At 26.2% G+C, this 54105-nt stretch overlaps 3 protein-coding genes and 1 non-coding gene across 7 annotated transcripts; 3 read left to right on the top strand and 1 right to left on the bottom strand.

Annotated features, from left to right (window-relative positions):
• Window positions 1–4080: 4080 nt before the first annotated feature.
• Window positions 4081–4153, bottom strand: Trnar-ucg (transfer RNA arginine (anticodon UCG)). Its single transcript has one exon. It is a non-coding gene; the product is annotated as a tRNA-Arg (tRNA).
• LOC135931811 (nicotinamidase-like) lies at window positions 4088–25117 on the top strand. 4 transcript variants are annotated; one of them, XM_065469110.1, is made up of 6 exons: window positions 4103–4513; window positions 4551–4688; window positions 18376–18562; window positions 20375–20517; window positions 22855–22901; window positions 24299–25117. In XM_065469110.1, the coding sequence occupies exons 1-6, from the start codon at window positions 4223–4225 to the stop codon at window positions 24339–24341; spliced, it is 849 nt and encodes a 282-aa protein (XP_065325182.1). In that variant the 5' UTR covers window positions 4103–4222; the 3' UTR covers window positions 24342–25117. The 4 variants fall into 4 exon arrangements, with proteins under 4 accessions (XP_065325183.1, XP_065325182.1, XP_065325180.1 ...); XM_065469111.1 differs by lacking the exon at window positions 22855–22901 and having other exon boundaries at window positions 4088–4513; window positions 18376–18538; XM_065469108.1 differs by lacking the exon at window positions 22855–22901 and having other exon boundaries at window positions 4112–4513.
• Window positions 25118–31900: 6783 nt separating this feature from the next.
• On the top strand, window positions 31901–32681 carry LOC135922205 (PEST proteolytic signal-containing nuclear protein-like). Its single transcript, XM_065456625.1, has 5 exons — window positions 31901–32001; window positions 32110–32270; window positions 32310–32366; window positions 32407–32465; window positions 32506–32681. Exons 1-5 carry the CDS (start codon window positions 31956–31958, stop codon window positions 32624–32626), a joined length of 444 nt encoding a protein of 147 aa, XP_065312697.1. The 5' UTR covers window positions 31901–31955; the 3' UTR covers window positions 32627–32681.
• Window positions 32682–47911: 15230 nt separating this feature from the next.
• LOC135931313 (uncharacterized) lies at window positions 47912–53086 on the top strand. Its single transcript, XM_065468344.1, has 3 exons — window positions 47912–48772; window positions 48896–49824; window positions 52132–53086. The coding sequence occupies exons 1-3, from the start codon at window positions 48098–48100 to the stop codon at window positions 52835–52837; spliced, it is 2310 nt and encodes a 769-aa protein (XP_065324416.1). The 5' UTR covers window positions 47912–48097; the 3' UTR covers window positions 52838–53086.
• Window positions 53087–54105: the final 1019 nt, after the last annotated feature.

A 54105-nucleotide genomic window follows, 5' to 3' on the forward strand; every position in this document is an offset into this window, starting at 1 on the left:
CAACATCTATTGAGGTTGTAAATGCGGATCTCAAAGAAATTACAATGACTGAAGCGGCAGGGGAAGATCATTACAATAAAGTGAAGTACCTTTTACTTTCAGCTCGTATTATCTTATTAAAAACGGAATGAAAGAAGAATTAACATTTCTTAATAAATTTACAAAAGCAATAATATTATCACAGCGTTCAAGCTCAACGAGCTTTATATTAATCTACCATAGAATAAATTGTTAAAAATAAATTTAAAAAATATTTATTATACCTTTTTCTTTAGGCGCTCCCATAGAAATCCATACTATTTTTAATATAAGAATTTCATAATATCTCAAAATAAATGTTTACATGCTCAATATAATATTTTTCACTAATATTTAGACCTGTGCCCGATTACACGCCGGGAAACCGCCAAGTCAATATTTTTTTATGGTGGTGGCGTGGTATACATAACTTTTAGAATGCTAAATTATATATTAAATTATTATTATTTAATTTGAATATTAACATTAATATAATTAAAAAATGAATTGTTTCTATTGGCATAATAATAAAATAGTTTATATCAATCATATTCATACATCATATTTCAAAATTATACATATATTAGTACAAATTAATTTATTTTATGGACTTACACGTTTTAAACTACCATATGTTTATTGCCAGCTCTAATTGATGTTTTTTGAGTATCTTTTTAATATATAAACTATTATATATTTATATAGAACTTTATTTTGAAATTTTAAATTTGTTTCATTCAGCTCTAATTATTTTAATGTGTATAAAATAAATATAAAATCTAATAGGGTGATTTTTGATATGCTAGATGGATTTAATGTTTGATTCTCTAAACATTGATTTTCTAAAGGTTTGAAATTTAAATAAAATGATTACTATAAAAAATAAATATTATATATGATTCCTTATAATGGCCTGATAGGACAAAAAATAATATTAATGTATTATGTGTTTATTTATAAATAAAGGCGCATTTTTAGATTGATTCTAGACCAAGATTCTGTTCTATCACTTTTGATTTATGGACAGATCATTACAAGCGTCGAAATTAGATCACGTTTATTTTTCGTCATTTAAATAATTTTGATTTAAAATAGATCGGTGAAACCATATTATCTGAGATCGATAGTATGGAAGAGGAATTCCATTTCCAATTAAACTATACAGATGGTAACTGATGCTGGGGCTGATGTCAAAGGAAATGTCAGATTGGGTGATTATGTTATAAGCATCATTTATCCTTAGGGCATGGACTTCATAGTAACAGTTGATGGCATAAAAAAGTTACCACAATTAATATTTGATTAAAAAAAATAGAGAAATCATATTAGCCCTTAGATATCGAGTAGCTGATTTGGAATGTGAAATTGAAGATGAGCATCATATATGTCTGCTATTAATTTATTAGACATATCATATTTTGGATATTGAATATTCTGATCCATACCTTGATGAACATTTTGATACTGGTGAAGCTGATAATATAAATTGCATTTCGCTAACAGATCTAAATAATTCGAAGTTTTAAAATTAAATTGCCTTACCCACTGGTACAGCTTATTAATTATGATAGAAAGTATACGTAGTGTTCAAGATTCCTATAAATAATTTAGGAAATTCGAAAAGCCTTTTAATAACGAATGGATATAATTAACGAACTTTACACATTATTAAATCCATTCAGAGGGTCGGTGGACTTTTTCCTCTCCCATAAGGGATCTACAATAAATTTAGGATTATTATTAATGAATAAATTTGATTGCTCAGATATCATTTGTCTAAAAGAATATAAGCAAAAAAAGCTTAACCATAGGTTTCCAATAACCGAATTACAAGTAATTTATTTTATATTATATTTTATTAAATTATAAATTAAATAATCCAAGATTTCAAAATCTTATAAAATTGTTTTAGAATTGTTAATATTTTCGACCATTACGGTAAAATTTACTTAAGGTAAGTTTGATTTTTTTTTTATTTTATAATATTATAGATAAGTTAATAGTTCATTTGTTAACACTTCGAACGACTAACTTAAAATTATAAACAAAATGATTGCTTAATTATATTATATTAGCACATTAAATAAATATAATATATATAAAGGATTGTAAAAAAAAGCTTGAGAGCAAAAATATTACGCTCTATATTGTTATTATACTTGAATCAAATGATCTATCTTATAAAACATATTATATAACAGTATATTCATAATTTAATGGTGAAGATGAGTGTCGAACTAGCGACCTTCGCATTATTATGAAACGACATCATTGCAATCTGAAATTAGACATCAAAACTTATAGAGCATGATAGAAATGCACAGAGTAAAAATCTAGTTGAAGATAATGCCCAGTTCATATATAGCTAAAATAGATCATAAACATTCTCTTCCAAGCAACGATTATAACAACATCAATAGCGATCAAGAATGCCATATTTTACTCAGCAACATAGTATACCAGAAGAGGATTCACGAACCTTTTTGATAAAAAGAGACTGGAACTTCCTATGCTTGCTAATTTAGCTAGGGTTCGTTGTATAGCTGCAACCAGTATACCCAGCGCAAGAATTTCCCATTGCTGGATTAATACCTGTAGTAAAGGATTAATTTATTGTAATATTTTATTTACATATTATGATATTTGTCATTTAGATATGATTATATATATATATTTACGATTAATATAATAGGTGTTGTTTAACTTCCTAATGTGTGATGTACACGCTTATCCTTAATGTTTCTACTGGTATCGCATTATGATTGAATTATAAAACTGAATAAAATGTCAATGATAACTGATATACATTGTTATTGAATTATAAAACTAAATAAAATGTAAATGATGGTTCCACCTTCGCTTAAATACCCAATGCAAAAGGATTTCTTTATGTCCCACGAATCTTGATAAAATACTATTTATTCATAACATGATTTCTGATTTATTATATTTCATACAATATATTTTTCTTGCATTCAAAATCTATATTTTAATTTGTTATAATAAACATTAGAATATTACTAATATGGGTGGTTTATGTAACTCTGATCTGAGTAAAAATGCAATTCCTTAGTCTATTTCTGAGAATGAGAAAGTACATAAACTTAAATTGGGGAGATATAGATAATAATTTAAGATATTAATTAAACTATACTTAACAATATGTTAGAAATAAGAGCCTAAATAAATTTTAAAAAAAATGCAATACATTCAAAGGTTTTAAACCTTTTTATATTAGTTTAATGTTTAATAATATCAGCTAACTCCGAATAGAGAGATTTATTTAATCAAACTTCCTAATTATTTATAAAGTTTGACAGCTGAGAGATTTATTAAATGAATAAAACTAAAGGTCCATTGATTTATAAAAGAAGAAATAAGAATAATGAATATAAAGTTGAAATGATTTTCTTAAAAGATGAAAACTATGTATCTGAATGAGTAAATGATTTCAACTGTAGCCAATGAGGACATAATATGTCATTGACTGTAGGACAAAAAATTCAAAATTATGAAAAAATATTTTACTATGAAAATTGTCAGAAAGGCATAAAGCATATAAAAAGCTCGTAAGACGATTAAAAGCATGAAAATTGCATAGAGAATAATGCACAACTTCTTAATATGCAAAGAGCAGACAAATTACGCCCAAAGGCCAAAACATAGAAAAATAAAATATTACATGAAAGCACGCAAAAAGATGCAAGAGCACGTATAATATGAAAAAGAGACGCATAAAAGACAAAATGATAATAAAAGTCATAGAATGACGCAATAACAAGAAAAGTATACAAAAAAATTCAAAGAGGCAAAATGACATAGAGCAAGAGCATCTAATAAGAGTTAAATATGTCAAAAATATTCGAACATGCTGGTTTTTTGAGGGCTGTTCGGGTACATTATAAATCAAAAAATTATTCATTATATGGATGAGATACTTTTATAGATAAATAGCAAAACAAGTCATATATTAAATGAGTGTAAATTTTAAAAATATCGATGGCTCTAAAAAGAGCTTATAGTAAAAATATACCTAAAAAATGTGAAAATAACAAACAAAATCGACCACGGAGGGACTCGAACCCCCAATCTTCCGATTCGAAGTCGGACGCCTTATCCATTAGGCCACGCAGTCAGTTAAAGAAATGGTGATAAGTTATAATTTATAACAAACATAAATTATCAAAATAATTATAAATGTATTATGGTTTTTTTTAATATTATGAATGTGTCAAATATTAAAAACGCTTTACTTTTGGTGGATGTTCAAAATGACTTTATTAGTGGCTCATTAGCACTGAAAAATTGTCCTGCTAAAGAAGATGGAGCAGATATAATTCCAATAATAAATGATGAAATTCTCCAGGATCAACTATGTTCACAATTTTTTTCTATTATAGTATATACTCAAGATTGGCATCCAAAAAGTCATTGCTCCTTTATTGATAATATTGAACATTCTCATTTTGATTATCAAAGCAATATAGTACATTTAGTAAATATAATAGAAAAACAATTTTATTGTATTATAGGCTAAGCCAACAGATGTCAAAGTATTTGATCAAGTTTATTTAAAATATCCTCTCCTTAACATAACATACCCTCAAATAATGTGGCCTAAACATTGCATTGATAATACTTGGGGCGCTGAATTATGTAAGGATCTAAAAGTATCATAACTGAAAAATTTGAAACTTCCATTTATAAATTTTATATATGTCACCTTACTATTTAGTTCCTGAAAATTTTTTGAAATATAATTAATAATATAAAAATTATTAATTAGATATGAATATTTTTGCAACAAAAATATTTCATGAGAATAGCCAGTAATCTACTTGTGTTTTATAATTGAATTTGGGGTCCAAACTCAATAGTAGGCAAAGGGAAAAAAGGTGAGATTATTCAAATTTTTATATTTGGATGGTAGAGTTTTTTACTTAGAAAATGAAATTTTGTGAAACAATTGGCTTCACTTAATAATCCTAAGTGAGGGGAACATCATATTTCCATGAGATGAGGGTTATTAGAAGGCTGCAATGGGCAGGTTTTTTCCATTTTCCCATTGTTTTATAATTTTTTAACCCATTTACATGCCAGCCTGGTTTTTCTAAATTCACTTGCTCAACCCATTTACCTGAAAATTTTGTTTAACCTGCCCAACCAATGCTTAGAATTATTTGATTGGCTGGTTTGGTTTATTATTTATTTTATGTATATATTTTTACTTTAACCTAATTACTATCAAATAAAACATTAATTGGCTTTTTTATTTTGAATTTACAACTTCTTATAGATTGAAAATTTCCTGGATGGCTCAAGGAAATTTTCTATCAGGTTTTTTTTAGTTTGGATGATAATTGTTTTTACCCAAATTCTGGACAAAAGTACACTAGAAAAAAAAGACATGGAACAAAAATACTTTTGACCCTTTAATACTCTGTGTAGGGTATATAGGGTCCCAGGCATGCTAGAATTGAAATGACATAATAACGGTTAATTATATATATCTCGAATTATCAGTATCCTATCCTCATTAAATATATCTTAGAATCTATATTCTAAATTTCATTTATGTAGGTTTAGTAGTTTCAAAGATATAAGCATTCTATGACTGATTGGGGTCTGTTTATTGTATTTAATACATGCATAGAAAGTAGGAAAAAATTATAAATTAATTTTACACTTGATCTCATGGTGAAAATAATCAAATATTTGAAGCAGGGTTGTGCTTGACTGGTCAAATATGATTCCGTCAATTGACCGATATTTAATTAACTGGTCAAATTTGATATACCTATGTGTGGAAGAAATGATTATTTTAAAAAAAAAAAATTTCTTTCTTTTCTAAGCATTTAAAAGAATTATTAAAATTTGGGTATTTTTGTCCTGGTGTCTTTTTGTTCAGTGGTATTTTTGTCCAGGGTACTTTGTGCCAAAAATGATTCTAACTGATTATTATTTGTCTGGCCTCTAAAATATATTTTGTACAAGTTTCCCATAAAAAAGACCTAATCCAAAAATATTTTTTCCAGACCATGGGCTGATTTTTTAAACTGATTGGAACTGCTAGATACTATAAATACAACTATTCCATTTACTATACAATTTCAAAACGTATCTTCCATAATCACTCATGGTATGTAGGAAATATATATTCTTCAAAATCTATGCCTACAAATGATATTGTAACCTATGTTTTCGGAAATGGCAGTATTTCTCCCTGGTGAACATAGATATACATTATTTTAAAATAACTAAATCACACAATAACCTGAATGAGTTATTTTATCCCATTTGATGACCTTTGCCGATTTTGAGTATCATTTTCTATCGAATATAAGAATTAGAGGTCTGCTATGGGCCCACCCATTATAAAGCTCAGAAAAATAAATATTAAAAATGACTTAAAGAGATTGAAAAGGTTAGAAATGTATGTAAAAGATTACAATGAAAAAATCCTAAAGAGAATATTGTATGCATGATAAAGAAAAAACGAAAGAATTGTTAAAAAAATGGACCTAAATGTATAAATTATTTTTAAAAAGACAAAAGAATTATCAAAAATGAGAAGCAAAATAAATTAAGAGAAGATATAGTAAGAATAATAAAGTAAAGAAAATCGCAAAAAGTTAGAAATAAATTGAGAAAAGATACAGTAAGAAAGATAACGTAAAGAAATCGCAAAAATTTAGAAATAAATTTAAGAAAAATTGACAAAAAATTTAAAAAAAATTACGATTTTCCTTTTTTGAATGGGAATTTTCCTTTTTTGATTGACACTTTTCCTTTCCTTTTGGGAGTTTTCCTTTTTCGATTGACACTTTTCCTTTTTTGATTGGACCTTTTCCTTTTTTGTTTGACACTTTTCCTTTTTTGATTGAACCTTTTCCTTTTCTTTTAAATTTTCCTTTTTTGATTGACACTTTTCCTTTTTTGTTTGGGCCTTTTCCTTTTTTGATTGAACTTTTTCCTTTTATGATTCACCCTTTTCCTTTTTTGATCGGACCTTTTCCTTTTATGATTGAAACTTTTTCTTTTTTGATTGGGACTTTTCCTTGGGAAACCCTGTATCTACCCTGATATTTGGTGGAGCATGTTAAAGCTGATAGGTCATGGAATATTATGAACAAAATCTTGATAATATTTAATATGGTTGCACCAAAAATTCAATAGGTGAATCCTGCAGGCCAAGACAAAAGACCGTACCGGTACATATATTTTTTATTAAATAAACTTGAATCTGGCCAAAAAATATATTTACAAACTTGCGCCGGTTATTGCCAATAAAAATTTTATATTTTCTTTGTAAAACTTTAGACTTAAAAAATTTTTTAAACTACTATTATAGCGCACACAGTACACAATTTTTATAATTAATTTTTATATGGTCTGGTGACGTTGTTTAAATCAGGGCTTCAAACCGGAACGAACCTTTATAATTTTAACTGTTATAAATATTTTTAGCCAGGTTCATAACGGTTTTTAAAAATAATTAATTTTTAATTATTAACCGAAATTTTAATTTTTCTATAGGGGCAAGAGTTGGGCAGTACCGCGAATACTTGTATTTAAGATACAAGATCCTTTTATATCTTGTACCCAGTATCTTTTTCACATTTCTAATAAGATACTAGTATCTGTATCTAAGATCCTTTGTTCTGAAAAGAATCTTGTTTCTTTCTTTTTAATATTAATGTTTAAAATTTTACATATCACAGTTTATATTTTATTAATTTCCTTTTTTTTTCAACCATATTTTAATATATTGACAGCCAAAATTAGCTGGAAAATTTACAACTCATATTAAGGTAGATAGATAAAAAATAACAACACCAAAATAGATTATAATATTTTATATACAAATGAACTTGATTGAATATCATTATCAATTTTATGTAATATTTTTAATTTGTAGGATGATTAACACTCATGGTAGTGAAGAAGAAGGTGTGAAATTTAAATTATAAAAATAAATTTTATATGCAAAATTTTTAAGAATAAAAATTAAAAAACTATGTACAGACAAGATGCAAAACCTGTATAAACAAAAAAATGATCTTAAACACAAATTTTGTTAAACATATTAAAGTATATTATTTATGTGTAGTTAAAAGGGACATAGGTTATCTTAAAAATTTAAGTTTAAAATATTGTCTACCTTTATTAAAAGCTGCCCAAGAATGGGCAAAAGATTATAAGAAAATATTTTACTATGATTTGAATATAATGAGGCTTTTTCGACATCAATATCACATCCATATTTTTAGAACTTATGGATTGAGTCGGTTAATAAAAATAATAATTTCAAAATATATTAATAAAAGGCCCTAAATGTAGTACCAGAGTATATAATCAAGCTCAAACTATAACACCAAAGGATTAACATCTAATAAAGAAAATGATGATTATTTTTCTTTTGATAAAACAAATGTTGCTGAATTCTATAATACAAATAACATTGAGTAGGAGGTTTAAAATTGTATTAAAGAAAGTCGAAATACATTATAGATACTTAATTATCATCCTTCCATTAAGAAATTTTTTTATACATATAATACTCCAATACCTTCAACAGTTACAATTGAAAGGTTATTTAGTTTTGGTACAATGTTAAGTACGCCGAAACGGCAAAGGTCTAATGATAAATTATTTTAAAAATTTGATTATCTTATAAAATAATGAATGTAATATACTCTTTTGCAAATTAACATTTCAACTCTAATTAAAAATACTAGTCTCCCTTAAGAATAGGCTAATACTAATATTAAAATGCTTGATTATTATAATTAACTCATCATTAATTTTTTTTATTAATTATTGTTTGTATGTTATATTCTTCACAAATAAATATTAAAAACTGTAATTTATAAACTATTCCAATTTAATTGGTAATGATAATTTAAAAGTATCTGGTATATATACTCTAATTAAGCAAAAGATACAAGTACCTTTTATCTTGTATATTTTTGATATTTCTTTTTCACAAAGAATCTGTATCTGTGTCTAGATTCTTTTTCCGGAGGACCTGCCCAACTCTGGGGGCAATTTAATTCGTGATTTCTTTTCGATTTAAAATTTATTTACAATTAAATCGACATTATCTTCATATCAATCAATATTAATTTTATTGTTTCACTTAATTTACTCGATTTAATAGATATTAGGCAAATTACTAGTTAATTATTAGATAAGAAATAATCTTCATCGTTAAATTAAATAAGGAATTATAAAAATATAAATTAAAAAATTCTTAATTTTTTTAAAAAAAATCAAATTTATAAAAACCGGAACGAACCGAAAAGAACCGTTGTAAATTCTAAACCGAACCAACCCGGTTCAAAGCTCTAGTTTAAATCTTAGGTAAAATGTGTAATTTAACTGCTTTATTTATCAAATTAGTAAAAACTTGCTATTTTGTTTAAATTATTGGTGCACCAATACCACTTTTTGGAGGTCGATCCGATATCATATTTTATTTTGTATTCTGTAAACATACTAATCGTTTTAATATTAAATGCATACATCTAGTGCAGGCGCGTACGCAGGAATTTTGTCTGGGGGGGGGGGAATAAAATTTTTTAAGAAATATTATTGATAATTAAAAATACTAAGCATAAATTTATTAGGACTAATAACTTTTCTAATACGCAATTTTAAATTAATGTGAATTACAAAAAAATTATATATATGAACCGGCATTGAAAAACTATAAAATAAATGTGAATTATAAAATATAAAGTGAATATATAACCCCGATATGAATCACTTAAAGGACCCAAAATTGAAATTTGAATTTTTTGAGCCTTTAAAATATATAAAGTATAAAAAATTTAAATGTTGGAAATATAAATTAATACACAAAAAGTTTCATAGTAATAATTGTATTTTGTTTGTTTGAGCTAATTTTTCAATTATCTATCCTTGCTTGGCGTTAAATGCCATCTACTTTCAGAAGTTGTATTTCATAGGTATGTTTTTCAGAGACTTGCCGGCCCGGCCACCGAGCCGGACCGTATTTTAATTTTTTTAAACATACCCGGGCCGGGCTTGAAATTTTTAAAAAAAAACACCCGGGCGGGGCCTGAAAATTTTTTCAAAAAAAATATCCGGGCCAAGCTGTATATTTTATAACCAAATATTTGAAATCGCCATTATTAGATAAAAAATAAATATAATTTATTTTAAAAAAAATCGGGCCGGGCCTGAAAATTTTTTTAAAAAAACCCCGGGCCCAAAAAAATTTTTAAAAAAAATCTGGGCTTTGCCCTGCAAATGGTACCTCTGCAGGGCTCTGTTATTCTTCTTAAAAAAGAGAATGTTCTCTCATTAGTTTACTAATGGGAAGAGTTGCAAATATATATATAACCATTTTGATACATTGGGAATATAATCTAAAATGTGTTTGAAATAATGCAAAGCATCCATAGCATTTTTTGGGACTGTATCAACCATAGTTAATATTTTAATCATAGTTATTCAGCTAATAAGGCATCATAAGATATTTTGACATCTTCATGATAAAAATCTAACAAATATTTATTTTTTTTCTATCACCATCTGAAAAAGGTTGAACAGGCTTATGTGGAAGTAATATCTGCGGATTTGCAAGTGCTGCATGATGAATTAAAAACCATTCATTTATTTGGGTTATAAATGTACTAAGAGAGGGGACATTTGTTTTATAATACTTCTACTGATCCTATATAAATGTTCTTGCTGCAAGTCGAGGGGGACAAATATTAAACACGTATAACTCTGCTTTTGACTCAACATTAACTTATAAAATATGAAATTCTTCATGAACATTAGCTCTAATTTCCTTGAGTTCTAATAAAGTTATTCTCATCTTCTTAATCAAGTCAATGTCATGTTTTTGAAAAGTATTATATAAAATAGTTGTATAATTAAATAATGCATTCTAATAAGAAAAAAAATTTGGAATAAGTATTGAATCCAGTAATTTTCTTGCTTCTGAGGAAATATTTCTTTCAAGCCATTGTGATATTTCAGTAATAGCATTAATAATCGGTTCTTCTAACTCCATAAAAGCTGTTACTGATTGATGGTGGAGACTCGATCTCGTTGGACAGGCTTGCAGTTTCTTTCTCCCTGTTGGACAAGGAGTTTCAGAGATAATTATTATTTGACTAGAAATTTAGATAAATAATACGCCACTAAAATTTGAAAATAATAGGTAAATTACGCCAAGGAAAACTTGAAATCGAAATTAATTGATAAAATAACTTAGTAGATGAATGTGATAAATAAATGTAATTAATGAGATAGGAATAAATATTAACAAATATAAATTAATATTAACAATAATATTTTTGAAAAATATAATCCGGCATTTGCATTTTTTGCTTGGGGGGGGGGGTGTCCTCTTGCCCCCCCCCTCCGTTGCTTACACGCCTGATCTAGTGTTGCAAAATCGTTATATTTGAGTCAATTTTTAAAACGGCTAACTCAGTAAATTATCCTGAAAAATATTACACAAGCCTAAAGATTTTGCTCATAGCTGATAAAGTTTTGCACTATTAGCGAATTCTCGAGACTTAGGCAATATTTTTCTGGCTAAAATATTTAGTTAGCCGTTTTTTAAAATAGGCTCAAATGGAGCTATTTTGCATCATTATATACATCTACTCATCTCATTTACTTTTTGAAAGTATAACATCTATAATTTAACAATACCATAGCATAAGTCATTTCATTATATTATAATGATCAAAATATTTTTATTGATAAATAACTTATTTATATAATTACATTAATCCATTTACATAATAAGTAATAATATATTATGAAATTTGAGAATTTTTTAAAAAGTAAGACGCCATTTTATCAGATCGAAAATTTTATAATATCCGCCTATAGCCGATATTTTAAAAAAGTGAAATATTGGCCCGATCTGATCCGATATAAAATATCGGTGTATCCTTAGTTTAAATGTTATTAATATAATTAATTCAAGCGATTGATTTAGATAATCTATTAGATTTAGTTTAATTCGCTCAAGTACAACCGCAATAATGCCTTTAGCGGAAATAGTTATCGGTATTAACGTGATGCGATGAAATATATTATTTATTTTCTTATACTTACTTGCCTGGTAGGTATTGTAAATAAAATGTGAAAATCCAAATTTTATAGGTGTTATAAAGTATATCTTTTATAAAATTTAAAAAAAAAATTATTTTTTTAAGATATGGCACCTATTATTAAAAATATCATCTCGGAATTACTTCTTCTGAAGTAATAAGTAAATATACCGAGAAAATGGAGAACCGCACCAACCATCCGCATATATATGGTGTCAATTAAGCTCATGTTTTTATTCCAAGACTCCAAAATATCTCTATATGCTCATAAAAACGGATGGATATAATATTAGATCCCAAATTGACCCATCATACTATGGAAAGTATTCTAAATATCCTCTGCTTGATGTTAGCCCTTTTGATCATTCAATAGACCACAATAGTCCTAGCAGTAGTAAAGATATGAATTCTTATACTAAAAAATTTATTTTAACCTTATCTTTTGATGATTGGAAAAAAATAAAACCTACTAATAAAAATTATAATAATACCACAAAGAAGGGAAGGCCATATTCTGTGTTGCGGAATATGGGCTGATATAATACAATCTCATTTTTGGGATGCTACAAGATTACCTTGTTCGATTCAGTTCATTAGAGCAAAGGTGTATGATAATGGCCCATACTATGTAGTGATGAAAGGAGAATGTTCCTATTGTAAATCAATTTTAAAAATTTGTATTCCAGTACGTCCGTAGTTAGAGCAGAGAGCTATCGTGGAATGCGTTTATAGTCATTTTAGAGAAGATCATGAGCAAAATAAAAAAAAAGAAGATTAGCCGACGAGACACGGGTTAATTTTGCAAAGGAAATTATTAAAATGCAACGTCTTTCGTACTGAGCTAGCAAGTAAATTTATGAAATTCGATTATATGTTCTTCAACCGAGGTTATTTGAAAAGCAAAATCTATGGCGGTTATGGCAGCTCGCTACGATGAAAATCCCATTTCATTAGCAAAAAACACGATACCATTTATCAACTGTTTTCGAGATATAGGTTTAGATAGATTCTATGTACATTATTGGAGTTGGGAACAAATGCAGGTTTATAAAGCGTATAATATCAAAACTTTTTTAAAAAATATCTAAGGATCCCACTGGTAGTGTGGTACGCAATATTGATAAACCGTTTAAAAAATCGGGTCCTATATTCTTATATGATACTGCTGTCAGAAATCCACAAACAAAATATCAATACTCAGTGTGCAACATGCTTTCTGAAAGGCATGATACAGAAAGTATAGCCATTTCCCTTAATTTTGTATACGAGATGGAGCCACAGTGCCCAATGAAATTATATCCGAACCGACATGTCTCTTGCCTTATTATCGGCTATATGCATTGCATTCACAGCGCATTCATCTTTAAATAATTACATAATGGCCTGTACTTTATTTTCAATCATGGTTTAATAAAAATACCACGTTGTTATATCCGGTGTTGTGACTCACACAAGAAAATTAGTAACTACATGGAAATGTTTGAAAGGAAAATCACGTCGTATACGTTAATTTTATATAACCTAATGATTTTGACAAAGGATATCTATAATCTTCAAAAAACTTGATATTCAATATTCGTTATAGCTTTAAGCGAAACGGAAGAAGTAATATAAATATAATCCTAAAAAATTACTAAATGTGAATGCGCAATAAGTTGGCTTAAAGAAAAATTTTCGTTTGGGTCTTATCAGAAAAAGAGAATGATAACAATGAGGAGCCCTTATATGATATTGATTGTTTCTATTCTCATTCAGGTGATAATAAATTCGCGCAATGGTGCTCTGATATTTTTAAGAAGCCAAAAATACAAGGAGATCATGACAATCTAAAATATCTCCAACGCAAATTTTTCTTTAAGCCAACTTATTGCGCATTCACATTCAGTAATTTTTTTAGGATTATATTTATATTACTTCCTTCCGTTTCGCTTAAAGCTATAACGAATATTGAATATCAAGTTTTTTGAAGATTATAGATATCCTTTGTCAACATCATTAGGTTATATAAAATTAACGTATACGATGTGATTATCCTTTCAGACATTTCCATGTAGTTACTAATTTTATTGTGTGAGTCACAACACCGGTTATAACAAAGTGGTATTTTTATTAAACCAGTATTGAAAATAAATAATGGCAGGCCATTATGTAATTATTGAAAGATGAATGCGCTGTGAATGCAATGCATATAGTCGATAATAAGGCAAGAGACATGTCGGTTCGGATATAATTTCATTGGGCACTGTGGCTCCATCTCGTATCCAAAATTTAGGCAAATGACTATACTTTCTGTATCATGCCTTTCAGAAAGCATGTTGCACACTGAGTATTGATATTTTGTTTGTGGATTTCTGACATCAGTATCATATAAGAATATAGGACCCGATTTTTCCCAAACGGTCTATCAAAATTGCGTACCACACCACCAGTGGGATCATTAGATATTTTTGAAATATCTTATAAATCTGCATTTGTTCCCTACTCCAATAATGTACATAGAATCTATCTAAAATAAATGGTATCGTGTTTTTTGCTAATGAAATGGGATTTTCATCGTAGCGAGCTGCCATAACCGCCATAGATTTTGCTTTTATAATAACCTCGGTTTAAGTAGATGAACATATCATCGAATTTCATAAATTTACTTGCTAGCTCAGTACGAAAGACGTTGCATTTTAATAATTTCCTTTGCAAAATTAACCAGTGTCTCATCGGCTAATCTTCTTTTTTTTATATTTTGCTCATGATCTTCTCAAAAATGGCCACTATAAACGCATTCCACTATAGCTCTCTGCTCTAACTACGGACGTACTGGAATACAAGCTTTTAAAATTGATTTACAATAGGAACATTCTCCTTTCATAATATGGGTCATTATCATACACCTTTGCCCTAATGACCTGAATCGAACAAGGTTATCTTGTAACATCCCAAAAATTAGATTGTATTTTATCAGCCCATATTCCGCAACACAGAATATGGCCTTCCCTTCTTTGTGGTATTATTATTATTAAAAATTTTATTAATAGGTTTTATTTTTTTCCATTCATCAAAAGATAAGGTTAAAATAAATTTTTTAGTATAAGATTTCATATCTTTACTACTGCTAGGACTATTGTGGTCTATTGAATGATCAAAAGGGCTAACATCAAGCAAATGTTATTAAGAATACTTTTCATAGTATGCTGGGTCAATTTGGGATCTAATATAATATCTATCCGTTTTTATAATATACAGATATTTTGGAGTATTGGAATATACATGCGCTTAATGGACACCATATATATGCGGATGGTGCGTGAGGTTTTCCATTTTCTTGGTATAAATCATTTACATATTGTTTCAGAAAAAATAATATATATTTTTTAAATTTATAAAACACTTTCTATAAAACTTGAATTTTCACATTTTATTTTACAATAATAAATAATAAATTTCATCGCATCACGTCAATAAAATGCCAAAATTGCAATATCGGGGGGCTAAACTTCACGCTATAATATAAGTTAATTTGATTTCCGAAATGTTTGATGGATATGAAATTTAATTTGAAGCATCATTAAGAAGAGACAAAGGTTCTCTATCGTTGTTCGTTAAAAAATTTAAAAAAAAATTAATTTTGAGTGTTTTTATTTTTGGCGCCATATTTTTAACTATCAATAGCTGGTAAACTGTAATGGTCAAATTGAGTTTGAAAGGGTACAAATCAGTCCAACTTGTAAACCATTGAAAATCCAAAAGAATTGCAATATTGGAGGGGGGGGGGCTAACTTCTCGCTTTAATATAAGTTTAAAATCTGATTTCCGAAATAAATAATCGAGATAAAAATTTATTTGAAGTATCATTCAGAAGAGAAAAAGATTATCTATCGTTGTACTTTAGGAAATTTTGGGTATTACACTTTTTATTAAATTCAAAATTTGGGGGCTGTTGTGAAATTGGCTCCCATTTTGTTCTTTGAATATCTCAAAAACATATTACAAATCGAAATGAAAACGGTCCAAATCAGTCTGTAAGAGCACGATATAGTGAAAAATTGGGAATCTCGCATATATCTCCTAGTAAATTTTTAAAGTAGTAATTAATATTAATAGATGCTAGGGGATTAGATACATTTATTTAAATTAAGTTTTTAAAAAAATCTTCAAAAATGGACGAAATAAAAAGCTTTATGGATTATAAAGATGCCGTTTAGATTTGTAATTTGGATACCTTTGATTCTTTCTCAATGATCACTATATCATTACTTATAAGCTTTATTTCTAATTACATATATTAAATATTTTACTCTTTATTTAAATTATTTATTTTTCAAATTTAAAATAAAAAAATATAACAAAATATATATTATATACATTTAAAGCTTGATAATATCTTCTAAAACATTTTTAATTTAATAGATTTATATAAATCTTTTATAAACTGTGACCTTCAAGATTTAACATATTTTGTTTTGAGGTCGCGCCAAAGACACTTTATGGACTGGGTATGTATGCTTCTATTAACTGGGTCTACAAAAAATTTTCAAATAAATATTTTAAACATTCTCACTATTTTAAAAAATTATTAAACAATTCACCATTTGACGCGGAAAATATAAATTTTTTATTGGCAATAAAAAAATCCGACTCAGGTTTGGAAAAAATAAATTTTCTATCCTATTTGTTTAATAAACATATTATACGTCCTGGTAGGGTCTTTGCCTTGCTTACAAGATTTATTCATTAAATTTTTGCTGTAGTAACCATAATATTAGGGATGTAGATATATTTTTATCGGATCGGACCATTTCACCCATTTTAAAATATCGGTTATCGGCCAATATTATAAAATTTTCCGATCCGATAAAAAATGACTTTTTTAGAAAAAATAAATTGTTATAAAATTTTTATAAAAAGTTATATCTAAAAAACCATTTATTTTTATAAAAATAATAATTAATTAATAAACATTCTGCTATATTGAAAAAGTATATTAAAAATTAAAATCATTGGTATCTTTACAGAATACATAATTAGATATGATATCGGATCGGTAATCGGCCGATATCCATTTAGTATCGAGAATATCGGATCTGAAAACTACATATTCAATATCCCAAAGTTCCTTAAAGCATAAACGCGAAATATTTTAAGGATATTTTGTTACTTATTGTCTTTATAACACGGTAAATTCCTCCACCAAAGAAATCAAGGTATAAATATTGGTTTATTAAATTAATAATTTTTTTTGATATTATTAAATTTTTTATTGATATTAGATATTACGCAATTAGAAAAACAATTTAATATTTTTGTAAAAAGAAAATGAAAAATTAATTAATAGGACCAAACCTCAACATAAATTTTATTTAATGATCCTTTTGTTTTATACTAATAAATTTATAATAAATTGCAACTATAATCGATACGCGCAGAATTGTCTCCGCGCCAAATTATCGCTGTGCCGATTTAACGCATAACCTTTTAAATAACCTTAGAAGCACTTAAATAAATATCATGCTAATTTTTATTTTAAGGGTGCTAAGTTTTACCTCTATCTTAGATGCCAATATTTATTAATGTTGTGGTTTGATATCATATTTTATTGTTTCTATATTTGCCAACAAATGAAATATTTTATTCAAAATCCGAATAAAAATCTGTTCAGTTTCTTTGAAAATCCATACCGAACCTTCACCTTTACTAAGTTTGTTATTTTCCACTAGGATAACGATTTCAAATACTCAATTTTTTAAAAAAAAAGAGAAGATAAATATATTAGAAAGTCCCATGAGAACTCTTCTTTTTCATCAAAGAAATAATAATCCTCTAGCGTTTGTTGTGAGTAATTTTTCAATGTTGCGAAATTTATAGTTTGTGCTAAATGGTAACCACTCTAGACCTGAGCGTAATTACATAAAAGGGAAAAATAATTTTAATTATTAAAAAGTAAATAAATAAATAAAGTGGAAGTATTAGTTAAGTAAATGACTACAATTTGGAAATGATGGGGATTAGCGAACTACTTTATTTAAAAAAAATAAATACCGGTAACGCGTCACTTTTAAAATGTTCTTTTGCAAAATAAATTCTAATCTTTTTTATCTCATAACCTTGCATTCATAGTTTTTGTATACTTCGCTACGAATTCACGCTAACTGTGAATGCAGGCATGTGTTTAAATCAATTTAAATAGTATACTTATTTTTTTAAAATCTATTAAGCAATCCACACACACATATATATTACATTCAATATTATCAATTTCAAGATAGCAAAACCAACGGGAACCATTAAAGATGTACAATTTTTGCACAAAGGATGTGATCGCGATATCGATTGTTATTCAGCCTTTTGGAGTAACGAGAAATTTGTTAGCACTGGTCTTAAAGAAAAACTCGACTCATTGTCCATTCAAAACGTTTACATTTGCGGTTTGGCATTAGACATTTGTGTGTGTAATAAATAATTTTTTATTATTATTTAACAACTCTTCTTTACCATATAACTTTTTTTCCTATGAATCTGATCTGTCAAAAAAAATCATTTTAGTGGTATAAAATAGAATTGTTTTGAAATTAAGTTTGTTTGTTAATGTGGCACTTTACAAATAGGGCTAGGAAAATAAAAAATAAAACAGTTTTAGTTTTATCATTTGAACCGCATCGGTTCTAAGAAACCAGAATTTTCATTTGAAAATTTCATGTACCAAGCAGAACCACCTTTTGAAAGTATCGAAAACCGGAAACAACCCTTCTAATCCTAGGTTTCACACTCTCATTTTTGACTTAATTTGATTATTGCATCTAAGTCCATTAATACTTCTCTTAAGAGTCTAATTTAATTTAGAAATTCACTTGGCTTGAACGGAGTGGGGATAAAAATGTTAAGAGCCAAATGTCATTATTGAGATGGTAGGTGTTTATAACGGATCGAATTTATATTCGAATCATTCAGACGATTCACTGTTTTTTTAGTTGATAATTTTATTTATGTTATAAGTTTTACTTCGACAACATTAAAGGAGCTTTAGATTATATATAACTTAGGGTTAGGTTCTAAATCCCTAAAACAAAAAACTAAAAATTGGGGATTTCGCTTATATCTCTTTCAAAATTTTAAAAGTAATAATGAAAATAATATTAATAGATGCTAGGGCAGTAGACATATGTATTTAAATGAGTTTTAAAAACTTCGATAAAAAGGGAAAAAATATTGTTCCCAGTTGGGAACAAATTTTGGGAATATTGATGATATTTCTCTTATTTTTAGCTATCTTTTTAGAAAAAACTCAATTAAATACAAAGGGCTACCTCCCTATCATCTATTAATATTATTTTCAATATTGCTTTTAAAATTTTCAAGAAAATATAAGCGAGATCCCCAATTTTAGTGATTTAGAACGTAGTCCTAAGTTATAAATTCTAAAAATTCCCATTTTTATAGCGATTTAGAACGGGACCAAAACTTACATTTAATAATTTAATAAAGTTTGTCCCTGGGTTTAAGGTATTAATAAAATGAGAATATAACGTGTTTTTGAAAAATCATTCCATTCTATCAATTTACTCAAAATTTTACCCCAGGTCCTTGGTTTTGAGAGATTAACTTTTTTTGTGTTTTTAATAAAAATAAATCTTTCTCTAAATCAGTTATTGAAGACTAGATTGTTATCAATACTAAGGCAATTTTACATAATAGATTTGAGAAATGTCCGCCTAATTTTTGTAGTGATTACTTTGTTTTATAAATAAGAATATCAACTTTGAATTATCAAAAAATATAAATTTATATAGATAAAGAAAAATTACGATCACTATAAATATGTCATTTACAAAAATATTCATAAATAATACAGATCCATTTTTGAAACAAACTAAATTAAAAAGATTTCTCATTGAATGTTAAAGAAAAAATATGGAGTATTTTGTTTTATTTTTGTAAATTCAAAAGAAATGTCATAATTTTTTCTTTCTTTTTCCCAGTCCTACTATAAATAAAAATAACCATCCTTAAATTATACCTTACAATATGAATTTATATAATATTACTTAAAATAATAAGAAATTTTATACCTTAAAGTAGATTTGACGCCAAATTTTTCAACGCCCGGCCACGGCCAGAGCCATATATTTTTTTGACTGGCCATTTATTTTATTTAATTTTATGGGCGATTTTTATAATGTGGCTTTCTTTTTGTTGACTATTTCAGAATTTCAGAAATGCTCTTTAACTCTGAACAAAATTTAATCTTTCTCTATATGACCAAGATCACACTGCTATGGATTCTAAAGACTTTGGCTACAACACTTATTTGATAGTGGATGCTTGCAGAGGAGTCGATACTTTCAAAATAAACGAAGCTTTGGTTAATATGAGTGATAATGGTATTTCGATAATTCAAGCCAATCAAGTTAATAAATATTTGAAATATAAATTAGTTATTTTTAGTTTTACCTCATTAGGATAGTCTTATTTAATATTAATCTTCTAAATTAATTGTCTTATATAATGTATTAATACCAGAGTTGGGCAGGTCCTCCAGTAAAAGAATCTAGATACAGATACAGATTCTTAAAAAAAATGAATCTTAGATACAGATACTAGTATCTTTTTCAAAATATCAAAAAGATACAAGATAAAAGATACTTGTATCTTTTATTAAATTAGAGTATTTTAAATACAAGATACTTTTAAATTATCATTACCAATTAAATTAGAATAGTTTATAAAATACAGTTTTTATTATTTATTTGTGAAGAACATAGCATACACATATAAGATAGAATATTTGCAATAATTAATAAAATATTTATTAATGAATTAATTATAATAAACAGGGATTTTAATATTAGTTTTTGCCCATTAATAGCTTAAACAAGGAAGGGAGAGTAATATATTTAATGGGAGATGAAATTTGCAAATAAGAAAAAAAATTAAATTAAATCTTTTATTAGAATTTGCAGGTTATTTTCTGTGTTGTTTTAAGTATAGTTTATATTCGGAGTATATGGCTAAATGGCGTCTCTAAAAAAATATACTAGTTTTATTTTATTCATTATCTTTAATAAGTATTTATCATTACTTGTTTGTGATATTTATGTATTTTATTTTCTAATATGACTTATTAATTCTTGCATTTGAATCTCTTTTCAAATTTTTTTTATATATTTCTTGCAAAATTATTAATTATATATAAAAAATATGAAAATAATGTATAACATTTTATTATAATTATTAAATACATAACAATTTTCTTATGCATTTTAAATTGATTAAATTTGTAAATAAATGCTGTAATGTAATTTTACTTATATCATAAATAAATAAAAGTAACTAATAAAGTTAAATTCTACTTTATTATAATTATTTTATTAAGAGCCTTTTAAAATTATCTAATGTTATATATCAAGTGTAGCTTGAATATTTCCTCTAATAAGAACTTGCTAAAATAATTATATACAAAATATATTAGAGATGTGCCGATATTTTTTATCGGATCGGGCCGACTTCACCCTTAAAATATCGGTTATCGGCCAATATTATAAAATTTGATCCGATATAAAATGGCTTCTTTAACAAAAATAAATTGTTATAAAATTTTTAAAAAAAGTTATATCTAAGATCATTTATTTTTTTAAATAAAATCGAAATCCATTTTTTTATATATTTTTTTAATAATAATAAATAATTAATAAACATTCTGCCATATTGTTATTTTTTTGCGCATTCTGTTTATTATAGTGTGCGAAATTTTCTTCAGAATCTGTTTTTAGTGAAGTTGGTGATATTGACAGTTACTATCGCCGCAAGCTGACCTCTGATAAATTGGAAATATTGGTATTTCTAAAAAGAAATCTTCGATATTTTAATGTTAAATATTATTTTAAATATTTATTTCAAATTTCATAATATAATTGTTTATTACTTATTATATATATAGATTAATGTTATTACTTATTATATAAAAGTGAAATGTTATTACTTACTTATTATATAAAAGTGATTTAACAATAAAAATATTTTATATTTTTATAGAATTGCAATTGAATTGAATATAAACTATAACTGATCATTATAATATATTTAAATGACATAAGTTGTGGTATAGTTAAATTATAGACGTACTAATAAAAAGTATATTATAAATGAAAACCATTGGTATCTTTACAGAATATAAAATTAGATATGATATCGGATCGGTAATCGACCGATATCAATTTAATATCGGGAATATGGGATCGGCCTCCAAAAAAGTGGTATCGATACATCTAAAAAATATATATCCAAAATGATTTTAATTTGATATTCAACCATCTTCTATAAAAAATTTTAATAACAATTATCTAAGAGCGACTTAAGTAGAGGTATTATTATGTTAATAATTATAAAATAAATATACTTTAATATGTTTAATTAACAAAGTTTGTAGAGGAGTTTGTTGAACCTGTAATAACTTTTTTACTTGTGCAATTTTGACATTCAGCTTGTACCTTGTTCTTTTTCACATGAATTACTTTATAAAATTTTCCATCTAGAATTTTAAGATTCGGATTTGATTCAGGAGAACCTATCTCCATAATTTCATCTTCACTACTATGATTGTTAAACTTTCTACAAATTAAAAAATATTACATATAAAATATATCCTTATCTTATTTAGTTTTGGTGTTGTTATTTTTAATCTATCAATCTTTGTGACCTGTAAAACTTCCAACTAATTTTGGTTATAAATATATTTAAAATATAGCGGGAAAAAATAAAGAAAATAATACAAGATTTCACGAAGAAAATAAAGTACATTGTGTGATATGTAAATGTTTTAAACATGAATATTATCTGTATCTTTTTAAAGAAAATGAAAATAATACAAGATTCTTTTCAAAATAAAAAATCTTAGATACAGATACTAGTATCTTCTTAAAAATGTCAATAAGATACTGAGTACAAGATACAAAAGGATCTTGTATCTTAGATACAAGTATTCGCGGTACTGCCCAACTCTGATTAATACCCCCACCTGAATCCAAAATTAGACTATTGGGGCTACCATATTTTGTTACTAAAAGTGAATTATACGTTAGGCTTAATATTATTCATAGTGTATATTAATTTATTATAAATGATTTATATTATAAATTTCCCGGCCCGCGGCTCTCGAACGGGGTAGGCTTTGCAGATCTTTAATTGCTACCCGTAGTTTTTCAATATATTTTTAAATAGTATTAAAAAAATATCTAACGAAATTAGTTTTTTGAAAATGTATTGACAACTATGTGTTTTATTCAGAATATCATTAGAAATTAGGGGTGTATCGATACCACTTTTTGGAGGCCGATTCGATCCGATATTCCAGATATTAAATTGATATCGGCTGATAACCGATCCTACATCATATCTAATTTTGTATTCTGTAAAGATACCGGTTTTAATTTTTAATATATTTTTTATTAGTACAACATCTATAATTTTACTATATCATAACATATGTCATTTAAATATATTATAATGATCTGTTATAGTTTATATTCAATTCAATTGCTATTATTTATATAATAAGTAATAACATTAGTCTATTTACATGATAAGTAATAAACAAATATATTATGAAATTTGAAATTAATATTTAAAATTAATATATCGAAGATTTCTTTTTAGAAATACCAAAATTTCCAATTTATCAGAGATCGGTCTGCGGTGATGGGGACTGTTAATATCACTAGCATCACTAAAAACAGATTCTGAATGGAATAATGAACACTTTTTTAGAATGCGAAAAGAAAAAAACTATATTGCAGAATGTTTATTAACTAATTATTACTATTAAAAAAATTAAACATAAAAATATATTTCGATTTTATTTATAAAAATAAATGGTTTTTTAGATATAATTTTTTTTTAAATTTTGTTAAAAGCGCCATTTTATATCGGATCGGAAATTTTATAATATTTGCCTATAACCGATATTTTAAAATCGGCGAAATATCAGCTCGATCCGATATAAAATATCTGTACATCCCTATTAGAAATCAAATTCAGATTCTGAATGCATTTATATATTTAATTAAAATATTTTTCTTATACCTTTGATAATCCAAAATTGCTAGTTTATTTATTAAAAAATTAAAATTAAATTTTTTCCTTCCCGCAAATCTTTGATTTTTATAATATATATTTTTTATTTTTAAATTTAGGTATACGAGCATATTTCTAATACTCAGTCACAAGATAAGATAACTAACACTCAGCTCAAAAGTCAAGATAAATCTCGCATACGTTATAAATTTTTTGATAGATAATATATTCGTCATATAATTCATTCTCTACATATAAGAGTATTGTATTTATATTAATAAATCATTTTTTGAATTATTTATTTATTTATCACAAATTAGATTTTAAATTTTATTTATAATCAGCCTTTTGCTATAAATTTTACCCACCACTTTATTTATATTTCCTGATATAGGGGTCTAAAGTCAAAAAAAAATTTCAAAAAAAAAATAAAATATTCTCGCATTTATGTATTTTGCGTCCAAACTCGATTTCGTAAATTTCAATAATAAATAAATTTTTTTAAAAATAAAATTTTATTTTGGACGCACCCCATAGTCTATATAAATAGCATTTATACAATAACGATGCCAAATCTGAACATCTAAATATGCATGCATTCATTTAAACAAAATTCGCGGTTTTTGAGTTTTTTTAATATGTACCGGATTCTTTTCTTATTTGTATCCGGTTGAATCTTATATCTAATCAGTTATTTAAAGAAAATACATTAACATATTTTGGATCGGTCTCCAAAATAGGATATTTATACAGATCTGCTTCGGGCCTAATTTTTCAACCCCCGACACGAAATAAAAATAAAGATTATTATTCTGCCCCGCCCGAATTTATTTAATTTAGAAAAATTTTAATTTTTATTATTTTAAACAAATATTCTACCATTAAAAAGTATTAGCGCCTTGTTTAAATGGTTCAATTTCTTTCAGCACTTGTAGTTCTCCACGTATTTCTGTTATTCGCTATGTCTTCATTAAACGCAGATGATAAGTAAAATTTTTGAAAAGGTATATTTGACTTGATTCTATATTAAGGATCAAAATTTAAGCAAATCTCAGAGTTTTACTATGATGATTTATCAGGATTATATGATAAGTTATTCTGATATCGAATTTTGGTATAAAAATCTTGACAGAATAGAGTATTCTTTGAGATCAAAAAATGCTTTGCAGGCCTTTTCCATATGTAATTGCACTTTAGATTCCCTGTCTAATATCAAAACATTGTTTTTTTATTTTGGCTACCTTATCGATTACTATCTTCTGCACTAATGAAAGGTCGTGTTCATCTTTGAAAAGGTTAAAAATCTATTTAAGAAATATCATCGTGAAAACCGATTAAATGAATTAGCCCTATTAAATATTTATAAAGAGATTATTCTAGATAAAAATTTGATTCTAGATCATTAGCCAAATATAAGAGAAAAATAGATCTCTCTTTATAAATTAAAATAATAAATTGCAATATAATTATAATATGTTCTTACATAGGCGTAGCCAGGATTTTCCAAAGGGGGGGGGGAATTAAAAAATTACTGATTTTGGGCAAAGATTTTTACAATATAGGAGGTTAATTTTAATAAAATAAATACAAATATGAAATTTATTTTTATTAGTTTATATAATAATAAATTACTTGTATATACATTAATATAAAAGCATGGCAATAATTTATTCCAAATAAGTATAAGAAATTTTTTTATAAAAAGTAAGTAGACATATAGTTGATATTCCTATTATATAGAATTAGTTACAAAATACTAGGTAAAATTTCACTTTTACAGACATATTTGACATTTTAACAAATTTTACTAATTAATGCTCTTGATAATAAATATAGCAACAATTTGCATTCAATTATTTAACGCCAACTATTTATTTTAAATAAAAAATGATATTAAAAATTAATCTTCATATTATTCATCCCACAATGTCTTTAAAAGATATTTTCTGATGTCCTTATCAATATTTTAAAGTTTTCTGTAAAATATATAATTTGCTAAATTAGTAAAAATTACTTGATTGTCATATACTGTAAATCTACGACATATAATGTTCCACTGTTTGTATTGTGCTTTAATTTTTTCATTTAATTTATGATTTAATTTTATCAATAGTTTTATAATTATATTTTACTTTTATTAAGATTAATAAATTAAAATTACTCACTTTATAAAAAATTATATTTGATATATTATATTATTTAGTAATTTTATGGATCTATTATTAATAATTATAATACATTGCCCTTTTGTCTTAAGACTTATCTTTGGCTTATATTCCATTTCTTAAAAAACAATTTCGGTCCACTTTTTTTATATATAAATGTTTTTTCCAAAAATGTATAAATTATGATGAATAATTTTTTAAAAAATATCAACTTTTACATTCTTTCTTTCAAATTATTGTTTAAGATATATACATACATTTTTGAAGGTCAGGGAGTAGGAGGAGGACTAAGGAGAATGTTTTTTATTAGCTTAAAATGATATTCACAAAAAGCGATAAATTTTTAAGGGGGGGGGGATTTCCCCTTGCGCCCCTGGCTACGCCTATGTGTTCTTAGTCATAAAATTTTTATAAACAAAACTTAATTATAATAAATTTTTAGACATGCATAATAATTATTTATATTTTAATAAAATATTGCATTTGCAAAAAGAGTTATTTATATTTTAATAATATAAATATTTTTATTAATTATAATTGGAGGCACGCTCTCCACTGTAAATTTATATCAAAAATCAGCCGACATGATAAAATATATACAATAATAGCTTCTTTAAGCCAATTTCCCCTGTATTTTACAACCGACATCTTTTTTAGATAAAAAACGCCCTGACGGCGAAACAATCGTACCATGGGAAAGCCTTTAATGTGGGATTTTACCTGCATTGATCCCATGGCCCCATCTAATAATTCGCATGATCCGAGCCGAATCTCTAAAAAATACACCTAATATGTGACAACCACTTTGTTTCCATAGCTGCTATATCAACCTGCTCTTTTGGACAAGCGGCATTAGATCTCTTCAAAATAATATCCAAATCAATAAAAAAATCATACCTTTCTCCATTTTATAAACTCAAGCAGAAAATCATCGTATCTATATTTAGATCTAATTATCAAATATTTAAACATCATGTCTTGATCTCGCCATTTGATATTTTTTTTAAAAATGTTTTTTCTTTTTATAAAAATATACATTTGTATCAATCTTTTTTTTTAACTTATATTTATATATGGCATATTTTATTATATTCTCTATATTATAATGTTAATTTTTAAATAATAATATTTTATCATATTTGTATTGAATTTTCTTCTTTTTTTTAAAAAAAAAAAATTATAATTGTTAAATATATTTTTTTATGAATTACTTATATTCTATTGTTATTATATTTTTTTTATAAAATTATTTACAATAAATTTATCTGTATAAATTTATACATTTTGAAATATATTTTGTATATTATTATTAAAATAAATATATAGTTAAATAAAGCGATGTTTTTTATACTAAATTTTAATAATAAATAAAATCTATAATAAAATTCTGTAAAAATTTGTCATATGAAAAATTTAATTAAAATAATTACTTATAAAATAAAATAAGATGGGTGATCATAAAAAATGGGAGTTTTTTGGGGGGGGGGGATCTGGTTTCTTTCTACACCAAATGGACTGAATTAATTTGCAATTGAACACTAAATATAGATAAAATTTTCAGAATAATTTAATTCGCCTATTAATCATAAATTTGGCCAAAATTTTGTTATAAATATATTTTTGCTGGCTACTTAAGTGCTTAGACATTAATAAAGCAGAAAATATTGGTAAATTTTAAAATTAGTATTTTCAATTGTTTAGCCAACTTCAACAAATATGATATAAAGATAACTACTGAACGGCCGGTAGAAAAAAAGTTTGGGGGCGACGCCATACCTAGAATTTTTGACCCCCCTCTCCCCCCACCTCTTCTATGGATAAATCCTGGCTACGCCACTGCTCTTTATTGAAATAATTATGAAAAGAAATAAATTACTATTTTTGTGAAGGAAATTTATATATTTTAAAAATGCAAACAAACATTAAAAATTGGCATGTTTTTTTCTTTTATTTAAAAAAAAAGCAATTTTAAATTTGCTTTGCTAATATATAATTTTAAACGTAGTAAAAAGAATGTTAATTTTTTATATAGTAAAAATAGTATTCATTTGTAATTATATAAAAATTGTAATAATTTTTAATATAGTATAAGAATTCGTTATTTTATTTAAGACTTTCCTTGCTCTAAGGGCGCTTTATCATTGACAGAACAATATCTCCGACATCTACTTATTGTTTATATCAAACGATCTTGCACAATACCCTTATGTGGTAGAAGTATTTATAGGTTAGGGACTGACATTTTCTTGAAAACTTAATTAAACGTGGTATTTGACATCGGTAAAGTCCAATAGAGATTTTGGCTAAAAAATTAGGATCGTACCTAGGAATTTTCTTAAAGGGGGTGCATACATATAAACGCTTGGGGGCTTCGTCCCCAGACCCTCCTTTAACGGGCCTATGACCCTTTGGCCCAACCTTTGCCCGGGTCTATCTTAAAAATCATATTTGTTTTTCTTATAATATAAAAGTCCTAGAATTATTAATCAATCTTCGATAATATATAATAAATATATTTTTAAAATGCATCAATAATATGTTATAAAATTTAGTAGATTATTCTCAGAGTTGGGCAGGTCCTTCAGAAAAAGAATCTAGATACAGATTCTTAATAAAAAAATGAATCTTAGATACAGATACTAGTATCTTTTTCAAAATATCAAAAAGATACAAGATAAAAGATACTTGTATCTTTTACTAAATTAGAGTATTTTAAATACAAGATACTTTTAAATTATCATTACCAATTAAATTAGAATAGTTTATAAAATACAGTTTTTCTTATTTATTTGTGAAGAACATAGCATACACATATAAGAATGAATATTTGCAATAATTCATAAAATATTTATTAATGAATTAATTATAATAAACAGGGATTTTAATATATGTTTTTGCCTATTAATAGCTTAAACAGGGAAGGGAGAGTAATATATTTAATAGGAGTTAAAAATTTGCAAATAAGAAAAAAAAATTAAATCAAATGTTTTATTAGAATTTGCTGGTTATTTTCTGTGTTGTTTTAAATATAGCATATATTCGGAATATATGGCTAAATGGCGTTTCTAAAAAAATATACTAGTTTTATTTTATTCATTATCTTTAATAAGTATTTATCATTACTTGTTTGTGATATTAATGTATTTTTTAAATTAGTTTATTTTCTAATATGACTTACTAATTCTTGCGTTTATAATATCATATATATAATAAAAATCATTTAAATCTCTTTTCAAATTTTTTTTATATATTTCTTGCAAAATTATTAATTATATATAAAAAATATGAAAATAATGTATAACATTATATTATAATTATTTAATACATAACAATTTTCTTTAATGCATTTTAAATTGATTAAATTTTGTAAATAAATGCTGTAATGTAATTTTACTTATATCATAAATAAATAAAAGTAACTAATAAAGTTAAATTCTACTTTATTATAATATTTTATTTTATTAAGAGCCTTTTAAAATTATCTGATGTTATATATCAAGTGTAGCTTAAATATTTTCTCTAATAAGAACTTGCTAAAATAATTATATATAAAATATATTAGGGATGTTCCGATATTTTTTATCGGATCGGGCCGACTTCACCCTTTAAAATATCGGTTATCGGCCAATATTATAAAATTTGATCCGATATAAAATGGCTTCTTTAACAAAAATAAAATGTTATAAAATTTTTAAAAAAGATTATATCTAAGATCATTTATCTTTATAAATATAAAATCGAAATTCACTTTTATGTATATTTTTTTAATAATAATAAATAATTAATAAACATTCTGCCATATTGTTATTTTTTTGCCCATTCTGTTTATTATAATGTGCGAAATTTTCTTCAGAATCTGTTTTTGGTGAAGTTGGTGATATTGACAGATACTGCCGCAAGCTGACCTCTTATAAATTGGAAATATTGGTATTTCTAAAAAGAAATCTTTGATATATTAATATTAAATATTATTTTAAATATTTATTTCAAATTTCATAATATAATTGTTTATTACTTATTATATATATAGATTAATGTTATTACTTATTATATAAAAGAAAAGTGATTTAACAATAAAAATATTTTATATTTTTATAGAATTGCAATTGAATTGAATATAAACTATAACTGATCATTATAATATATTTAAATGAGATAAGTTATGGTATAGTTAAATTATAGACGTACTAATAAAAAGTATATTATAAATGAAAACCATTGGTATCTTTACAGAATATAAAATTAGATATGATATCGGATCGGTAATCGACCGATATCAATTTAATATCGGGAATATGGGATCGGCCTCCAAAAAAGTGGTATCGATACATCCCTAAAAAATATATATCCAAAATGATTTTAATTTGATATTCAACCATCTTCTATAAAAATTTTTAATAACAATTATCTAAGAGCGACTTAAGTAGAGGTATTATTATGTTAATAATTATAAAATAAAAAATGTATAATATACTTTAATATGTTTAATTAACAAAGTTTGTAGAGGAGTTTGTTGAATCTTTAATAACTTTTTTACTTGTGCAATTTTGACATTTAGCTTATACCTTGTTCTTTTTCAATCTAGAATTTTAAGATTCGGATTTGATTCAGGAGAACCTATCTCCATAATTTCATCTTCACTACTATGATTGTTAAACATTCTACAAATTAAATCCTTATTTGGTGTTGTTATTTTTAATCTATCAATCTTTGTTACCTGTAAAACTTCCAACTAATTTTGGTTATCAATATATTTAAAATATAGCGGGAAAAAATAAAGAAAATAATACAAGATTTCACGAAGAAAATAAAGTTACATTGTGTGATATGTAAATGTTTTAAACATGAATATTAAAAAGAATCTGTATCTGTATCTTTTTAAAGAAAATGAAAAAGATACAAGATTCTTTTCAAAATAAAGGATCTTAGATACAGATACTAGTATCTTCTTAAAAATGTCAATAAGATACTGAGTACAAGATACAAAAGGATCTTGTATCTTAGATACAAGTATTCGCGGTACTGCCCAACTCTAATTATAATAATACTATCCAGAAAAATTTCAATAGTAATATAAAATCATTCCACAAACATCAAAGCCAGAAAAATATAAATATTCATGGTATTTATTTGATATAAAGTCACTTTTGTGTCTTTTGAACGTATAATCTGATAAAAAAATTTTGCTTTGGGAGGGGTCCAAACCCGAAAACCCCCTCCGTAGCTACGGTTAAGTTAGTCTAAAATTTATTATAATATAATTTACTTTTGTAAAATTTGTAAAAGGATAAACATAATTTTATTGTTCATAATATTTTATTTATTGGTATTAACTTGTATTTTACATAAGAATTTATTATAAAATATAATTGATAATGAGAATAATTGGTTTATTAGAGCAACTTATATAAAAATATATATATGATTTCAAAATAATAAATGATATAAAACCCCAAATTTATATATCTTATTTTAATAAAATCTTGCCTTCCATATTATTTAATCCTATTAATTAGTCAAATATATGGACATTCTATCAAATTTGGGTGTTTACATAATTAAGGACAGATTGTCACTTTTTTGGTTTTATAAAATTCTTAAAAATTAAAAAATGTCTACTGATAATAAAAAATTATCAGCTATTGATAAACCAAAGGGTAAACTCTTTTTCAAAAATATATTTTTCATGCATATTCAAACTATAATATTTAATATATCCCAATATTATCCATATGAGTTTATTTATGTTTATCAGTTTTTATTAGGTGATGATACCGAAGATAATAGAGTCGAAAAGAATAATCTTTTAAACAATATAAAGCGGAAAAATGAAGACAAAACCAAAGAGATTATACTTAAAAAATCTAAGCCTGTTATCAAGTTTAAGAAAAAGTCTCTTATTACATTGAAAATAAAAAAGCCTGAAGTCAGAATTTTTATGTAAACATAACTTAATATTTTATAGGAAACAGTGTTAGAGAAGTCTGATCCAGCAGTCGCAACTATTTTTAATCCTGATAATGTATTTAAATAAATAAATATTTTTAATAATGTTCCAAAAGAGTGAAGAGGATGAAGATATGCCTTTTGAAGCTAAAATGAGGATGAGGAATATTGGAAAGTAAATAAAATGAGATTTATTAATGTATGTTGTTAATTAGGGATACACCTACATCATCAGGTCCTAATTCATTTAACAAAGGAAAAGATGGTTTTGTAGATTATGAGAGATTATGGGAGAAAAAATTTAAAGATGAGATTGAAAAAATTGGTGATAATTAATATTACTTTGTAAAAATATTGCTGGTTGTATTTAAAACTTTATAACAAATTTATATAAATAAATGATTTTAAAAAATATGATAACGAAAAATAGAATGTCTTTTAAGGAAGAAACCATAAGAAAGACTTTATGCTTAAAAAACTGATTATTATCAAATTCAGATCTAGCATAATTGTATTTTTTATGTATTATATTTTGATGTTTATAAAAGAAAATTTTAATTAAATATGGAATATTAGATTGAATTAGTTATTTTTTAGTTAAAGTGTCATTTCAGATCATCCACATCTGTTTATAATTATTTTTTGCAAAATATAATCTATTTTTAAACTTTAGAAATTTTCGAATGGAATAATGATTTTATTATTCGTACAAATACCAATAATAAATTATTTGATTTGTACGAATACGAATAGCACAAATATTCTACGAATAATAATATTATTCGATTCGATTTATAGGCCTACCCAATTATCTGGAGTCTATAGAATATAAATTTTTAAAATGTTCTTTTGTTATATGATTAACTCTAGGCCTTATTTAATAATATGGTTTGGATAATTTATAAAGTAAAGCATCATAGAGACTTTTTCCAGCTTTATATAAACTAGTGTTTTGCAGCTATATTTTATTCATTCAATGATTCTTGCTGCAAAAAAAAGAATCTATAAAGAAATATTTCAGTAAAATTTTACCAAAAAAACCATTTTTAATTTTATTTACACAATAAAAATGTATTAAAATTTCTTTGCGGATCCCTTACCCCCCATCAATTTAAAGTCCAAGAAAATATTCAATGGTCATGACAGGATCGAATGTCAGTAAATATAGACACAACCTGTTTGGGACATGAATTAGTAATCTTATCACAGTATGGAATAAATAAATTATTTGATAAAGGAAATTATCTTACCTTAAGATTTCAGATTTAAAAGTAATATATCAGAAAATAATTTTCAGATATATTAGATCTGAATGATAATAATCTATATATTTTGATTTGAATATCGGTAAAAAGTGTGAATGGAACCAACAAAAGCCCAATTTATCATTGTATCTCTTCTCAAATTAAATATGTGAAAAAAATTGAATTATAAATTAAACATATTTTATATTTATACAGTACCTTTAAAATAATTGCTAGAAAGTGTGAATAGAATCAACAAAAGCCAAAATTATCACTTCATCTCTTCTTAAATTAAATATGCGAAATAAATTGAATTATAGATTCACAATAAATGATCTTCATGTCTTAGTACTATCATTTACATATTTTATATTTTTGCTTGTTATATTTCTAGGCCTAGATTTCATCACGAAATCTATACTACCTGTCACTATGTGATTGAATAATTGCCTTATAAAATGTTGCAGTAGTCAAATTTATTTAATTCTTACTTTTATTACATTTTATTAAATAACACCTAATAACTTTTCACGATTTAAATTTATACTTTTCCTAATTTTATATAACACTCAAATTTAACTTATTATTTGTCTTATATAGACTAATATTTTTTTATAGAAGTATCACAATGTAAATATTTTCAGAGAATAAAATCTTTTGTTTAATTATAGCTTGCCACCTTGTATTATATCATAGTGGTAGATGGGAAAAATGGATATCTTCATATATCAATGGTACTTAAAATTAAATATAAAAAAATTTAAGTTATAGTGGATGTAAAAATACTAGAAAAATGACTCCAAGCTGACCTCGAATATATATCTTGTTAAAAGAAGCTTATTTTTTTTATATATACCTATGTAAAGTTATAAAGGCTATAAAATGATAATTTGTAACTCTATCTTAGTATTTTTTTTTAAAAAAAGATTTAATGAAATCACACATTGGTGATTTTCCTTTGAAGACACATATCTTTGAATCTGATTGAGCTAGCACTCAAAAATTTTCTGCATAGATTACTATCATGCCAGGTTTCATTGAGATGGGCATCAATCTCATTGAATGACCTAACTTATACAATGCTTTAAACTTGGTATATTACCACCAAGTATTTGTTTTTAAAAAAATACACCACCACCATAATAAGCATGTCTAGGAATAAAGGAGGAATGGAAATGAAATAACTTATATATGAAATCAAGGTGGGTTATGCATGATTATTTTATGGTATGATATTCAAGATGAAACAATGAGTACATGAATTCTTCTCTACAAAAAATTAACTAATAATATATAACAAATCAATTGTTGTCAAAATTTAATATCTTATTATAGATATTTTATCAACATATACCATATGTTTATAAAAGAGTAGTCAAATGAGTTTAAATGTTCGATTAACGAAACATAAAATGGGATCACAAGATTTAAGGTGGGATATGTGTCACCACAGATATCTTCAGTAAAATCAAAAAAAGTCTTTAATTTTTCTTGTATATTTAACAAAGACATCAATCATCCCGGTAAAAAATAAAAATTAGTAAATAAACCAATTAAAATACTTAAGTCAGTTGTCTCTCTTATATATCAGATATATCATCATATATCTGAGTCACAACTTCATCAATGGCCCTTCTCATTTTGATAGCTCTTTCGACCATTATATAGGAGCGATTACATTTGATGGATGTGTCTAATTTTTATTTAAGAAATTTAATAGTGGGAAGTAAGTAAGCTCATACATTTTTCATAATATTTGTTTTTATAAAAGAATTACGTATAGCTTTAATGAGTGTTCTTAATTTTGTTAATTGACTGTCTACTTTCTTAAGTATTTCTTTTACTAGTAAATTAAGTACATGTGCAAAACATCGTACATGTAAAATTTTACAAGTTGGGTGTTTTATACGAAGAATTTTTATTAAGGTTGAATTCGAGCTTGCATTATCACAAGTAATTGCCATGTAACTGATATCTATATTATAATTTTTTATAATTTGAGAAAATTCCCCATATATATTTTCACCAGAATGTGAATCAGTAAATGGTGCTATATCTAATAACAATGACAGTGGCGTCCCTAGGGGGGGGGGCGCAGAGTCTCGAGCCCCCTGAAACAAAATTTTTTTTGTTTAATGGCTCCAAAATATCCCCTTGAAATAAATTTTTTGATTGCCCACTGAATGATTTCTTTTATAATTCTATTGAGTAATATATAGATTTAATTTTATAATTTAAAAATTAATAAGTCTATCTAAAGTATTCTTAAATGAATATTATTTTAATTATTAGATTAGATTAATACTTATAAATTATATTTTTCACTATGTCAGCTTGCAATCAAATTCTGTGTTAAAAATAGAATATTAATATCACTCACTAAATATTAATTTAGCATTAACAGTTGAAGCTTTATTGACTTTTATTATTTAAATTATTATATAACCCTAATTAAATAAATATTAATTGATAATTAACAAATTTAATATTGTAATTAGCCGAGTTCAAAATCACTAATCAACTATATTATTGATATTTAAATTTAATTACCATGCCTCTTCTTAAAATTATTTTCAAGGTCCAAATCAATGACATAATTCATTCATTAAAATGCATTTTACGTGATACGTGATATATAGCGCTTATGCCCTCTAGTGTTGAAATGCAACAGAGCTACGCTAGGTTTTCCTCATTTCCATCTTATTGGAACAGTTAAATTTGGGTATAAAAGTTAAAATATGAGGAGCCCTCCACACGTTTGTGGGCAAGCCGCACGTACTTGTAGGCGCAATATTTCGAAAAATATTGCTTAAACCTCTATAGGCTTATAAAAAAGGGTGGGACAAAAAAAGAGCCTATACCCAATAACTACAGTGAAAGTTAATTACGTTGTGGTGGGTTGAGGACAATTTACCATTAAAAATATTTACTATATTAAAACAATTTTTAGTAAGGAAATATAAAATATACTTATGAGAGGATTGAATGTATGGTGGTATTGGAAATGTTTGATAATGATGAATTTAAATTTTTTGAAATTTATAACGATGGTAAATATACTATAGGATTAATGGGTGATGATAATGTAACATACATTATGAGAATGTATTTTTGTATTTATTGAAGGTAACTTTTCTTGATACGAAACAGTTTTTTAATGGATCTTTTATTGTTGTTCAGTTTAATGAATTGTTTCATGTTAACGTTTAGATCCATTATATCTTTTATAGTTTTATAGTACCATAATGTTTTGTATATTGTGTACTGTTTACCTTTATATGAGTACAGCCATGTTATGGCATCATGGACTAAATTATTATCAGAGTTTCTTATTACATGGCCTAATAACTGAATTCGTCTTTTCTTAAGAGTAATATTCACTGGTGTGTGAGTAGACTTCCTCCAAAGATTTGAGTTAGAGATTACTCTTGGATAGAAAATCCCGTGTATCGTACGAAGACAATTATTTATAAAAGATTGAAGCCGTCTAATCTCTGTTTTGTTTGCCTCCCAGATATCTTCACCATATAATGCAATTGGAACAATCAACGAATTGAATATTCTCAATCTAGTAAACACTGAAATTTCGCTAGCTTTCCATATTTTCATATATCTGTAGAAAGCACCTCTAGCTTTCTGTATTCTCATACAACTTCCTTTGTTATCCAAGATTACCCCTAAGTATTTTATATTCTCTACTATTTTCACTGTATTCCCTCCAACTGTAAAATCTTGAATTGAAGGCGCATTTGGGGAGGGAAGAATAACCGTTTTGTTAAAGTTGATCCTAAGTCCAACTCTATAGCTTACTGTCTCAATTAGATAAAGTAGATTTTTGGTCTCTTCAATGCTTTTCGAAATCACTACAATATCATCTGCATAGGATATTATCCTATTAACAAAAAAAATTTTCTCAACAGATCCTATGTCTATTAGATCTGCAGCTCCCAATACTTCTTTTATTATTTTATTGATGATTATGTTAAACAGGAGAGGTGAGAGGGTACAGCCTTGTTTTACCCCTTTTTTAATCCTGAAAAAGGGAGAGATTTTATTATTTATTTTGAAACAAGCGAATAAATTCGAATAGTGATTTTTTAAGATACGAATTATCTGGGTTTCAATACCACATTCTACAAGCGTTTCCCACAACGCTTCATGATTAACATTATCGAATGCTCTACTAAAATCAATAAATGTGTAAAATGACGGAATCTTATATTTATAACACTTTTGCATTATTATCTTCAGAGATAATATGGGTTCTAGTATATTTTTATTTGGCCTGTAAGCACAAATATATTTAGAAAAAGATTAGGCGTCGAATGAACAATCTTATTCTTTATAAGTACCATAAATATCTTTGACACACAAGATGTTAAAGCACACGCCCGATAATCAGTGAATTTCAGAGGGTTTGCAATTTTGGGAAAATTGCATATAAGGGACTTGTTCCATTCAGTAGGGGTACTTCCGTTTTCCCATATTTTATTGAATAGGGCTAGGAAAGAAGATGTCATTCTAGGTGCAATCTTCAGATGTTCCGCCATAATGTTGTCAAGCCCCGGAGCTTTATTGTTTCGTAATTTCTTTATTACATTCATAATTTCCATTACAGTGAACCCAGACTGGGGTGAAGCCATATTTATATTTACACTTGTTGCTCTAGTTACTTTACGTCCATCGAAAACCATAATATAGTAATCGAGCCACAGCGCCATCTGTTCATCTTGATCAATTATTATTTTACCATCATTTAATACTATTGAGGGTACCTTCTGAAAACTGTTAGGTTTACAAAAATATTTTAATTTCTTATATGCATCATGTAGTCTATTTTCTCTTACATCTTTGTCAATATCAAACGCTTTCTTCGCACTATAAACCCGTCTATCTCTCCGCAGTAATCTTTGTATCATCTTCCAAAGATCCTTATTAGAGCTAAACGCTGTTCTTAACTGGTTTATTTTCTCCAGGGTATCATTCGCCATCTACTCCTTCCTATGGATAAGACTTTCATCTGGCAATACTTTGTATGTATCGACTAGGGTATCTTTAAAAAGATTCCAGCTTTTCTCAACACTTGCAAGCCTAATAGTGTTCAAATAGCTGGCTTCTTTCCCACTTAATATCTCATCAAAATATCTTACATCATCTAATGTTCTTATTTTACTCAGTTTGCGAGTTATTACATTACACAAGGGAGTAGCGCTAGATCTAGTAGAAGAATGTCTATTTCCGTTATGATACCCCCATAAATTTTTAACTATAATAATTGCTCTAAGCAGTCTATGATCTGACAAGTTCATATTAGTTAGGGCTTTAACATCCACGAACCAACGATGAATATTCGAGATGAAGAAGTCAATTTGTGATTGCTGCTGAGCTCTTACAAAGGTATACGTATTCCTATCACTATGACTAAAAAAAGTGTTTTCGATTTTGAAATCTTTATTACAACAGAAGTCAAGTAATTTCTTACTGTATTCGCTATTACTCTGTACTAAGGTAGCGTGCCCGGTGACATTTCTATTCATATATTTCACTTCTCTGCCTATATCCATATTTAGATCTCCCAATATTATGATGTTATATCTCTCTGGTAAGGAGTGTATTATGTTAATCATTATATCTACAAAGGCTAATCGCTCATTCCTTCTGGGTGGGACATAGAAATTTACGATTATTGTAGGCTTGAAGTTCCTATGTAGGTATAGGAGCCCACATCTTTCCGAGATGGGTACAAATTTCATGACATATTTCTGCATTCTTTTATTAATGAGGAAAGCAATCCCTGACCAGCTATTGGAGGTAGTACCCGAGCAAAACATCTTATATTCATTGAAATTAGCCGTAATATCTCCAGGGTAGTGGGTTTCCTGGATGCCCAAAATGTCAATTTTCTCCACCACTAACATCCTTAAAAGAACTGCTAGTTTATTCATCAATCCATTAATGTTAAGAGATGCTATTAGGATCTTGCCTGTAAATTTGTTCTCCATATCTCTGTGCCCGTTTGGAAATCGAGTTGACATAGACATTCAAATAGAAGAATATTTAAAATTTGAAGGGAAATAAAATTCAACTTAGCATATAACAAATAAAAATAAAACTTTACAAAACTTTTGTATAACCGAAGACTATCAAAATGCATTTTTAAACGTCGTTAAAAGCAAATCAGCTGGACCGGCCATTTTGGTAACACATATAGTAATTATTCTCATGTTAAAAACTACTATTAAATTAATAACTTGCTGTCTTATTATTTCGATGATCCGGTAATTCTTTAATAAAGTTTGCATCAGATATAGGAATAAATTAGGCTCTCGTTTATAATTTTAATAATGATTAGTGTAACCAAGATGTCGTCTCCATATGATTTGCATTTATGTACACTTTTAATCAATGAATCGTCAGTCTAGATATTATATATGTCATTGGTCCAAATCCTAATAAGTATAAGAGATTTATTTATAAAATAAGTAAACATATAGTTTATAATCCTCTACTAGATATAATTGGTTATAAAAGATTAGGTTAAATACCACTTTTAGAGGCGTATGTGTCAGTTATATAATATATTACAGTTAATATTTTAATTAATCTTACTAATAAATAATTTTGATAATAAATATAAGTTATAATTTACTTTTAAATATTTAACGCCATATATTTATTTAGATTTTTATTTAAAATTTAACATCTTATTATTTATCCCAGAATGAATGTAATAAATTAGATAACTTTTCTTCTCTTTTTTACGTGTTTTTAGGAAAGCTATTTTTTTTTATTTGGAAAACAGTTTTGAATTAAATTTTTAATACTAGTATATTTTTGATATTATTCCAAACTACTACTATTTTAAGATATAATATACCAACTAGAGGTGGTGCGACAATAAAATATAAAATCTTAATTAATTTCTTTTATCATATCATATCACTCTGGTTCTTATTTTATAGTTACAAAATGTTTCATATCTAATATGGCATCCCTGCCTTGTAAATAACTTTAGGCTTCAATACATTTGCATAATTTCTTCTAAAGTTTTTAGTGTTTTTGTTTTATCAATTTATCTAGCATAATAAATTCTGATATAAGTTAATATAGTGAGTGTCATGGCTATGACTGCGAATTAACCAGCATCTATTATTTGTGTGGCTATGTATTGAACTGGGAGAAAGGTTCAATTTAGAATTTATTATTGAGCAATGGTGGAAAAGTTCAAATTAGAATAATTAAATATATCTTTTATTTATATAATTTACAAAAAAAGGAATTACTAGTTATTTTTATACAAGCAAAAAAAATAAGTTATTTTAAATAAAAATATATATATATTTATATATATATTCTGTTGCCTTAAGATATATAACTAAACATTTAAATATAATTATTTAAATATAACTGACATTTTAAATATAAGTAAAAATAATAGCGTACAATAGAGCACATGCACTCCCTCCAAAAAAAAATATAAAAAAATGAATATTGTAATGAAAACTGAAAGAAACTACAATTTATAGGAAATAAACGCTCGCTTGACATGCGGAAGCTTAATAATGTTAAAATTTAATGTTACAATAATGATATCAAAATAATACCCTATACTTACATTGAGATTAACAAGGAATTATATAACAAATCATATATATATGGGGATAGTAGTAACTACAATTGGGAAGGGGAAATTATTGTCATTATTTCCTTTTTTTTTTATTTTTGGAATATAATAAACAATTACAATTGGGAAGGGGAATTGGCACCATAGTTGTACATGATAGTTTTTTATGTAACACTATAGGTGGCCAATAAACAATAAATATATTTGGAATAAAATTAATATAATGAAGAAAATTATTTAATCAACAAAAAACAATCATTAAAATATATGATAAAATTTGGAGATGGTGATAAAAAGAAATATAAGAAAAGCGCATTATCATAGAAAACAATTATAATTAAAGAACCATTATCATCTAAATGAATAATTTTTACCTTAGAAAATTTGAATATCAAATGACATTAATGATCCTCTCAGTGACAAAATCCCCACGCCATTATTGATTGATGCTCACTTAGACAAAAACGGATTTGCGTAAAGTTAATTCTCAAAATAATTCTTTTAAAATTATGGTAGTAAATAAAATTATTGTCATTATTTTAAATTTAAGGTTATAATCAAAGTCATTGTCATTAAACAATCAACCGATTCCTATTCGAAATGATAACGGATTATAAAAAGTTAAAAAATCAACCCTTTCTATTATCACTTTAGTATTCACAACTTCATCCTTCGTAAGCTTTTCAAACTCTTTCATGAGAATGACACCGGAGAACCAGTATCTATCATAAAAGAAAAATCATAATTATTAACTTGAAGGTCAATCATAATATTATTAATAAAATTTATTTTATTTCTTGGCCTTAAATTATAAAGGGTTTGTATCATCTCCGTCTTATTGAAATTGTTGTAATTGCTGTTGTTGTTGTTGCTGCTGCCGTTGTTTTATGTTGTTGTTGCTGCTGTTGTTGTTGATGTTGGCCTTAAAAGTCTGCTTGTTATCTTTCCAAGACGAATCGCCTTGCCAATTGGTACTATCCTCTCCTCTCCAAGAATCTTTCTCTACATATGTTTTATTATTATTGAACTCCAACGATTGAAATTTGACCACAATGTCCTCTATAATATTAATCTCTGTAGTATTTTCTTCAATCAACATTGTTTTTAGCTTTTCATTACCACAATTCAACATAAAAAGCACCGACAAAAATTCTGGATTGAGCCCCGAACCACTCAATTCTAAAACCAAATATTATTTAATGAAGTAATTATATCATGAGGGTAAGAGATCTGCAAAACTAAACCTGACCCGCTTCGGCTCATTAAGAATTTTTGCACAAATTGCATAGCCGCTTAAATTTGCCAGACCCTATTCCATATAATTTTTTTACTTCGTTTCGGCGCAGGCTGGGCTAGATCTTTAATATACGTGATATATAGCGCTTCTGCCCTATAGCGTTGAAGGTTCAACAGAGCTACGCTAGGTTTTCCTCATTTCTATCTTATTGGAATAGTTTAATTTGGGTAAGTAAAAATGAGGAGCCCTTTACACGTTTGTGGGCAAGCCGCACGTAGTTGTAGGAATAACATTCCAAAAAATATTGCTTAAACCTCTATAGGCTTTTTAAAAAGGAGTTGGATAAAGAAAGAGCCTATACCCGAGAACTACAGTATAATTTAATTACTTTAAAGGTGGGTGATGGCTGATTTTAAGTTTAATTTCTTTAGTGTAAGTTATGATTACTATCAATATTGAGATACAATGTTTATAGAATCTGTAAATAAATATGATTAAAATAAAAAAATATTTGCCTGATTCAACCCATACAATACAGTTCTATCACTTCAAATTTTCCACCGGATAAAACCACACATCATCAACATATAATTTTAAATTTTAAAAAATTAAAAAAATAATGTCGTTAGATTTTGGGTAATGATATATTACGTTGCATCATATAACAATTTGCTATACAACATTCAAATTTGCTAAACAGTGATCATATTTTAACTTATTATTTATTTTAGTCTAACTAAGAAATTATAAATAAATCGGCACGAAAAAATCATTCTAAATAGGAAACTTGAACTGTTGCATATCTGCAACGTTGACCATTGTGTTATTTTTTTTTAATTTTAAATCATTTTTTAGGGGATGTTTTTTTTAATTTAAAAATCTAATTTTACCGGAAATGTTTTCCATCACGTTTGGAATACCTACCCTATGAATTTCAGACAATTTTGCCATGAAAATATAATTTATATTAGTTTTTCCATAGATTTTTATATAAATTATAAATGACTCCGGTTACCGTCAAAATTGTCTACAATTCATAATAGGTATTCTAAGCATGCTGGAATACATTTTCTGTGAAATCAAATTCTTAAAATTTTGAAAACTTACTCTAAAAAAACACATTGATGCTAACATATTTATTATATTTATATATAATAAAATTCTGAAATAAAAAGAGAAGAAAAAAATTGAAAGAAAATATTTTTTATATAAACTAAAACTAATCATAAAAAATGATAAATGATGACAAGGTCCTAAATTAATTTCAAAAAAAAATTTCAATTTTCAAATTTAATCCTTTAACATTTTTAAAAAAATTTATTTGTGAAAGAAAAATGTACATTTTCGTTTTTTGACAAACTTTATAATTTTATAATATAATTTGATATGAAATACCTTAGATCCATAAATAGAGGCTGTAGAGGGCAGACTAATAAAAAATAATTAATATATGCAAAAATTTTGGTTATTTAAAGTTGTACCCTTTTGACAGATTAATAATTATATTATTATTATTTATTATTATTATTAATTTTGGGACATAATATAATGTATATTTTATTGTTTAAAAAAAATTATATGTTTGATTCGAAAGTCTGAATGAGAAAAATTTAGTGTATATTACTAGGCAATACTAATTTAATATCTTTAAGATATTTATTGTGATTAAATAAAGTTATTTTTAGTACACCCCTCCTCTTTCCTAAAAAATAAATTAATATCTATTAAAATCTATTAAGAGACCTGCAGAGGCATCATTTGCACAGCCTGCCCAGCCTCGGTTATTTTTTTCAAAAATTGTTTTCGGCCCGGCAGGGGTTTTATATTTTCAAGCACTACCCGGATTTTTTTATAATATTTTTTATTTTTTTTAATTTTTATAGCTAATAATGACGATTTAAAACATTTGGTTTTAAAATATAATGCGCAGCCCGGGTATTTTGTTTTTAAATTTTTGCCCGGTTATACTTTAAAAATTTAAAATACAGCCCGATCCTTGAACCCGGCCCGAATCTGGCCAGACTTAGGGCCGGACCTGCAGGTTTCTATATAATATAATTAAATTAATTTTAAAAAATGAAAAAATAAGTTTTATAACTCTAATTCTAACTAGACCTAAAGAGAAAGTCGATTGTAATTAAAAAATATGTCGATTAAAAAACTGACATTTATCCTGAAAAATATTATCTAAGCCTGAAGATTTTTTTCATAGATGGCACAATGGTTTGGACATCTATTAGCAAAATCTCGAGGTCTGAAATGTTTTTCTGGCTAAAATATTGAGTTAGCCGTTTTTAAAATCGACTCAAATCGAGATGTTTAAGAACACTATACAGTATACTCTATTATTAAATATAATATCAGAAGAAAATGCCAAGGGTACAATAATGTAAATTATACCTAAAGCGATTTATTCGATTGATATTTTAACGAATAACAAAATTATACAAATATGAATAAGGAATATAAAATATATTATCTTGTCAAATTTTTTAATAATTAAAATTATTAGAAACAATTTGTAAATATTTAAAATTATTAATTATTCAAAATTATTACTTTAGATTTACCTTTCCGAAATTTTTTTTAAAACTTATCCACATCTATAAATCGCTCTTTGAAATTTTATTAATCTATTTTTTTCATTATTCAAAATAATTTAAAAAGAATTTAATCTTCGAATCGAATAAAATCGAATGTTTTTATTGTTCGTATAATAAGAATAATATAATTATTCAGAGTTGTTAGTGTAACTAGCTACAAAAATGTGATAATTGAGAAACTATTTTAGCGGTATCTATATCTATTTTTAGATACATTTTGATTCTATTTTATTTTACGTTTTTATATTAAAAAATGATAATATTTGAATTATATTCATTTAATAATAAGTCCAAGCTTATTTCAGTACAGATGAATTTTATTTTAAACGCAATGGAGACAACATGATAAATTTTATATTCGAATTTATTTTATTTATATTAATTTTAAAAAAAATATCATAATTTTTAGGTGAATATTTCTAGACAGGTTCTGAAAAGATATCAAATAATTCAATATTAGATTTGAATATTGATATTCATTAAATATAACAATCACTCTTTTATCAAGTGTACCGATAAAAGGATTTACTAGGGCTAAAAATGTCTTCACAAATAAATGGGAGTGAGCATTAATTATAGAAATTTTAAGAATGTTTTTATTATTAAAATGTAAAAATTAATCATATATTTATATATAGATATGATCGATAAATTTTTACCACACATCGAAGTTTGAATTTTAACAATAAAATCATTTTAGCATTATATACCTTACATAAGTATAATAAAAATGTAATTTGTATTTAGATACGTTTTTAGACGATGTATCTGTGTCAAGTTCTTGAAAAATATCTTTTAACAACTTTGCAATTATTAGATTTCAAAGTATGAATAATGCAAATATTCGATTAGATTTGTATTTTTGTTGGTATAATCCAAATACGGTCCATAAAATATCAATTAGGGAAAAATGAGAGAACTTTCCAAACGCTGATTTGCAGGCCTAATGCATTTCAACCGGTATCGTGCAATTTGGTCAAATTACCGTTTGGCTTTATAAACCATTTTAAAAAAATGCAAATTGTTTTGCCTTTTTGAATAGTTATTTATAATTCCTGGATTAGCATATTTTTTTGTCCAAATAAAGATACTCCATTTTTTACAAGATAAAAAATTCCGCCTCAATTTAAACAAGGTATGTTTATATTTTTTTTATATTAAAAAAGTACAACAAAACGAAAACGCTCAATTTATGCGCGCTACAAAGAGACTGTGGAAAAATAATATAAACTTGAGTAGGATCGATTTATAAAAAATATATTTTATATTAAATCAATTATTAGCTAGATATAATGCTTCATAATGGATCATTTAAACATTCATTCATTTTTTGAGACTTTTGATTTCATTTTGAGACCATATACAAAATACGATGATAGGGAGAAAACTGCCGGAGATTTTTTTTTAAAACTCTTCAATGTCTAGATGGGTGTAAAATTCGGGCGGTGCCTAAATGGTAATTGCTAAATAAAAACATCGAAAATTCCAATAAAAAAAATATATTTTCTATTCATTAAAAAAAGAAATTATTTCTTTTTTTTAATGTAATTTGACACACAAAAAAAAATTGAATGAATGAAATGGGAAAAAATATATGTAAAAAAAATAAAACCAATACATCTTATTTGAATACTGCATTTCCCAAAGATGCCACAAGTCTATTTAATTGCTTTTAAATAGTGTTGTTAAACGGCTCGTTTTGAACCGATTTTTAAAAACAGCTAATTCAATATTTTATCCAGAAAAATATTATGCTAGCCTTAAAATTTTGCTCGAGAATGGTAAAAAAGTTTGAACATCTATGAAATCTCATGGCTTAGACAATATTTTCTGGTTAAAATATTGAGTTAGCCGTTTTTAAAAATCGGCTCAAATCGAGCCGTTTAACAACACTACTTTTAAATATAAAGAGCAATTTTTAAAAAAATATTTGGAATTTTCTTATTAAATGAGCGAATAATTTAATGAGTAGCCCCACCCCCTAGTAAAGCATTTTTCATTTTTATTGAACCTCAATCATTTTAATAACTGTAGTATTCACTTATTTATGCAATTAAAACTTGCTACATTTCAATAAAATATTTGGATCTAAGGGGGTAGGCTAAGCTTAAATTTAGCGAAATTCTCAAAATAATATTTAAACGGCTAATTTAATGTAATTTTTAGGATTATCATAATGCTTTAAGTTTGATTCGATAAACAAAATTTGCTACTTCTCATTCAGTTTGAGACATGTCTTATATAACCTTTTTTAGTTTACTGTCTTTTTTTCAGGAACATAGCGACCCTTTTCAAAAACATAGTAGTATATTACTAAATAAAACTATGTATACAATGAAATTACTTTTGTCGTAAAAATTTGGACATTGACTTATAAATGTGTTTATTGTATAATATGTGAACTTACTTACTAATAATATTGAATTTTAAATCATTTTGATACCATTAAAAGTTCAAATCCTGGCTTAATAGACTTTTCGTTAATTATGTTAATTTAAACTTGTTATAATTTTTTAAGAAAAAAAGAAAATATTGTTTTTTGTTTCATGGAAAAAAAAATAAAATATCGTTTGGTTATAGTACTAAGTGTAAAACAGTATTACATATTTTTAATGTCGCATATAAAACCTTTGCTTTGATTTTCAAAATATTATAATGAAAATAAAAAGGCAAAAAAAAAATAAAATAAATAATGATAAATTTCAATTTTTGAAATAAAACAATAATAAAGTTTTACGTGACTAACAGTTTTACAAAATGAAAAATACCTTCTATTTTTTACTACTACTTCTTTTTAAATATTTTCTTAAAATATGCATAAAATTAAGAATTTAATCACCAGAAAATAGTTGAAATAATATTCGAGATAATAATTTTTATTTTTATTAGACAACGAAATCTGAAGAGGGAATAAAAATGAATGTATGATAAAAAAAATATTTTATGTCTGAAATGGATGATTTAATTCGCACTTATCATATTTTATTGTTAAATCTGTTAATTCCCTGAAATAATATTCCATTGGATAAGATAAAAAAAAATTAATGAAATAATACCAAAACCCATAGACACATTTTAAATAAAAATATTTTTTAAAAAATGTTACTCTTATCAACAAATATCACACTTAATAATACAAATATGCCTCTATTTAACAACTCTCATCATAAAACAATCTATAATTCGGCCTCTGATAGCCTGATGCAAGATGAACCTAACATGATGTTAAGATGGTTCAAGTCGGTATTTTGCAGTTCGAAAAGTCCCACCAGATTTCCGGATATGAAGATCAGCGCATCTGATCCTTCCACAGCCATTATGGGAGGCATGCTGAGTAACGATTTTTCGGTTACTGTCCTGACTTGTGCTTCCATTATTTTGATCCTAGCATCGGTCTTCTGCGCTGTGACACGCAGAGTTTATCCTGATTATGATAGTACAGAAAATGACGATGGAATGCTGGATAATTGTGATAATATTCAAAATAAAAAACGGATTTTAAAAGTCGACAAGGAAAGAGATATTTGTAAGAATATGCAAAATAATCGATCAAGTTACGTTCGGAATAAGCAGGTTTGTTGTGTCGATAAGAAAAATAAAATGAATCTGCCCAAGACCGGGCTTGCGAAGTGTATCGAATGTCTCGTACAAAGAGTGTTGAAAGTCAGTTTTATTCTATCCATTGGATCCATAATCTTGCTCACAAATTACTCATCCTTCTGGATGATAATGCGAGGAGATATAAGAACCTTTTATGACGTGTACACCAATGAAGTAAGTTTTGAAATAACACTTTTTTTTTATACATTATTTACTCTATGACCAAAATTGATCTAATTTAGGTAAAACCATAATGTATCTAAAATAAATTTTTAACCTAAAATTTTTTCTAATAAGCTAATGGACTTCAGGGTCTCTATATACGTCGGGCTGAGGGGCTTCAACATAACCTTATCATCCTTAACTTATAATAACGTAAAACGCAGCGATTCGAACCAAACCCTAAATTTTACCGAATCCAAAGATTCTCAGGATAAGTATTTATTCCAATTCCTAAATAATACAATTATCAGCGATATCAATCACGACATTCAATTTGATTTTAGAAAAATAAATTATTCTCGTGCCCATCCAGCATTTTCCGCGGCGTCAACTTCGGCCTACAATTCGAGTACATTGTACTATAACAGTCAAACCATGTATGACGTAGCTTTAAAATATAGGCAATTACCTCATAATATAACGAATCTTACATATATCAAAAATAATTCGCTTAAATTTATACGACGTAAAAATAATTTCGCCTTCGATTATAATAAGGAATCAAGCATAATAAATGTTAATACAAGTGCAATATATTTTGTACCGACTAAAAATCTTACTCAAGAAAAAATTGATAGAGAAGCAATTCAATTCAGGAATAATTTTTTTAAACTGAACAGTATCATAACAAAATCTCCCAGAGAGATTATACGCAAGAACCCGATTTCGAGATCTGAATCTATTCTTAAAAGATCCGTTTTTAAAATTGAGCAATCCTTTAAGGATAATGATGATCCAAGAGTTAAAAGTACTTTATCTACAAAAACAATGGATATTCATTTCAATGAACGGTTCTATTGGAAAGATGGCGATAGGTCGACTGATTTTTTATATTATAAGAAGAGAGGTCTACCCTTACCCATAATGGATTTGGCGGAATGCATTTTGTACAATGCTAAAACACTAAAAATGGGTGGTTACTACACTAGCTATTTTTCTTGGTGGGCTTTCACATTTTGGGCCATGAGTCTGATACTGTTTAATGTGATGCTGACTGCTGGGGGGTAATAATTTTTTATAAATCTACAATTAATCATTATTAATATCAGAAATAAAGGGAAAATCTTCTATTATCAAATTTAAAAAGAAAGAAATAAATGAATAAAATTAGAAATTAAGTTAATAGGTTAAAGATCTAGACCTGATAGGTCAAAAAAACATACTTATTTTGCTCTATAAAGATTAGATTTTTTATCATTCTAATTTAATGATTTTGGAAAAATATTACAATGACAAATAAATTAAATTTTAAATAATTTTTTTTATTCTATCTCATTGATATGCGCTATGTTCGTCTGTGTTCTACTTCTTTTTTTTTAAACCCAGCTGTTTTAAAAGTATAATCAAAATTTTTCCTGGATTTATCATTATAAGAAGAACAACTTATACTAATATCTTTTTCTCAAATATATGAGTAGAGGTTTCACTAATTCAGGGTTCTGCTTCACGATTATTGCGAATTTAATCTTTTAAACTATAAAAAAAAGCGTGTAAAAACCAGGGATGTGAACCCTTTGAAAAAAAAGAGTTCAGGTCCGGGTTCGAGTACAGGAATAAAATTTGAAAAGGACCCGGGTCCGGGTTCAGGGAACATAAAAATAATGACTCAAAATAAGATTGTTTTTTCATTTATTTATTATTATACTTCAATATATACATATTTATAATTTACAAATGTAATTTAAAAATGAAATAATTTATATTTTAAATGATTCAATCGCACAATCATAATATCTTCTAAAATATCATCCTAGAGATTTCCACGTATAAACAATATATATTTCAAAGATGAAAATTCACGTTCTACCCTTACCTAAAATAGATAGTTATCTTTATAAAATTATAGTACTAGTGTCGCCGGTACAGCCATGAAGATTCTAGATAAGATATATAATTCTGGATATATTGAAGAATTTTCCCAGAATTTTAAAATATTTATATCCTTATTTATTCTCTTAAATTTTGAGAACTTAACTATTATAGATGCTATAAGCATTTTTTGATCCTCCTATCTATCTGATGATAATTTGATTTTTTTTTCTCTATTTAAAAGTAAAATTTCAAGATCATCAATGTTTTATTATTATTATTATCACTACAACCAGTAGATATTGTCGTAGCCTCCAATATATTGTAAATGGAGTTTTGCGTATGCCATAAATCCTTAAGATGGTCTTTAGCCATTTGTTTTCGCTCAATACTCAATAAAACTTGATATCGAGGGTCTAAATATATAGAAGCGTATACAACACTATTTTGCAAATATTTTTGATTTCGAATTTTCATGTTTTCTAATGTCTCGTATAAAAAGGACTGTAAATTTTTCTAAATCTGATCCGCATCTAATCCATATGCCATAAAAATCAAATAAACATAATTGTTTTTTTTATTGTAATCTTATTAATATTGTTATTTTTAAAGGAACTAATACACTAGTAAGGTTCTTTATTTGGCACCAATCATCTTCCAACAAAATGACTTCATATGCTCCTATAATAAAATCATTTCAGAAATCTTTGAAACTTTATAATCATCCTAGCATCATACAAATTAAGGACCAACGTGTGCATTATCATTTAAATTAAAATATTATTACACAATTCACTTTAAAAATAATCAACTATTTCTATAACATAGCATATTAAAAAATTCACATAATAAAATATAATTACCTACCCTAATGATATCAATCTCTAAATAAAATGGAAGTCCAGGAAGAAAATTGAAAGAAAAACTTGAAGATAAAATAAACGATTCCACAAAAAAAGTTAAAAAATTTATATTATTTTTTTAAAAAATATTTTTACTTTTAAATTTTTTTATGACACCTAGAACCCTTGGACCCTCCACTTTTAAAAAAGGGGGTTCAACAAAAATACGAGGGTCCAGGTGGGTTCGGGTTCACATCCCTGGTAAAAACCCAGATTTGCTGAACCCTAATTACATATAATGTTACTAAGATTATCAAAATTCGTGACTCCTAACTCAAGTCACAGTTTGCGAAATCAGTCATATCTCAAGTACGAGCCATCCGAACCCGAGTCATAAAAATTAATTCCAACCTTGAGCACGAGTTAAATAAAAAAATTTACCCAGAACCTAAACTATTATACTCTCATTTAGTAGGGTTCTCCAATATTTCATTTTGGAACTCGTTTAAAAATAGTTAGCGAACCAAATTTAAACCCTCAAAACGTCAAACATGTTTCTGGGCTCCATATCTTAATACCTTATCTATCTTAAAATTATAGAAAAGCTATTAGTAATACTTTTTATAAAAATATTTTTAAACTCTACTTAACTTTTCTCAGGTACTCTTTGATGTTAACGGGAATTTTTGTTTTGATCAAAATACGCATGTACTACATTTATTCGGAATCAATAACTCGGCAATATATAAGATTAAATTCCTATGATTATGTCGCTAGTAAACTGAAACCTCTGGAGCCTCTAAAATTAAGCTTGGGTCCTTGTTTTTGGGTTAACTTAATAGGGGGATCTCTTGCTCTCTTGGCCGGCTTATATGTTGTTATGGTAGTAAAGCTTGGTTCACTGCAAATGGGATCTGTCTTGTTCAATAAAGATAGGGTTCGAGCCTCTTTCCGCCGTTTAAAACACGAAATTGAGAGAGAAGAATCTAGTATCGAAGAAATGTCTAACGATATCGGTAAAACAAAATCAAACGGTTTTGAGATGAGAATTGGTTTCAGCAATAATCGTGCTTCGATAAAGGACGAAAGAAGTCAAATATTTGGCATAGGCGCTAATAGTTCCAATTTTAATTATCTCGACAATTATAAGAAAGTTAATAAGAGATTTAATCGTAGAAAAAGTTGGGATGGAAAACGTTCTCTGGTAAAATCTGTGCATGATTTTGATGGAAATAAGATATTAAGTAAAAATAGCAAAAGAAAATCTATGCAAATTATACACACTTCTGGCACTTATCCTACCGTTCTTACAGATTCTAATGAATCTCAAAATAAGAGACACAGTGTGTTATATCTTGCTAGTTAATATTTATTATATTTATTTCTTTTAAGAAAAAATTAGATTTTACAATAAGAATATTAGAGTGAATTTTATTTATTATATAAACTGTCAGAAAGCGATAACTCACGAGTAGTTTCGTTTTTTAAACCATAGTGTGAATTTAGAGCCAGAAAACATTATATCAATTGTTTTTTTTAAATGTTTAATTATGATACAATTTAAATATCCTAATGAATTATATTTTAATGCAAATAAATTTTAAATTATTCATAAAATAAGCAATTTCTATATATATTTGATATAAAAGATCATATATAAATATATAAAAATAATATATTATTACTTTTTATAATAAATTATATAATGTAGTTATTATACGATTTTATATTTTTTAAATTTTCTTTATGTTATTAAAGCTTATATGTATTATATTATATATCAAAAAGAAAAGTGCAATTTTTTTGTAAACGAATAAATCGAATATTATTGATACAAAAAGGATAACTTGTCATTTGATTAAATTCAAATACCTCCAAACAAATACTAATGTTAGAAATATCTGATTTGTTTAATTTTGAATATGAATAAAGGAGACCGGGGATCTTATGAGCCCAAGGTTCTTGCGAGCCTTGAGGTCCTCTTCTAGAATATTCAGCTCTAGTGGTAAGCATATTCGGCTATAAAATTTTTTAATATCTTATCACGCATAAAATTTTATAACACAATATATGATTTATGCCCTCAAAAATTAACTATTTTAAATGCTAGCAATTTATCAAAAATAAAAAATAATAAAGGTTTTAATTATCCCATAACTATCTTATATAAAAGATTAAACCCTAATCTATATATAATTATTCATTATTTGAACAAAAATATGTTTAAACTACCATAAAATAAATTTTAATGATATTGAGGGTCTGGGGCTACTTTTCCGAGGTTCATACGAGCTTTTTGAGTACTATTTTTAAAATTTACATAGGAAAAAAGAAACAATAAATAAATGATGAAAATATTAAATTAAAATCAGTCCTTGCTAGCCTTTATGGAGAAAATAAACTTAGGTTATGCAGCAGTAAGAAGATATAAATCAGATTAATAAAACATCAAGAATTTAAATTGAAAAATAATCTAAAAAGTGCAAGAAACTAAATTATACAATTATCTAATATATGCATTTAAAATTTTTATGGGTCTTTGTCCCAAGTAAATTCTCTTTTTGGGCCTTGTATCCTCTTGCAATTTTAATCCATTCTTTAATTAATTGTCAATAATTTTCACATATTTTTTAT

This window comes from Gordionus sp. m RMFG-2023, chromosome 1, assembly GCF_954871325.1.
Source record: "Gordionus sp. m RMFG-2023 chromosome 1, tfGorSpeb1-WG-v2, whole genome shotgun sequence".
NCBI classification, from domain to species: Eukaryota; Metazoa; Nematomorpha; class Gordioida; order Chordodea; family Parachordodidae; genus Gordionus; species Gordionus sp. m RMFG-2023.

Bases quoted from the DNA above. Each gene is read 5' to 3' on its own strand.
- LOC135931811 (XM_065469108.1), top strand. From the start codon at position 4,223: ATGGTTTTTTTTAATATTATGAATGTGTCAAATATTAAAAACGCTTTA. The intron at 18,563-20,374 runs GTAATAAATAAT...TATATGACCAAG, and splicing joins GGCATTAGACATTTGTGTGT to ATCACACTGCTATGGATTCT. The intron at 20,518-24,298 runs GTTAATAAATAT...TTTTAAATTTAG, and splicing joins CGATAATTCAAGCCAATCAA to GTATACGAGCATATTTCTAA.
- LOC135922205 (XM_065456625.1), top strand. From the start codon at position 31,956: ATGTCTACTGATAATAAAAAATTATCAGCTATTGATAAACCAAAGG. The intron at 32,367-32,406 runs GTATTTAAATAA...ATGTTCCAAAAG, and splicing joins CTATTTTTAATCCTGATAAT to AGTGAAGAGGATGAAGATAT. The intron at 32,466-32,505 runs GTAAATAAAATG...GTTGTTAATTAG, and splicing joins AGGATGAGGAATATTGGAAA to GGATACACCTACATCATCAG.
- LOC135931313 (XM_065468344.1), top strand. From the start codon at position 48,098: ATGTTACTCTTATCAACAAATATCACACTTAATAATACAAATATGCCT. The intron at 48,773-48,895 runs GTAAGTTTTGAA...TTTTCTAATAAG, and splicing joins ATGACGTGTACACCAATGAA to CTAATGGACTTCAGGGTCTC. The intron at 49,825-52,131 runs GTAATAATTTTT...AACTTTTCTCAG, and splicing joins GTGATGCTGACTGCTGGGGG to GTACTCTTTGATGTTAACGG.